Source organism: Rattus rattus, chromosome 16 (assembly GCF_011064425.1).
Source record: "Rattus rattus isolate New Zealand chromosome 16, Rrattus_CSIRO_v1, whole genome shotgun sequence".
NCBI lineage: Eukaryota > Metazoa > Chordata > Mammalia > Rodentia > Muridae > Rattus > Rattus rattus.
Genome location: NC_046169.1, coordinates 20,109,757 through 20,181,845, shown reverse-complemented (window position 1 = coordinate 20,181,845; position 72,089 = coordinate 20,109,757). Strand labels below are relative to the sequence as shown.

Sequence of the window (72,089 nt, the reverse complement as noted above, 5' to 3'; positions counted from 1 at the left end):
CTACCACTGAGCCACGCCCCCAGCCCCTCACTGGGGGATTCTAGGCAGGGGCTCTACCACTGAGCCACACCCCCAGCCCCTCACTGGGGGATTCTAGGCAGGTGCTCTACCACTGAGCCACGCCCCCAGCCCCTCACTGGGGGATTCTAGGCAGGGGCTCTACCACTGAGCCACGCCCCCAGCCCCTCACTGGGGGATTCTAGGCAGGGGCTCTACAACTGAGCCACGCCCCCAGCCCCTCACTGGGGGATTCTAGGCAGGTGATCTACCACTGAGCCACACACCCCAACAAGTGGATTTTAAACAAGTATTATTACCACTGAACTATATCCCAGCATCTCTTTCTAGTTATTTTCAAAAGTGGCTTTACTAAGTCTTCCAGGCTAGCTTTGGTCTCACTCTGTAGTTGGAGATGGCTTTGAGCTTGCAATCATCTCTCCTCAGTAACCCCAAGTGCTGGAAATATTAACCTGCTGAACCAAGCCCAGTTACCCCACAATTTTCTCAGTAACCATGCTAGTACAAGCACATACAGTTTGCACAAGTCAGGAACTCTATAACTGAAGAAAAGAGGCACGGTTCCACAAATCAGTGAAGAATCTAGCCAGTCCTGCCCTCCTTAGTGTGGCATCCCCCTACTACCATACTGTTGCTCATAAAGCTAAGACTATCTTGACTCTGGTTTGACTGCTACAGTGGTTAATCTTAATTGTCAACCTGACGAGATGTAGAATCACCTTTTGGGATATGATGAGGATGTTTCCAAAAAGGGTTTAACTGAGGAGGGAAGACCTACCCAAAATATAGGCATGATGCCCAGTGGACTGAGATTCCAGACTGAATCAAAAAAAAGAGAAAGTGAGCATCTCTCTCTCTGCTTCCAGACTGTGGATACAATGTAACCAGCCATCTCATGCTCTGCTGCCGTGCGGTCCCCGCAATGATGAACTGTGCACCTCAGACTGTGAGCCACAACCAATCTATCATCCATTAAGTTGCTTTTATCAGGTATTTTGTCACAGCAGCAAGAAAGGTAATATAAAAAAAAAAGTGTAACAGTTCACGTGTTAACTTAAACTCCAAATTCATCCTAATGAACAATATTTGGGGGCAGGGCCTTTGGGAAGCGATTAGAATTCGATGAAATCATGACAAGGATGGAGCTACCATAATGGCCTTAGTCAGAGATAGAAGCAAGCACACCACTCTGCCTTGGCATGTGGCCCTCTCTACCACGTGATATCCTCATCAGAGTAGATGCCAGCTCTCAGGCTCTGGATCTCTGAGCTGAATAAACCTTCTATTCTAAGTTATAGTCTTGGGAGTTTTGCGATAGGTGAAGAAAAGAGACTAAGGTCTTTATCAACAAAATATCTGTCAGAGTTGTTCCCCAGGGTGGCTCTGTGCACATCACAGTTCTTTCTTCCTTCTGACCTACTTCCGGCCCACATCAGGCTTGCAGGCAGCTCCTGGTCTCCTTTTGCTCTGCTTACCAATGTAAAGCAGCTCCTTCTCTGATAATTGGCTTCTCGCTCAACCCTGAGAGCCCTTTTGATTTTATTGACGATACTGGAGAGCGTCTCTGTCTTTTTGTAAGTCCTGGGGAGGGTTGGGGAGGAGGGGTCTCAGCCTCCTGTTCGTGATCAGAACTAATGGGAAGGAGGGAAAGGTCTTATATAAGCTCACTTCAGAGAAAATTGTGTTTTTAATTAACCAATCTGTCACTTAGGATTAGCATCGGGTTGATCGTAAACCAAACCACAGTGACTGAACAGGATGGGATTTTCTTTTTCTTGTACAGGAAGTTCAGAGAGAGGTCTTCCAGAGATGCTGTGACCCTTCTGTGGTGCCAACAAAGACCTGAGTTTCTGTTTCTATTATCTCTGAGTGGGTGCCTCCTGCTTCCTTGGCAAATATGCAGTTCCACCTCCCTATCACATGGACGTTTCAAGAAGTGTCTAAAAAGACTCATCCGCTGAGGTCCCAAGTATGAATCCATACCTCTGACATCACTTGTCACTGAGGGCCTTTCTTACCATGTTCAAGAGTTAGCTGGCTTTCATCTGGAGTGACGTGTTAAGATCCATGATTCAGGGCTGGAGAGATGGCTCAGTGGTTAAGAGCACCGACTACTCTTCCAGAGGTCCTGAGTTCAATTCCCAGCAACCACATGGTGGCTCACAACCATCTGTAAGGAGATCCGATGCCCTCTTCTGGTGTATCCGAAGACAGCTACAGTGTACTTATATATAATAAATGAATAAATCTTTAAAAAACAAAAAAAGATCCATGATTCAGTGAAGAATGATACCCCTCCATGCAGGGGTCTCCCCATTTGGGAATGGAGACCTCTAATGGTCTCACAGGCCCAGCTTTTATTGTTAGTCAGGGGAATTCAAGGGAGGGTTTTGTGCCCTTTTCCCTTGATTGATTAGCTCTATCTTTAGAGGTCTGACTGGGTCTCTAATTGGTTAGGCTCTGTAGACTTCCCAGAGGCTTGCTTAGTCTTTCTAGCTACCTAATCTTACTTCAGGCCAGATGACAAGGTGTCCTTGGATTGACTGCCTGAGGCTATGGTTAGCTGACCACAGGTTCCTGATCCGGGTTAGAATTCCTGGAAAACAGAAACATGCCCAGTCTCCCAAAATGCCAGTGTACAGTCCGGCTCTGTCTAACTCAGTCCTCTCAACAGGACAAGAGAGAGTTGTATCTCTCTCTTAGTGAGACAGACCCAGAGATGGATAGTCCTTCTGGGTAAGGAATTTATTAGAAGAGTTATTGAACATTATAGACATATAGACACACAAGAGCATTGCAGAGGCTCTGAGGAGGGGGGGGTCAGTCTTCAACACCATAGGTAGACAGACAACATGGCAGCGTGTCTGATGACAACTGAGGCTTATAGGGCAGAGTGGGGGGAAGGCTGTGTGTTTTTTTAATGCTCTCAAATGGGCATGAGCTAATAGTCAGGGTGTCTCTGATTATTAGGCATGACATGGTGAGGAGAAGAAATACCAGGAGTTTTGAGGATGTGGGGGAGGGGAGGAAAAGGAGCACACTTAATAAAGGTGTACCCACTAAATGGGGGTATTGCTACTAGTGGTGTTGATGGCCTTTGACGTCCAGACAGTCTGTTTAAGAACTCATAGAAAAGCATTCAGTGGGGTGTCCACCTCTCCATGCAGCAGCAAAGACATCAGAATCAGCACTAAGAATCGAGGGCTGTGAATTGGGTAACTTGAGAAGTGCCTTGGTCTGGGTTCTAACCCCTGAAGCTCAGGCTCCTCGATGGTAGAATTGTTAAGCCTCTCCTGTCCAAGTACCCAGCTTGTTGTATATTTTATGGCAGTTATAACAAATTTACACACTAGTCAATCCTCGTATTTATTGGATGACTTGGAAAAATTGCTTCTATAACTAGAAATGTGTGTCTCAGAACACCGAGGTTCATGGAAGCTGCCTTTTAAGTCTGCTTTATTTTATTTTTATTTAAAAAAATTTATATGTGTGAATGTTTTGTGTCTGTGTACATGTGTACACCACAAGCATGGCTGCAGAGGTCAGAAGAAAGCACCAGACCCTTGGAAATGAAGTCATAGGTGCTTGTGAGCTGCCGTGTATGTGCAAGGAATGGAATCCAGGACCTCTGGAAGAACAGCCAGTGCTCTTAACCACAAAACATCTTGGCAGCCCCTTACTTTTAATTATGTGTATGTGTGGGTGTCTGTATGTGAGTAGGCACACAAGCCCATGGGTGTCCACAGAGTCCAGAAGAGGATGTCAGAGTAGTTAGAGCTGGAGTTGTGATGTTAATAACTCTCGGGATGTGGGAACTGATCTCTGATCCTCTGTAAGAGCAGCAAGTGCTCTCAACCACCGAGCCAAGTCCCAGCTCCCACTGTAACTTCTGCAACCAGTGATTGGCACTTCATAGGTACTTAATAAAGATCTGTTGGCAATAAATGAATTGTCCAAAGCAATAAGAGCATAGATGGGTCAAATCCCTTATGCTAATCAATTCAAGACAAGAGGGCTGGGGACATGGCTTTAGGGTTAAAGCACTTGCCAGACAAACGTGAGTACCAAAGTTCAGGACCCACATAAATGCCAAATGGGTGCGGAGAGTTGCCTGTAATTCTAACCCAAGAAGGTAGACATAGGGGATTCCGATAGCAAGCTAACTAAAGAAACTAGCTTTTCTACAAGCTCTGGGCTTGATTGAGAGACCTTTCCTCAATAAATAATGTGTAAGAATGGTTGATAATGGTTCCCTGCCTCACACTTTGGCTTCTGCCAACATACATGTGTGCCCATGTATATGCTGATAGGCATGCGTACACATGAAAATGGAGAAAGAAAAAAGATACAAAGAAAGAGGAAGAGTGACAGTCCCAGTGAGTGTCCTCTCATGTTCACTGTCCCATTGGCATGTCCCAGAGAAGCCAGACTGAGCAATTGAGTATTGACTAGAGATGGTGCCAGCAATTATACCAGCCACGAGTAAGGGTTCAGACAGCAGGAGGGGGTAGAAGGGAACATTGTGTTAGCAGGCTGTTAGGAAACAGGGTTTCTCACTGGTCTGGGACTCACAAAGTAGCTTATGCTAGCTGGCCAGGAAGCCCCAGGGATCTGCCTGTTTTCACCTCCCCAGTGCTGGGTTTGTGTTTGCTTGTTTGTTTGTTTGTTTGTTTGTTTTCCTTTTCTTTTGGTTGTTTGTCTTTTTCAGACAGCATCTCACTATGTATCCCTGACTGTTCTGGAACTCAGTATGTAGTCCAGGCTAGCCTCAAACTCAAGGAGATCCTCCTTTCTCTGCCTCCCAAGTGCTGGCCACCATGCCCAGCCTCAGCGTTGCTTGTTTTAAATGTGGGTCTTACCCTTGTTTTGTTTTGAGATAGTGTTTGTGGAAACACTAGCCAGTAATAAGCTAAGAAGTACTGAGAGTTGGAGAACTCAGCTTTACTCACATTGATGGGGCCAGGACTGCGTGTTGAACAAAGTCTGGCTCCTACCTTTAGCTTACTGCAGGGTTTTTAGTTCCACTCTTTAAAAGATTTATTAGCAAATGGCATACACACATGAGCATACAGGTTAGAAAAGAAAAGCTCATCCGGCTTGAGAAAGAACAACAGCAATTGCTGTGAAAACCTCTTTGCACTGCAGCCTTTAAAGGCAGAACAATAATTGCCTTCTCCTACTGAGTGACTACTTCTAGGTGGCCTCCGTGTTTCACGGTTACTTAGTGGAGATGTCATTGAGGTTAGGTATTCAGAGGTGGAATTAATAAGGATGGTGGATAGAGATTGATAGTTGGATAGACAGACACGTAGATGTTATAGATAGAAAGAGAGATATTGATATGATGTAGATTGATAGGTTGATAGATATGATTGATAGGTGGTAAATAAATAGATTGATAGATATGATAGAGATAGATAGATAGATAGATACATAGATAGATACATAGATACATAGATAGATACATACATAGATAGATACATACATAGATACACAGATACACAGATACATAGATAGATAGATAGATAGATACATACATACATACATACATACATACATAGATACACAGATACATAGATACATAGATAGATACATAGATACATAGATGTTATAGATAGATGGACAGATAGATATAGACATGATATAGATAGGTTGATAGATATAATTGATAAATAAATCAATAGATTGATAGATACAATAGAGATAAATATGATAGAGGTAATAGATATGATAGAGATAGATATGATAGAAATTAGACAGACAGACAGACAGATGAACCTGGTACTCAGCCCATAAGGCCATGCCTCAACAGTCAGTAGAGTCCCAGGAAAGATCTCTTAACAGGGGGCTATGACCTAAGGTCACTCAATCCACCGGATGTCTGGAAGATTCCTGGACAACCACAGATCCCTAAACCATGACAAAAGCTTCAAAATGCAGGCTCTATTGTCAGCACAGTAAGCAGCAGCAGCTGGGAGGAAAGCGACAGGGTGGCAAGAGGGAGGCCAAGCCAGCAAGGGGGAGATCACGGCCTTGGACATATGCTTTTCTTCTGGGCTGCTACGCAAAGGCGCTGCCGCAACTGGAGAGAGGCTCCCCTCACCAATCAGGACAATTCTCCAGGTGAGACTCCCTGCTCAGGCGACTCTAATTTGTGGTATGCTGACATTAAAACCAACGAAAACAGGCAGTTTCTTAAGATAGTGTTGTACCCTTTCAAGATAAGCATGTAGGAGTACAAGGACAAAATTCAACGTTCTTAACCATATGGAAGTAAAAAAAAATCACTTGTTTTATTTCTTCAGAATCCTATAGCTAGCCCGGAGGCTGAAATTGCTATGTAAGCGTCATAGTACAAGACAGTAGCTTGACCATATTAGATGCATAGTAAAGGTAATAAATGTATAACATGTATATGTATGTATGTATAACAAATGTACAACATGTATAACAAATGCATAAAGGTAGTATGTTTCTCTCTCCCCTTCAGTAAGTGTCTATACTGTAACCCAGACTGGCATTGAACTCAACAGTTCCCCTGCCTCTGCCCTCCAAATGCTGGGCTAACGTGCCTATACCATTCTAGACTTACCCATTTATTTTTATTCAACTAAATCATGAGACTCAAACTCCGATATTGGGAATTCAGAATATGGCCTGAGGACAACTCCCCAGCCTCCGCCATCACCCAGGAGCCTCCACCATCACCCAGCAAAGGAAAGCTGAGCCTGTCAGAGGAGCCAGAATGGGACCAGGGGAACCATCAGCAGTGATGCTCTGATGAATTGCTCTCGATTTTCCTGTTAGAAAGGGATCTCCAACACATTATTCAGGTGATGCATGTTTGCTTCTGGTTTGCCTCCTGTAGAAAGCTCACAGTGCAATCAGGCCCATATTTCTAACCATGCCTGTGTAAGCAGTAAGAAAGAAAGTCAGACATGTAATTGGTGCCTTGGCCAGGCCCGGGGCAGAGTCTGTTTAAATGCGATCAATATTCACAAGGGAAGATGACAAGAGCTTGCGCGGGGCACAAGCAGGCAGGGTATGGATTTCCACTTACGAATCAGCATGGAGCCATAATTCACCTCAGATCAACCCGAGGGAGGGGGAAGCATCCTCTATGGAAGCATGGGCTCCTTGTCGACCGCCCCCACCCCAAGGCACTCATTACAATGACCAGCTTCTCCTCACATACCTCTCAGTGGAACCTGGAGGTGGAAACAGGCTCCTGAAAAGAAACTTCACAGAGGCTGGAAGATGTTATCAATTGATAGGAATCCAGGAAGAAAAGTCTATTGGTGCTAAAAATAAATAAATACAAACCAACATTTTATATATGTATATATGTGTGTGTGTTTATGTGTATTGTGTATGTGTGTGTGTTTTATATATGTATGTATTCATATGTGTGCGTAATGTATTCTCTGTGAGACTTTTACCAGGGGAATATGACACATGCATGCCTACTCACCTCAAATAGCAAACCCACAATAGACCAAAAAAATAAATACACCAAAATCAAACGTGGTAAGCCAATGAGTTTATTGAGGTTATTAATTGGATCGTGGAGTTACTTAAGCGAACAGAGATGGATGAAGGACAGCTGCAGTACCAAGAGCCCCCTTCCCCCCAGCTAGAGTGACAGCTCATGAAAGCTGCAACCCTGGAGCTCTCTGCATGACTTGTGAGGAGCAGGACAGACAGGTCAGATCATCACCTCTCAGCGGCTGGACTGGTCAGAGTCTCCTTCGCAGGCAGCTGTTTGCTGCTTCTATAACTCTGGGGCCCTCAAGATTCTTGTAAGTTTCAGCTTCCCCTGATGTATGCTGTTTGTTTCCTACATGAATCCCATGAGCTTCCACCGTCCTTCCTGGAGGGTATGTTTCAGTCAGAGGAAACTGCTATCAATCAGTGGACCTGTGGATGCCTGAGGGCAGCAGGAGGTCAATATCAGTATCTTCCACCTTAATCTTCAAGACAAGGTCTCTCATCTGTTTGACTAGACTGGTGACTGGTGGTTCTCAGGCCTCCCTCCATCTTCAATTCCCAGCTCTGGAATTATAGCCATGAATGCTATGGCTTGTTTTACTATAGATTTTAAGAGATTAAGCCCACATCCTCATGTTCACATGGTGAGCACTTTACCAACAGAGCCAACTCCCCAGCCAGCGTGTGCTTTTTGAAAACATGAAATAAACATAATACATTGAGGACTTTAAAATTGAAATTATGAATTATGCATGCTCTTCGTGCTTTAAAAGTCTGAACGTTTGAAGCACAAACTAACACTCAGTGTTTCCTCAGCAACTGGGTCTAATGGCTCAAACCTGTGATCCCAACACTTAGGAGACTGAAGCAGGAGGGATGTGAAAGGTAACACAGAGAGATGTTGTCTCACAGAACAAGCGAAAGAAAGAAAGGAAGGAAGGAAGGAAGGAAGGAAGGAAGGAAGGAAGGAAGGGAAAGAGAGAAATGGAAGGAGGGAGAAAGAGGGGAGTGAGGAGAGAAGAAGGGAAAGAGGGGAGAGGGGTTTAAGGAAGGGGAGAGGAAGGGGGAAAGGATTAAAGGACGGAGAGGATGAAGGAGAAAAAAGAGAGGGAGACAAAGAAAAGTAGAAAAAGAAGGGGATTTAGAAGGGAAAGAGGAAAGAAGGAGTGAGAGAGGAAGGGAAAGAAGGAAAAGGGGGAAGAGAGGAGCTAAAAGAATGTGGGGATAGATATAGAACAGAGAACAATGTGGCCACCAAGGCAGACATTAGAGGGTGGTGGCCACACGTCACAGAAAACCTGGAGCCAACAGAAGCCAGAAGCAAGAAAGAGGTGTTGTTGAGTGAGTCTTGTTTCTGTAGCAAAACGCCTGACAAAAAGCTACCTCGGGAAGGAAGGGCTTGTTTTTGGTTCACGATTTAAGGGGACATGGTTCATCCAAGTGGGGAAACATTGCAGAAGGAAAGAGAGACATCTGGTCACATCGAATCCACAGTCAGGAAGCTGAGAACAAGGAGGGGGCCAACCTTAAAGCCTCAAGACCCAACACCTGTAGCGTGCTTCCTCTAGCAAGGCTCAACCTCCTAAAGGTCCTATGGCCTTCCGTAACAGCAACGCCAGCTGGAGACCACTAATTAAATACTGTGGGGGCCATGTCACATTCAAACCACAGTAAGAAGGCTTCTACGCTACAGCCTGTGAGAAAGCATGGACCTGCCATCATCATCAACCTTTCCAGGTCTTGAAACTGAGATATGATTAATGCCTGTGCTTGTGGCCACCGGTTCTGATCAGTTGTTACTGTAGCTAGGAAAGACTAAGACACCCCGTTTTTTTTTTTTTCTTCCCCGGTTTCATCTCCTACCCATAATTCCATGCTGGGACTTGGTGCCACGTCTGGTCGGTTATGTCGACAGGTGAAGGCTGGCTTTCTGAAACTCTCCATCCAATCTGTAGACGGAGAGCAGAACAATGGGCTAACAGGACCCCTAGGCAAACCCAAGCATCTCTGCAGCTCTTGAGATTTCACAGGTTGATGAGTTTGAGACCTTTTCAAACCCAAGACTCAAAGCCAGTGGGAGTACGAGTTGTGGTGCCCTACTACAGCAGAGGGACCTCATTGTGTCGGGATCCCTGTCATGTGGAGTTCTATGAAAGAAAGCATTAGCTCTGTTTAGGTGACAGTCTTGTCTGATAGACTGGTTGACAGCATCAGTTATCTAGCATCTCAGCCCCACGCTTCTGCTTTCGGCCACGATTCTGCCTTAGATGGGGAAATAACTTCCTGAATTCTCAGATGAAGCTATTTCAGGAATCTAGCAGCTGAGATTGAAAGCCCAGGTCACTTGTCTCAAATAGCACAGAAGGATCCTTGCTATGTGAACTGAACCTAATAGATGGGACCAGGCATCTTAGGAAAACAGTGCCTGAAGTTGATAGATACAGGAAGCTATACACTCAGTTAAGTGTGGTGTGGATTGTGAGTTCAAGGAATGTCTGGGATACATGGTGAGATCATCTCTCAAAGAGAGACAGCAAGGAGAGAGACAGATAAAGTCAGACAGAGGCAGAGATGCATGAGAGAGGGAGGAAGGGAGGGAAGGAAGGAGGGAAGAAAGAAGGAAGGAGGGAAGAAAGGAAAGAAAGGAGGAAAACTTGAGACCTATCGTCATTCATCAGTAGAGCTGGAGGAAACAAATAAATATGAAGCTTGAGTATCTATGGGAATCAGAAATCAGTCTCGACTATAAGCTTAGATTATGAACAGTTTGGAAGCTTAGGGTTTTAGAATGTTCTAGAATTTCAGCTTTCGTACCCCAGTAGAGTCTCTGTGATTTTCTGAAGTTCACATCACTTTAAACTCTTCCTTTGGCCAAATAGCAGGCACTGTTGTTATCCTTTTGTCAAAGTAATGTCTTAAGACCCTTACATTTCAGAGCAATTAAGTCTCCCTTCCCTAAGTGGAACAATCTAGCAAATGTATACGGTGAGACGTGCAGGTGTGGCAATCGACCTCCATGTTACAGATGAAGACTGTGGTGTTCCTTGACCTACCTGCAGGTGTCAGAGGCAGAGCAGCTGAGGAGGATGGATGAAAGATTTCTGGTATAGTGAAACAGGTGTCTGGAAGTTACCTTGGACATTTCAAGAAAACCAAACAAGGGGTTGACAAGATGGCCCGTTAGAATGGTGCTTGCCTTGTATGCAAGAGGGATGAGTTCAATCCCCCAAACCCCACTTTAAAAACCCTGGATGTGATGGCACACACTTGTAACCCCAGTTCTAGAGAGACAGGCAGAAACAGACAGATCCCTAGGACTTGTTCAGCCAGCCCAGCCTTGCTTGGCAAGCCCCATGATAGTGAGAGACACTCTATGGAGAAAAAGGTAAACAATGCCTGAGCAACATACAATAGAGGTTGACCATTGACCTCTACATATATATGCCCCTGCACATGTGTATATATGAACACACACATCCCAGAAAGTGAAGCAAACCCCAAAGGATGTAAGATTAGACTATGATTGTAACAGACAAATTGAGAGAAACAATATCAAAAGAGAAAGGACTTATTTTGGCTCACAATTTCAGAGGTCTCCGTCCCTGGTCAGCTGGTTCTGTCAGTTTGGGCTTGTGGTAAGGCAGAATACCATGGCAGAGAAGCCATGGGGGAGGAAAGTTGCTCAACCCATGACAGCCAGAAGATACGCAGGAGAATGGATCAGGAACAAGGTGTATCCACTAGATGTATTTTAGACCCTGAACGCATGCTCACTTGCATGCTTCCTCCCTGCACAATGGAGACACTGTCTACTCTTTTCTACATTTGACCTTTCTCAGTCCATAATACTCTGTGCCATGTGGTAGGGCAGATCCCCCCGCCAAAAAACCCATCTCCTCCAACCAAACTCCACCTCCCCCCTTTATCTATAAATACTGCCATGATATTGAGTCCATCAAGGAATTAACCAATTGGTTAGATCAGAGACCCTCAGGATTCAGGATCTGATCGCTTCCCCAAATCCCATAAGCTCCCAACCAAATCTTTAACACTTGAGCCTTTTATGAGAACACATTAAGGTTATCTGTGCCATTTGAAAGCCAAGTCCCCCATCCCTACTTCATCCTTATCTTTTCACATATTACCCATCCCCCTGATACTGAACTTTCTGGACCAATGAGGTCAATTGTAGGGAAACAGCATCTCCACTTTGCTGGGAGGGGGGTATACAATTGACTCATGTGGTAAGGGTCTAAAGTAGCCCCAAAGCCCCAAGTAGACATTGGATCACAAAGGAGATCAAGTGTCTGATTAGAGGCATATAGCCCTAGTCTTGTCATTTCCTGGCCTGGCATGGGTCAAGAATGGCAGTGGTTCGATGAAGAGGAGGGAGAACCATGATACTCAGACATCCCATTGGTACCTATAGCAGAAGTCACAATGAGGAATCCAGGCCAGCACTACCTTCTTAAAGTCAGCTGGGACAGGGGCTCAGCTACAGAGTGCTCCATCCATGGATGTTCTTGCTCTAATTGCCCTGGAAGTTGAAAACTGGAGCCCGAGCTTCATATTCTGGGGATGGCCCAAGACATACTATTAACCACCAAGATGAAAATGAGAGAGAAAAGGAGAAGCCATTCTAATACATATTAATATAAATAGTTTATGCCACTGTAGAATATTATCTAACATGTGTTCAATTACTGTTTCTCATTTTACCATGTATTAGTTTCTTTAAAAAAAAAAAAAAAGAATTCCCCTGGAAATAAGAGCTAGGAATGGCATAGTTGGGAAAATGCTTTGCCATATGTCCTAGTTAGTTTTAGCTGTCAACTTGGGAAAACCCACACTCATCCAAGGAGAATTCCAAATGAGGAATTTCTGGGATCAGATTGGCCCATGACCATGTTTGTGAGGGCTTGTCTTGGTTATTACTTAATATAAGAGGGCAAAGCTCACTGTGGGCAGCACCATCCCCAGGCAGGCAGTGCAGGGTTGTGTAGGGAAGCATGAGTCTGTGAGTGAGACTGAGAAGATTTTTCCTCAAACAGATTTTTCCCCTTGGTTCCGGCCTTGGGTTCCTGACTGGATGTTCCTCAATGATGAACTTTGACTTAGAAGTGTAAATCAAATAAAACTCCCCCCCACATTGGTGTTTGCAAGAGTGTTTTATTAGAACAAGAGACAGGACTAGAACATCACATAGGCATAAAGACTTGAGCTCAGATTCCCAGAAACCATGTGAAAAGCCAGGCATTTTGTAATGATGCATGTTTGTAATCCCAGTCCTGGGTGCAGAGACAAACAGATTCCCGGGGTCCCCAGCTCCACATAAATCAAGAATTGAGTCTCAGGACTCTGCAAGTGGAGGCAGGAAAACCAGAAATTCAAATCATCCCCAGATGCATAGAAAGTTTGAGGCTAGCCAGGGCTACATAAGACCATGTATTTAAAAAATAAAAGTATCCAATCCAAATAGGACTTCCCCTATTCGGAGGAAGGCTAGCTCATTCCTTGGGTTCCAGTTTTCCAAGACTCATACTCTAGCCCAGCACCAATAGCTGCCCTACAAACTCATTCTCCTGTGTTGCAAACTCATTCTTCATGGAGTCCTAAACTGCCTGAGGACAAGAGTACATTCTGTGTTTCCAATGCCCATAGGGAAGCTTATGAAAATAAGGTTCGGTACAAAACCAGCCAGCAAGTACTTGGAAATGAACTGCCCGGGAAGGAAGGAATGTGTTACCAGTCACAAAGAGTTTCCCTGGGAGCCTTTGTGTCTGCAGATGACACTCATCCCACCATTCTTTGTTTAGATACACGCATGGTCCCATTTAATGGTGTTTAAAGGGGCCCCGTCCATCCACTCATTTGGAAATACTCTCCTTGACCTCGCCATGTGCTTAAGCACCAGAGATTCCTAACACAACTGAAAGAGTGAATTCTAGAAGTAATGTAAGCGAAAGAGTGAGTAGAAAGTGGGCTGGAATTGTTGTTCAAGGGTTGAGTTCTTGGGGTCTATATCTGACAATAGAAGATAGTGTCAAGTGACACTGTTCCCTGTAGATGTGACAATATCTCTATTCACTCGGCATAAGAAATGAACAACAAACCAAAGCGAGGCTAGCATCAGAGTCCAACTTAATGAACCAATGTGCTTATTGGACTTACCTACAGGAGTAGGGGTGGTGGTGAGAGGTTATTTATAGGAGCATAGATGACTCAGTGATAGCTACATACCAAAAAGCCCACCCCATGGATGATACCCATGAAACATGGAAAACTGGAGTGCAGAATACCACTTGCATGCAGTTCATCAAATCAGGGGCAGGGGTGTCTTTTCCAGGCAGCTCAACTGGTCTGAACCTCTTCTAGTCAACTAGGCTTGTCTGAAACTAGAGTATCTGTCATCAGCCCTTACATGTAGGTAACCTTCAAATAGGCAGACACTAGTGAGGCTGGTCAGTTTCAGGAACTTCCTGATATTGACTTGTTTTGCTTTTTTTTCTTTCTGAGTTTTAACAATACTCCCTTGTAGGATGGAAGAAATTGTTAAACAATAAATGGAAGGGAGGAAGGAATTGAAGAAGGGAGGAAAGGTTGGTACTTAGTAATTAACTATAAAGACTGAGCAGCTGACCATGGTAGTACATGCTTATTGTGTAGTAAGTTCTTCCAACGCTCACTAAGAATTAATGCATTCTAAAGAAATAGGGCATTCTGAGGGGAGGACTAAAACTCAGGAAGGAATCCATTCAATGTTTGCAGGAAGCCCCTGAAGCTGACCAGAAGAATAAGGTCTTTTCCTTCCCCATGCTTAGATAAGCAGTAAGAACTAAACAAGGAAATAGAGACCAGTGGAGCTGCCTAGAAGAGAGAGACATGCTGAGTTGCCTGGAACCTGTCCAACTGCCTAGACATAGTGAGGTGTCCTCCAGGTTTCTAGGTTCTATGAGCTGTCATCTATGCTGGGGTGGGCTTTTGCTGATGTAGTTGTCTTTGAGTCACACACTTGATTCTCTAACCCCTCACCCATATTCCTGTAAGTGACCGTAATAAACCCATTAGTCCACCATTAGCTGGGTGTGATCTTTATTTTTATTTGTCCTTGGTTCTTTAACTGGTGTGAGTAGACATTTGTTCACGTGTGTCCAAGAATGGTGCCACACAACCATACCTGTAATCCCAGCACTGAGATTACATTAGGCTGAGGCAGTGGGATGGTGAGTTAAATTCCAGTCTGTGCCCATCAAGACTTGGTCAAAGAAAGATAGGAAGAGAGAATGAGATGGAAGAGAATAAGAAAGAGAAAGGGGGGGAAGGAAGAAGAAGAGAGAGGGAGGGGAGAGGGGAGGGGAGGGGGAGGGAGGGAGGGAGAGGGGAGAGGAAGAGGGAGAGGGGGGGAGGGGGAGGGAAGAGAGAAGAAAACATAGGATCCATGACTTGAAGCTTCCAAGGTCTGATTTTACTTGGTTGTCATCAGTTGAGGGAATTTGAGTAAATTTCTCAATGAGTGGAAAGGCATACCGTGGGATGGGGCAAGGATAGCATGGCTCAGCATTGCTTAGACTAGAACACGGATGAGCATCAGAGATTTAAGAGCAGGTACAGGGGGTTGGGGATTTAGCTCAGCGGTAGAGCGCTTGCCTAGGAAGCGCAAGGCCCTGGGTTCGGTCCCCAGCTCCGAAAAAAAAAGAACCAAAAAAAAAGAACCAAAAAAAAAAAAAGAGCAGGTACAGGGTGAATGTGTGGACACATGTCATTCCACAGGCTTCTTCTAACCATGAGTCATGGCCAAAACATTCAAAGGCCATTTTTTTTGGAACTCTGATGACCAGGGTGGAATAAAGCAATGAGAGGTCTTCCCAGAGCACCTCCTTTAAGAAGCTTTCTTCGGGACTGGAAAGAATTCTCAGGGATTAAGCACCTGCACTGTTCTTACAGTCCCCGGCACCCACACCAGAAAGCTCACAGCCATCTCTAACTCCAGCTCAGGGATCTAACGCCCTCTTCTGTCCTCTGAGCATACTTGCACTCAATACGCATACACACACTCATAAATCAAAATAAAATAAATTTTCTCCTAAAAGTAAGGAAGAAGGGCCTGGGAGGCAGCTCCGGTGACATAAAGACTTGAGTTTGATCCTCAGAACCCACATAAAAAGCTGGGCATGATGATGAATACTTACAACCCAAGCCCTGGAGACTGGCAAATACCTAGGACTCATTGCTAAAACAAGAGAGATTTCTGAAATTCAGTAAACCACACTCGGCCCTGCCTTGACCAAGAGACAAACTCCATTCAGCAAATAACTAGTTATCAGCAGGGGGCAGGCATTCTGAATGGAATGCAGCAAATCTTGTTGGGAAGACAGATCTTTAGAGCTTCAGTCCTTCATCCACCTTACCCCAGATGCTATGTTTACAATGTCAGTCTGCGTTCTCAGAAGTAATTTCGGATTTTGACAATCGTTTATTTTGTGCAATTGAGCTTGTTCAAAGTAGGAGGGTTATGCACATCCTGTTCTGCCGCCTACCCCACCCCCAGCTTTTGCAACACATGCCAGTCTTACTAATTCAACAGAAAGTCTCTGCTTCCTCCCTAATGTCAGAAAACAATGTCATTTCCACCAGCTTGTTCACATTGTGTTGTCATGACAAAACACAATTCAGTGTTCCCATGCTTTTTTTCTTTTGTTTTCACGCAAAAACTAGTCTCATGGGACTTGATTGTTGGTGCAGATTGTTCTCTGTTGATGCCTGATATTCAATGAGATTCAGTTTCATGAGACAGAAAAAGACAGAGTAGGTAAGGCTGACTGGGCTCAGAACCTGGTTTTGTCAACAACTCTTGTGATTTCTGCAAGTCACTTGACCTAGACTTCAATCCTTTCTTGTCTGTGAAGGAAGGACAATGGCAGTTCCCAAGGCATGTCAGGAATGTAGGTCAGTCGGAATCTATCCTGTATGAATATTGTCACAAGTAACCTGGATGTTCCCCGCCCCCTTTCCTGAATATAAATGTGTTGGTGAATTCTAGCATTCCCAGAACTGAGACTGTGAGATCAACGCCATCCTCGGCTATTTGGTGAATGTGTGGCCAGTATGGCTAAATGATTCTCCATTTAAAATAAAAAAATTACCATCTACACAAATTACCCAGCACAGATAAATCCTTTGGTAAACACCACCTTTCTCATGGCTTCCATCCTAAGGTTCCTTGTGTATACCGAGTCCCCTCTGACGTCACCAACAGTGGTGGAAGCCCGCCCTTGCCGCAGCTTTCCTTCCAAGTATAGCCAGTTAATAACTGAGGACGACATAATAGTCGCTCGGCAAGAGTCTGTCTGAATCCCTCCTTGGCCCCAACTGATGAGTATAAATGATTTGAAAATTAAAAAGCTATTAGGCTATTAAAATAGCTTCAAAGAACAATCTCAATAAATTATTTTCATGCTTTATGAAAAAGCAACTGCAAAGAATATAAATGATAACAGGCCATCTGAAAAGTCAGTAACCAGACATAATGGTCAATTTCTCTGATATTATTGTCTAATTAAGCAATTGGCTTTAGAGAAAATTACATTTAACTGAGTCGGTATATTTTTAAAAGTGATGTAGAACCGATTTCTTTTGAGCTAAGGAGATAAAAAATATAATAAAATTTGAGCACAAGGAAGATCAGGTTTTGATTTATGTTTTGTGCAGAATTGGCTGGGTTTTCAACGTGGAATTCAAGAGCTTAAAAATGGGCTAGAACTATGGCCCAAAGCCAGCAAGTGGCAGCACTCTGAATGTCTGTAGCCCTAGGAATAGCCAAGACTCCATCATCAATGCCTTTTGCCCAGGCAGGAGATCTGGATAGTTCCCTCAGCTCAGTACCTTCGGGGGGCTTTGAAATTCCCATTGCACAAATCAATTTAGAGTCACTGGGAATGAGACTCCTGTGTACATTCTGTGTACACAGGCCCATGTTCATGTGTGCACAGGTGTATGTTCATACATGTATGTGTGCATGTAGAGGCCAGCAGTCAAACTCAGATGTCATTCCTCCAGAGCTCCTTTTTATCAACAAGAATGTGTCTGTCACTGAGACCTGGGGCTCCCTGATTCTAATAGGCTGGCTGGCCAAAATGTCACAGTTTTCTGTCCCCCCCCACTCCCCAGCACTGATATTACAAGCTTAAGCCTCCTCACTGGCTTTTAAAAGTGGATTCTGGAAACACAACTCAGTTTCTCCTCCTTTAATTTGCTCCTGCTAATCATGAGTACAGTCATAAGCATCCAGGTACCCAGGTTAGGCGCTCTCTCTCTCTCTCTCTCTCTCTCTCTCTCTCTCTCTCTCTCTCTTCTTTCTCTCCATCCCTCATTCCTCAGCCACTTAAATCCCATTGAAAGCCCTGAAGACCCACTAGGCTTCATGAAGATTTCCTTTGCGTCATACATCTTTCAGGTCTTCTTTGAGATTACCCCACACTCTTGAAATACTTCAAGAGAAAAGCTATTACTGTGTGAAGTGTGGCACTTTCTGCAACGTCAAGGCTCTAAGAATTCCACATTGCCTCTGGAGCTAAGGCAACCCTCAAACCCTGGGAGATGCTATTAAGATGCAGCGAATGAAACATAGCCGAGGCTGCTGCCCCATTACCCCAAATATATTTGATCTGCCTGGTGTGGCACTCGCAAGAGGTCTCCATGCATCTGTCAGATACCTCCTTTCATAATCTTATCAAAAGTGCGGGCAGTGATGCCCTCTAGGGATGTAGAAGAAAGTTCATTTTCTCCACCGACTAAATAAGTAAATAGGGGGAAAGTGTCCCTAAAGATCTGGGGGAACCCTGGCAGAGCCACCTTTTGCTCCTTGGGAAATTGAGGACCTCTCTTGGGGTTCTTAGTGTTATTAATTAAAGAATTTAAGAATAGATTCAAACAGAAGCTTTAGGGTGGTTTATGAGAGCCTAAAGGAAACCATCAGGGCATGCAAGCTGCAAACCTCAGAGCTGCCCAGAGGAGGGGAACAGAGAAGAAGGGAAAGGCTGTGTCGTGAGATGGGACAGAGGTCAGCCACAGAGCAACTGGCAGCCACGTGGCAGGTAAGGGAGCTCTTAAAGAAAGAGTAAGGAAGCACACAGAGATAAGGAATTTTAAACCACGCTTAGGTTCTGGATAGTATCTGAAAGCAAAGGATTGAAAAAAACAATAGAAAGTTATGTCCTTCTGAGTTAGGACTGAGAAAGATGGCAGACTTGAACCTGTGGCCACTGGTAGGGGCCATACTAGGGGGCAAGAAGTCTGGGAAGGAAAACTACATTGTCTAATGGTGAACATGACTTTCTAGTGGGGCTCCTGACTTACCCAGTAGCATCAATGACCTGCCCAACTGGATGAACTCTTGGAGAAAACTATGTAATGTCTCCACCTGGAGGGAGAGTCCATTCTTTATTATAGTGACAAGAATGTCTGCTGATATTCATCCAGTGCTGATTCTGGGTCAAGTACAGTGTATGGAACCTACTGAAGTACAGTGTATGGAACCTACTGTATGGAACCTAAGTCCATCTCATCCCTCTGCAACCTAATGTTTGCCTCCTTAATGTTTCCTTCTATTGAATTCAAAAGTTCAGGAAGTCCCTGAAATTGACCAGATTCACTAGGCTTCACCCTCCCCAAGTATCTTTGAGCAGCAAAGACTGCCAAGGGTCACTCTCCATCAAGCTAAGCTGCCTAGAAGATTCTAAGAGCAGCTGAACTGCCTGGAAGACACAGAAACTAGCCAAGCAGTCAAGAAGGGTATCAAAAGTCACTTGGAAAGGATGCTGTCCTATCTGCTGAGCTGCCTGAAGGCAATTTAATGTGCTCCAGGTTACCAACTTTTGTGTCATCCATGCTATGGTGGGCTTTACTGATGCAGCGGTCTTTGAACCATTTCTGCTCCACAGTAATTTCTCACCAGCATTCCCTTAAGTAACCTCAATAACTTACTGGCTCATCAAGTTGGACTTCAATGGTGCAGTGGTATGAATATGCTTGTCCCAGGGAGTAGCACTATTTGGAGGTGTGGCCTTGTTGGATTAGATGTGGCCTTGTTGGAAGAAGTGTATCATTGCAGGCATAGGCTTTAAGACCTTCTTCCTAGCTACCTGGAAGCCAGTCTTCACATAGCTGTTTTCAGATGATGATGTAGAACTCTTAGCTCCTCCTGCACCATGACTGCCTGGATATTGCGATTCTCCTGCCTTGATGATAATGGACTGAACCTCTGAACCTGTAAGCCAGCCCCAATTAAATGCTGTCCTTGTAAGAATTGCTTTGATCATGGGCGTCTGTTCACAGCAATGGAAACCCTAAGACAGAAGATATCCATACTTTGGTTTGTCATCAGTTCCTTATATGGAGTTCACACTTCTTCAGGAATGGTGCCACATATAATACACACACACACACACACACACACACACACACACACACACACATGCATATACCCACACATACATATACACATACATGTACACACCAATAAACACACTCATATCCCCTAAATTAAACAAAAAGGAAACCTCGGGTCCTCTGTAAACTAAGATCACAGCTATTGATTCCAGAACAAATTGACTTAACTCCCCTGCCTGGGTGTCTCAATTCAGATGTGATTACTGCTCAATATTACCTCCTAATTACAAGAATGCCATTGGCGCTGCACAAATATTTGCTTTCCTGTTGGAACAGAAGGAGTGAACTGTGTATAGAAGTATGAACATGGAAAATAAATTTCAAAGGACCAAAAAGGGGGAAGCTGGAGTTCATGGATTCCCTGTGAGTCCTGTTCCCGCATAACAGAGTAGGATAATACACGATGCTTCTCTGAGGTCTGTGGATGCAGGGCTGTGAAGATGGTTTAAAAGCAAAGCACTTGTTGTATAAGCGTGAGGGCCTAAGTTTGGTTCCCCAGACCCCATACAAAAGCTAAGATGGTGGCTTGTGCCCTTAAACTTAGCCCTGGAGAGACAGAGATAAATGGGTCTCTGAAGCTCTCTGGCCAACCAGTCTAGCTAAATCAGCAAGCTCCAGGTTCAGTGAGAAACCCTATCTCAAAATACAAGATGGAAGGCCCAGGAGATGCTTCCGTTGGTAAAGGCAGTTGCTGGCAAACCCAGGGACCTGAGTTCAATTCCCAGGTCTCATATATTGGAAGGATGGAACCACCTCCCACTAACTATCCTCTTGAGTTTTACACATATGCTATGGCATTTGAAACCCTACTCCCCTGAGAAATGAATGGAAAAAGAATAAATTTTTAAGTAAGATGAAAATGTGAATGAGAAATATATCCCAGTATTAACCTCTGGACTCCACATGCCACCATCACGAATATATCAGCAGGCACTCGTGCAAACACTACACTAAATTAATTAATTCAAAAGATACTATGATGCAATAGATTCTGTCTTCAGTGTGTGTGTGTGTGTGTCTGTGTGTGTCTGTGTGTCTGTGTGTGTCTGTGTGTCTGTGTGTGTCTGTGTCTGTGTCTCTGTGTGTGTGTGCGTGTGTGTCTGTGTCTGTGTGTGTGTGTCTGTGTGTATGTGTCTGTGTCTGTGTGTGCATGTGTATATATGTTCTGTGTGTATGTGTGTTATGTATGTGTACGTGTGTGTCTGTGTGTATGTATGTGTGTGTATGTGTCTGTGTGTGTGTGTGTATGTGTGTGTGTAGTCTGTGTGTGTATGTGTGTCTGTGTGTGTATGTGTGTGTGTGTGTGTGTGTGTGTCTGTATGTGTGTCTGTGTGTGTATGTGTGTCTGTGTGTGTGTCTGTGTGTCTGTGTGTGTGTCTGTATGTGTCTGTGTGTGTGTTTGTGTGTGTGTGTGAATGTATGTGTGTGTGTGTGTGTGTATTGTGTGTCTGTGTCTGTGTGTCTGTGTGTGTGTGTGTCTGTGTGTGTGTCTATGTGTGTGTCTGTGTGTGTCTGTGTCTGTGTGTGAGTGTGTGTATGTGTGTGTGTGTGTCTGTGTGTGTATGTGTATGTGTGTATGTGTGTCTGTGTGTGTGTCTGTGTGTCTGTGTCTGTGTGTCTGTGAATGTATGTATGTGTGTATGTGTGTCTGTATTGTGTGTCTGTGTCTGTGTGTGTGTCTGTGTGTGTCTGTGTGTGTGTTTTATGTGTGTGTGTGTGCATGTGTGTGTGTCTGTGTGTGTATGTGTGTCTGTGTCTGTTTGTGTGTGTCTGTGTGTATGTGTGTCTGTGTGTGTGTCTGTGTGTCTGTGTGTGTGTGTGTGTCTGTGTGTGTGTCTGTGTGTCTGTGTGTGTGTCTGTGTGTGTCTGTGTGTGTGTCTGTGTGTGTCTGTGTGTGTGTGTGTGTGTGTGTGTGTGTGTGTCTGTGTGTGTCTGTGTGTGTCTGTGTGTTTGTGTGTGTCTGTGTGTGTGTCTGTGTGTGTGTGCCTGTGTGTTTGTGTGTGTGTGTGTGTGTGTGCATGCAGAGGGTTGACGTCAGGAATCATCTCTGTGGTTCTTCCATCTTCTTCACTGAGGCAAGGTCTCTCAGTCAAACCCAGAGCTCACTGATATGGTTAGTCTCACTAGTCAGCTTGCTCTAGGGATTCCTTGTGTCTACCCAGCGACAGTGTGTGTGTGTGTGTGTGTGTGTGTGTGTGTGTGTGTGTGTGTGTGTGTGTGTGTGAAGGAGAGACAGACAGACAGACAGACTAAACAACGTCAGCCTTCCCCATCTGCTGGTGGCACAGGGGAAATAAAAGACACAAAAGAAATCATGTGGTTTAATTACATTCCAGAGTTGGTCTCCCTGCTGACAGGCCTCCTGGCCCCAGGCCAAGGAGCTCTGTGTTCTTTCGGTACTGAACCAGGCATAATGGGGGGAATTAAAAGCCGAGGCTGGGGGCAGAGTTGCTCAGTCAGTCTGGCAGCTCTCTTTAAGTGTCAAGATACAGGGAAGTGACTCAGTCCACCCATGTGTGCAGGATTAGGAATCTCGACAAATCCATGCGGGAAAGGAGTGGAGAAAAGGCAGGTCAGGAAATCACCATTCAGCAGGACTAGGACTCTGGCTCAGAGCCAGGTGGTGTCCAGTGGTCCATAGGCTTCTCTCTCCAAGAGCTACAAAGATGAATGAGAGACACACTGAGCCTTAGGGGTGTTTTAGGACTTGAAACAAATTTCCAGGAGAGCGCATCATTCTACAGAAGCCTTAGATTGGAAGTCGCTTGGAAGTTGAGCAGGTGAGGAAGGAGAGAAGGAATTCCAAGTGTGAGAAGGCAAGGAGGCATGAAGACTGGGGAGGTGACTCCAAATGTGTGAGGGGCTTGCTTCACAAGCATGGGGACCTGAGTTCAAATCCCCAGCACCCACATAAAAATGCTGGCTATAGTGGTAATTCCTGCATTGGGAAGACTGAGACAGGCGAATCTCTGGGGTTTTCTGGCAGCTTTGACGAGCTCTTGGCTAGCTCCAAACACAGGTGAGGGCTGAGGAGATGGCTCAGTGGTTTAGAGCACTTGCTGGTCCTCCAGAGCACCTGAGTCTGGTTTCCAACATCCTCATTGGAAGAATCACAATTCCTCGTAATTCTAGTTCCAGGGCATCAGATTCCCTCTCCTGGTCCCTGTGGACACTGAACATATTAGTACACATAAACACAGGCAAGTCCACAGATACACATGGATTAAAAATAAATTTTAAAAACAAATGTGGATGGCACATCAGGAACAACCGAGGTTATCCTTTGGCCTCCACACACGTGCAGGTCTACATCCCCAGACACATATGTGCGCACACACACACACACACACACACACACACACACACACCCCACACACACACACACATGCACACACATGCACACACACACACACACACACACACACACACACACACACACACATGCACACACACACACACACACACACACACACACACACACACACACACAAGGACCTTGACTGGAACATAGTGACCTCTAACCTTCATGCGAGGTTCAGATATTTTGGATAACTTACAAATCCACCAAGGGAGACCCCCAACTTATGCACAGCGGGTGAAAATCCAGAAAGGGCCTCCCCAGGATTTGAAGAATTCTATTAATAAAATCAAGACACATTAGATTAGACTGGATTCGTATGAAATCACCTCTAGAGACACGCTCAGACAGAAGACAAGAAGTGATGGCCGATCCTGAAGCCGAGGCAATAACATTAGCAATATCCTATTAAGGAAAATGTCAATGAAACGTGGCGGCCAGCATGAAGCCAGGATGACCCTGCTCATCTCCCGGTCCACTGGGAGGAATTCTGAGGCAAGGATGTAATTGACATAATGAAATGATTTGGGGGACATGATTTCTAAGAGCAGAGTCAGAAGCATTCAGCTGTCAGGTTCTGACAATGTTAGAGACCGTCTGACGGAATCCCGTCCCCCAAAAAATAAATAAATAAAAAATAGTTTCTTGAGGCTAGAGCGATGACTCGGTCGACAAAGTATTTGTGATGTAAACATCAGGACTTCTGTTCTATCCTCAGCACTGCAGTAAACGCTACGTGTGGCAGCACTCACTTGTAATCCCAGTGTAGGGGAGGCAGAGAGAGGAGAATTCCTGAGGCTTGGTGGCCAGCCAGGCTAGGCAAATTAGCGAGCCCTGGGGTCAATCAGAGAACCTGTCCCAACAAATAGGATACAGAGTGACTGAGAAAGATGCCTGTTGTCATTAACCTCTGTTCATGTACTCCACATTGTATACACACACACACACACACACACACACACACACACACACACACACACACACACACACACACCACACACACACACACACACACACACACACCACACACACACACACCACACACACACACACACACACACACACACACACACACACACACACACACACACACACACACACACACACACACACACTATACACACACATTTACTTAGTTCCAATTGAGGTCACTAAGAACTTTTTATTCTTCACAAGTTAAAATTCACACCAACTTGGCTAAAGCAATAAAACGTAGATACATTGGTTAACTGATAGTCTAGGGGAGTGCTGGCCAACAAATATGGTACTGTTATTGAAACATGGCTTTATAGGGTCCATGTGCTGTGCTAAGTGTTAAAAAAGCTGAAGGTACTCAGCCAAGAATAATCCCAGCTCTAACAGACCCTCATTCTTACTTACTCTCCTAACTGCCTTACCCCTGGCAGACATCTCTAATCAATCCCTACTCTCTCTATGTTAGACCAATGGATTAGTCTTTACACTGCTCCCCGTGCATTAATTAGAATGGGCTCATGAGTATATTGTCCACTTGTCTCATGATTGTGACAAAATGCCTTGCAAAAGCAAGTTAAGGAAGGAAAGGTTTACTGTGACTCATGATTTGAGGGTGCTCAGTCCCCATGGCATGGAATATGTGTGCTGGGAGCTTAGAGTAGCTGGCCACATTGCATCCATGATCAGGAAGCAGATTAGATCTTATTACCCAGATCATTTCTCCTTTTTTACTCAGGCTAGGTCTACAGCTCATAGAATGGGGTTACCCTCTCAGTTAATACTTTTTTCCCCGCTGGAATCAATCTAATCCTGAAATACCTTCTTGGTCATTCATAGAGACTTGCTTCCTGGGTAATACTAGCTTCTGTTGAATTGCCAATATTAATCATCACAATCCAGAATGCCACCTGCCATTCTTCCTCCCAAGATCATAAGGATTATAAGATACACATCACATCACGTCCACAATAAAAAACAGAAAGATGAATTCATCCATGCTGATTAGGACTTGCTTCATCTAGCTTAGGACTTGCCTAGGGAATGGTGCTACCCACAATGGGCTAGGTCTTCACACATGTATTCACAATCAAGACAGTCTCCTAAAGACATTCTCTCCAAGACCTATAGGGGTCTCACTGTGTATTCTGGAGTATTAGCTATACTAACTCATCTAATCCGCAGAATGGCTATGATATGAGGACTCTTATTGTGACATTGGTCTTCAATGTCAACTTGACTGGACTTAGAAGAACCACTTAGGGGGTTGGGGACTCACACATCTTGGTGTGCTTATGACTTTCAGAGAAGGTAAATTGAAAAGCAGGCTTATCTTGAACATGGATGGTGCCATCCTATCCTATGGACTAGGGACCCTAATGGAATAAAAAGATTAAACCAGTTTTGTACCAGCACTCCCTTTCTGTGATGATTAGCTTTAAATGTAAAATTGTCACCACTTAGAATAACATGGAAAAGGAATCTCAGTTGAAGAATTGCCTAGATTAAATTGACCCGGGAGCGTGTTTTTAAGAGATTGTTTTGATTGAGAATACATGTATGAAGACCCAGCCCATTGTGGGCAGCACCATTCCCTTGGCAAGTCCTAAGCTATATGAGATGGGGAAAGCTAAAGGAAGCAAGCAGGCAGCATGGATAAATTCACTTCTTTCTGCTTCTTACTGTGGATGTGGTGTGACTTCATGCTTGAGTTTCTGCTTTGATTTTCCCAAAAATAATGGACCATAAATTAGAATTGTAAATTAAAAATAAATCCTTTTGCCCTTACATTCCTTTAGCAACAGAAAAGAAACTTAGAGCAGTCTCTTTGCTTCCTGGTCAACCAAGAAGTTGATAACCACATTCTGCCCCACAGGAAATCATGTGAAGATATTCTAAACCCTCTGAGACTGTGAACAAAATGACCTTCCCTCCTTGTGATTTTTCTTCCAGATATTTTGTTACCACAATAAAAAGGTAGCTGATATAATCACTACCCCTGTGTTATAGAAGAGAAATCAGAGAGCATTGTGACGTCCAAGATTATAAAGTAACTCTATAACTATTAAGTCTGGATTTGAACTCTGGCTGACTGGCTAGCCTGAGGGATGTCATTTTAGTAGACAGCTAAGCACCCAACTGAATCATTTTTTGTGTTCAGACATCCCCCAAGAAATGTGGGGTCACAATAGCAAGTATTTAGTGCTGAATGTGGCTGCATGAACACCTGCACTGGGTAGGGGTGGTGGGAAAAGACACAGAAGATTCACTAGACCTTACTGGCCTCTAGTCTCGCTTAAATAATATTTAAGGCAGCAGAACATCCACACAACATCATCCTATGGCCTCCACATGTGCATTCATAGCACAGGTACCCATGCGTACGTGGGCAAATACCATACTCACACACATGCACACACACACACACACACACACAATTTTAGAGGAAATTATAACACCCTCAAAATTGTTTCAGCTTTTTACTCATGCTCAAAAAGACCATCGCCAATGAATTAGATTCTAATTGGACAATATTGGGTTTCGACTGGTAATAGTTGTAAGTATTTTACCACTGCTACAATGCAACAGACTCAAAATTTTTTGTCAAGCCATTGAAAATGTAACATGTACAAGATAAGTACAATGTCACCTAAAAACTATCTCTCATATATTATGTTCTGCTAATGCCATCATTCACAGTTAAGTTTACCACTGGCGTAAAAGAGTCAATGCAATTTGCTCTATACGGTTTTGACCAAACCCTTTTTGGCCTCTATTGTGGTTTGAATGTGAAACGTTCCCCCAAAGATTCATACATTTTGTTTCTTTTTTTTTTTTTTTCAATTATTTTTATGTGTCTTTGGGTGCGCCTGCCTGAGTTGGTGTGCACCCTGGGTGTGCACCCTGGGTGTGCAGGATGCCTAGAGAGGTCGAAAGAGGGGATCATCTTCCCTAGATCTGGAATTCTAAGCAGTTATGAGGTACCTGATGTGGGTGTTGGGAACCAAATCCGGATCCTCCTCAAGAGAGGGAAGCGGTTAACCACGGAACCCCCCTCAGCCTCAGGCTCACATGTTTGGATACTTGGTTCCCAGCTGGTGGCACTGTTTGGAGAGATGGTGGAACCTGTAAGAGATGGAGACTTGCATGAGGAAGGACCTCACTGGAGGTGGGATTTGAGGTGTTGCATATAACCCAGCCTGTAGTGCGCCCTCCTGTGGTGAACAGCAGTACTGCGCATGCGCAGGCTTTGCACCTGGCATCAGTTGGCCGGTAATATGCTAATGAGGGAGCAGCACCATGCTAATAAGATAACTCATGCTCCGCCAATCCCTGAAGGACAATTAGCATAGCCTCAGCCTGCTGTCTATATAAGGCGAGCGCTTGAGGTCCCCCTGTCCCTGTTCAAGAGAGCTGTACAGTAAACGCTTTGCTGCAAAAGGATCCTGGTGTCCGCGTGCGTTCTTGCTGGCGAGACGATAGCGCGGGACACTAGCCCTACTTCCACTTCACTCTCTGCTTACTGGAGCAGAGGTACTGTGACCACTGACCCAGCGTTCCTGCCCTGGTGCGTTGCCTCCCTGCTGCCATCGCCTTCCCACCACAATGGACTGGAAGCCAATTAATCGCTTTCTCCCTTAATTCACTCACATCGGGATGCTTTATTTCAAGAATGAAAAAGTAACGAAAACATCAGAGAATACACTTTGTAATGGCCCATTCTCCTTAAGCCTTTTCTCTTGAGCCTGGAGCCACACTCTTACAGGAAAGCACTCAGCTCAAAGCTTAGGACCAAAGGCACACAGAAGGTTCTAGAAGTACCAGCTATGGTAGCAGAGTAGGGATCTAGTAATAAGAATATTGTTCTGACATAAGACAGTTCTGGGTTTGATCTTCAGACGGGGGACATTCAATTCCTCTAACCATTAGTTCCCACTTTCTTAAAAGGTATGTGTGTGGGCACTTGTACACATGTGCACGCATGTAAATGAATGTGCATGTGCATGCACATCTGTGTATATGTGTGTGTGTATGTGTGTGTTTTCCTGTCACAGGCAGAAACCATTATTTTGCTGCAACCTTCCCTGACCTTTGATTACTTTGACTCTCTGCCTCTTCTGTGATGCTTACAATGTCCCACTTGGGAGAGGATGTGCTACAGTCCTCCCATAGCCGTGCTAAGCAGTCCACTGCCATTTATTCTTTACTCTTTTGCCAGCAAGAGTCTTTCCATTAGCCCTATCTGCTGCATGCTCTCTAAGAATGGCTATTAGAATCTGAAGTTAACTATAGCAAACTATGGGCATTGCGCTTGGCATAAAGGAAGTACTAATAGATCGCTTAAACACTCTGTGCGTGTCAGTGCAGCGATCGTGCACGCCTTCAAACGGTCTATCACCTAGAAGAGCCCTACACATTATCAAGTTCATCCACTGGCAGAAGATTCTGCCTTGTTACCCTCTGGACCGCAGCTTCTGTGTGCTGACCGTCAGAAACCACTTCCCACAAGATTCTACTCAGTGAGGCCCATCTCTTAATAGATGAAAAGGGTCTGGCCTATTTTCTTTCTTTCCCTCTTTAAAAGTATTTTCTTTCAATGCTGGGAATGGAACCCAGGGCCAATGCTCTACCACTGAGCCACCCAGCCCCCCCCCCCGCCCCTCACTGGGAGGTTCTAGGCAGGGGCTCTACCACTGAGTCACGCCCCCAGCCCCTCACTGGGGGATTCTAGGCAGGGGCTCTACCACTGAGCCACGCCCCCAGCCCCTCACTGGGGGATTCTAGCCAGGGGCTCTATCACTGAGCCACGCCCCCAGCCCCTCACTGGGGGATTCTAGGCAGGGGCTCTACCCCTGAGCCACGCCCCCAGCCCCTCACTGGGGGATTCTAGGCAGGGGCTCTACCACTAAGCCACGCCCCCAGCTCCTCACTGGGCGATTCTAGGCAGGGGCTCTACCACTGAGCCATGCTCCCAGCTCCTCACTGGGCGATTCTAGGCAGGGGCTCTACCACTGAGCCACGCCCCAGCCCCTCACTGGGGATTCTAGGCAGGTGCTCTATCACTGAGCCACGCCCCCAGCCCCTCACTGGGGGATACTAGGCAGGGGCTCTACCACTGAGCCACGCCCCCAGCCCCTCACTGGGGAAGTCTAGGCAAGATCACTGCCTCTGGGTCAGTCTTCCAACCTTCATTGCAGAATTCTAGACTAGTACTCTGTAGCTGATCTACATTTCCAACCACACACACACACACACACACACACATTAAAATTAAATGTCTTTAAGTTCAACATATTTACATAAATATATATTTATGCATACATAAATATGTACATATGTGTGTATATTTATTTTATAGACAGGATTTCACTAAGTTACCTAAACCAGCATGAACTCTATAGCCCATACTTGAATTTGCAGACTTCCTGTTGCAGTTTCCCAAGTGCTTGAGTTCTCAAGCCTAGACCACCAGACCCAACCATTTTCATCAAGGCTTTTTTTCACATCTTGATCTGCTTTCTGTTGCTATAACAAACTGCCCGGGCTAGGTTGATTTTTGAAGCATAGAAATCAATTTGCTCTAGGAGACTCCTAGTCTGGTAGAGAAAATAAGGCATATAATACACGTGGACACAGGTTTGAAGGGACATAAGGGGACTTTAGTGTCAGGAGCCTAGTGCAATGCCAAGCTCACACGAAATTTGGTTACAGCCTTCTGCGGTATCTGAAGCTAAGACGTCACCAAACCTGGAGCCAAGAACTCCTGGGCAGGTGGTTGGGTTTGCACAGTGTTCTCTTTCCCTCCGGCCTCCTTAGCTAGACAGACTCTATACACACACATGCACACGCACAGGCACACGCGCGCACACACACATGAGGCTTCCTCATAAGCTATGGCACACTCCGCGGCACCCTTCTGAGTGCACAAGCTGTCCCCATCGCCGGTGCCAAGTTTGCTGCAGCAACGCAAATTTGTTTGACTCCTCTCCCCCCTCCTTCCTCTCCTCACTCTGCCTGGCAAAGAGTTGAGAGCCGCCACGGTATTTCACTGGGAGTCCATATGCCTCCCCCATTTCCAAGCAGCGATGACGTCACGAATTACAGCCTGTCACTCTAGAACATGAAAATAAACTTATTTCTCCTTCTATATCAACACAACGCCCCTCCCCCCGTTATCAGAAAGGGTGTACTAGATTGTGTTCCTCAAATTCGAAGATAATTTCTTGGCTTTCTGAAGACTGGATTCCTGATTAAGATGCCCTCCCCCCTCCTCTTCCTGCCTGCCTCAAATGATTGACTCTTCCTGGGCAAAGCAGAGGTTGTTTATGATCTTATCATTGAAAGAGATGAGTTAAGGAAGAAAGGGAAGAAAGGATCCTCTCTCTCTCTCTCTCTCTCTCTCTCTCTCCTCTCTCTCCTCTCCCTCCCTCCCCTCCCCCTCTCTCTTGCATGCACACACGCCTCTCTCATGCTCTCTCGGGAACAGAGTCCTTATATCCCCACCCCCACATCACCACTGAAGTTCCAAGTACCAGAGGGTCTTTCGCAGCCTCTCCACATAGCTGCTGTCAGATGCCATCGAGAAATCAATCCAAGCCCCCAAAAGGGACAAGATGGACAGAAAGAGGTTTAAAAGGGATTTTTATAAATTTCATCAATACCAGCACAGAACGGAAGGACAGCTTTAACGATTGAAACATTAAAATAACACGCGCTTTCTTTGCATTTTTCCCAGAGGGGAGAGCGTTGCTTTTTTTTTTTTTTTTTTTTAATCTAAATTGAAATCTCGGAGACTTTCTGCCGGCCCCTTGTGGTGATTACCAAAAGATTAGTAATAACATGTCTAATTAGTGTAGAAAGACACAAAAATCAATGACAGCACCAAGTGGTGCGCTGACTGACAGCGCTGCGGGGAGACGCAAGCTCATCTCCAGGGACAAGGCCAATGTCTGGCGTCTGCTGCTCTGATGATGCTTCAGTGTCTAGATCGCACCTGTCTGAGGTTGCCATGGTTTTTCCCCCCTCAAGTTCTCGAAGAACTCTTCTTTGAGTTGAGGGTCCGCCATCTTTGATGGAGGAGAAGAAAGAAGGGCTAAGGAAATGCCACTGTGAATAAGGTGCCGATCAGACAAGTATGATAACGAGAGTTCGAATCCCCAGAGCCCATATATATAAAGCCAGGCAGATATGGTGGCCCCACCTGTAATCCAGAACTCAGGAGATAGAGACAGGTGACTCCCTGTCATATCCCTGGGATACAGTGGCTCAAGAAGTAAAGAGAATCACACACACACACACACACACACACACACACACACACACACACCAAACACTTGTAAGGCAATTCCAACTCTTCAGTTACTATGATGTCAATAGTCTGATAACCAAAGGGAGAGACACAAAGCCCTTTGCTAGTGCACCTTTGCTCCTACCAGGATAATTATAAGTCTCTGTGAAGGGCTATTTAGGGGCTCCAATCCCCACCCCCACCCTTAGTCTCTCTAGTAAGTGCCAGAGCCTCTCCTCCTTAAGGGGACCTTGATAAATACTATTGAAGTTGATGGAGAGGCAGAATTAAGATTTCTGGAGTGCTTGCTAAAGTCACTTTCTTTCCATCACTCTGTTCTTCTTCCTCTACTTGCGTGTGTGTGTGTGTGTGTGTGTGTGTCTGTGTGTGTGTGTCTGTGTGTGTGTGTGTCTGTGTGTGTGTGTTCGCCCGCACACATGCACATGTGTAATGTGTGTGTGTGTGCATTCTGTGTGTGTGTGTGCACACATGTGCTTGTTTGTAATATGTGTGTGTGTGTGTTTGCACGTGTGTGGGTACATGTCTGGGGCTGCTGATGCATACGCGTGCCCATGAGTGTGGAGAACCCAAGTTGATGTCAGCAATCACCCCTGATTGCTCGTCCACATTATTTATTGAGGCAGGGTCTTTCAATCAAACCCAGAACTCATCAATATAATTAATTGTTGTAGTAAATTCATAATCTCGACTTAGGTGTTTCTACCCCACCTCTGATCATTCGATCCCAGATAAAAGACACTCAACATTTATATTTATAATAAGCCTTAATCAACATTAAAGCTGGGCAGGTATCTACCCTCTATGATATTATGTCAGAACCCCAAGTTATAACTTGCTGTGTTCCATCTGGGCTTCTCTTAACTCCAATTAAGCTAGCCCTCACAGACATATTTTCATAACTCATCCACCTCATGGCGACTTCTCCTCTCTCCACCTTCTTCTCTCTCATCCCTGTGGTTTCTCTCCAGATCCCAAGTCCAGGAACCCAACTCTGCCTATCTCTCTTATGCCCAGCTATAGGCTGAAGACATCTTTATTCACCAGTCAGGGATAACTTGGGAAGGCAAGGTCATGTATTATCACTTGTGTATATGCAGATTCTCCTGTCCCTGGAGACAACCAGGCCCTGGGGGGCCAGTGTTTAGCATTATAATACATAGCAAAAGACCTCAACCTTAGTCTTACTGGACAGCTTGCTCTGAGGATCCCGTCTCAGGTATGCAGGCAAGTGAGTAACCAATAGAACCCAGCATTTACAAGGAGTGTGGGGACCTGAACTTCGATTCTCATGCTTGCAGGGCAAGCTCTTAACCACTAAGCAATGTATCCCGTGACTGGTTTAGTATACCTCTTGCTCTCTTTTTAAACCTGAACTCACTTCACAATCTGGAAGGTGTATAAGGGGTGGGGTTCAATAGGCATCTTTGTTTGTTCCTCTTCTTAATATACACACAGTAAATGAGTTCCCTTTCTCTGCTTCTCAGGCTTGTCACTTTAATTGGCCTACTGGGGATGACTTGATAAGGTGGGTTTGCTGGGCCCACCAGGGCCTAGGTTCTGACCCTACAATTCCCATCCTTCTGTGAAGACATGTGTGGTTGTACACGTGGAGGCCAGCGGGCAATATCAGATGTTGTTCCTCAGACACTATCTACCTTGGGTTTTGAGACAGTATCTCTTATATTTTTGGTTGTGAGCCTAGCTTTTAATGGCTAAGCCATCTCTCCAGCCCAACAGTGTCTCTCTCTTACAAGCTTGAAACTCACCAATGGAACTAGGCTTGCTGACCAGTAAGCCCCAAGGATCGGCCTGTCTCTGCTTCCCTAATGCTGGGATTACAAACACACACCGTCACACCAGGCATTTTTATGTGGGTCCTAGGAAACTAAGTCAAGGTTCTTGTGCTTGTACAGTGTGATGGTTCATCTCAGTTATCAATTTGTGATCCACAGTCATCAAAGAGACAGGCTTCCGGGCACACATGTGAGCCAACCATTATCCAGGTTGGATTAGCCTCTGGGCATGCCTGTGAAGGGTTGTCATGACTAGGTTCATTGAGGTGGGAATGCCAAACCATGGGCTGGGATTCTGAGCTCAGTCAAAAGGAGAAAGTGAGCCAGGCATGGCGGCACTGCCCTTTTATCCCAGTACTCTGGAGGCAGAGGCAGGTGGATCTCCTTGAATTTGAAGCCAATTAGGTTGACATAGAAAGTCCCAGAGCAACCAGGGCTAAGACCCTGTGTTTAAAAGAAGAGAAAGGAAGAGAGATGGGAGATGGAAGGAAGGAAGGAAGGAAGGAAGGAAGGAAGGAAGGAAGAAAAAGGAAGGAAGGAAGGAAGGAAGGAAGGAAGGAAGAAAAGGAAGGAAGGAAGGAAGGAAGGAAGGAAGGAAGAAAAAAAGGAAGGAAGGAAGGAAGGAAGGAAGGAAAGAAGCAAGGAAGGAGGAAGGAAGGAAGGAGGAAGGAAGAAAAGGAAGGAAGGAAGGAAGGAAGGGAAGAAAAGGAAGGAAGGAAGGAAGGAAGGAAGGAAGAAAAGGAAGAAAAGGAAGGAAGGAAGGAAGGAAGGAAGGAAGGAAGGAAGGAAAGAAGCAAGGAAGGAGGGAAAGGAAGGAAGGAAGGGAAGAAAAGGAAGGAGAAGGAAGGAAGGGAAGGAAGGGAAGGAGAAGGAAGGGAAGGAAGGAAGGGAAGGGAAGGGAAGGGAAGGAGAAGGGAAGGGAAGGAAGGGAAGGGAAGGAAGGAAGGGAAGGAGAAGGGAAGGAGAAGGGAAGGGAAGGAAGGAGAAGGGAAGGAAGGGAAGGGAAGGGAAGGAAGGGAAGGAGAAGGGAAGGGAAGGAAGGGAAGGGAAGGAAGGGAAGGGAAGGGAGGAAATAATCTGATAAAAGAAAATGGTGATCTGAGCACCAGAATCCATCCCTCTCGGCTTCCCGACTGTGGTACATGACCATCTGCCTCACACCGTTGGCACACACCTTCCCAACCACAATGGACTGAGCTCTCAAACCACCACCCAAAGCAAACCCTTTCCTGCCCTAAGTTGCTTTACCCAGCATTTCACCACAGCAACCAGATCAATAACAAATACTTGGGGCCCCCTACTTCAGACTTGGGACAATCCTCCTCTGTTATGTTTCTTCCAAGAGAATTGCCAGGCTGGTAATACAGGAGGTAAAGGCACTGCCACCAAGCCTGATGGCTTGTGGTTAATCCTCAGGATTCACCCGGTAGAAGAGGAGGCATACGCCACGGTGTGTGTGTTCACAGCCATGCACACAAGATGCAAATAGGTAAATGTAATTAAAAGATTTTTAAGAGAGAGAAAGAAAATGTCCCCTCGTATACCAGCAGGTGCTTTGTGTCCCCAGGACTGAGTGGAAGTGCAATCTTTCACAGCTAGACATGCTTAGCATGCACTTCCCTTAGGCACTCTCGATGCCTGGCACTTATAAACTCCTTGTCTCTGAAATTGCTTCAGCAGCTCTGCAGTGTTTCAGCATAGCCTTTGTCTCTTCAGCAAGAGCTCTGCCTCCGATTTTTATTAAGCCCTAAGACAGAACACAATGTGGAGCAAGAAGCACTTGATGAATACTCGTTGGCAAATGGGAATCCTTAAAACGCTTGCAGAACTCGGGTCTCTCCTCTCACCTAATGAGAAGCCAGAAAATGACACTAGAATTGTTGCCTCCTCCCATAAGGGTGTAGACAGAATTCCATGGAGTGTCCCTTACAGCCCAGTCTCTTCTGCTTCTCTTAAAGATTTATTTGTGTGTGACTGTGTATCCGGGTAGGGTTGCATATGAATCGGGGTGTCTGTAGAGGCTAGAAGAGAGTATTGGATCCCCTGAAGCCGGAGTTACAAACCATTATGAGCTGCCCTATGTGTGTGGTGGGAACCAAACTCAGTGTTCTGGATAAGCAGAATGCACTCCTAAGCCGTCTCTCCGGCCTCCAGGATGGCTTTTTAAACTGCAGGTTGCAACACCATCTAAGGTTATGCAAGCAAAATCAGAGACAGTAAAAAATATAGTGATACTGAAAGACCCCCGGAGTGGGGAGACCCTCACTCAAGTCTCGGGATGACGCAACCCCCCAAGAACTCACACAAGACCATCCTTGTTGTAATTACATGAGGTTTATCGATAGCAACCAGAGCACTGGGGTCGAGACTCCTATCCCACGCAGGGGCAGTGGAGTTCGACCCCGAGAGGCTGGGAGAAGAGGTATTTAAAGGGAGAAACCACAACCTGAGGGGGCAGGGATGGCGTCATAGAATAACAGTGAAAAATCACAAGGAAGAACTCTCTGTCTCCCAAGATTGTTTCCTAGGAGAAGCTGTCTCTTACTTCTCAGATTGTTTAACTTCATGGTCCGCTAGTTCTTAGGAGACGTTGTTTCCTGCTTCTCAAAATTGTTCTCTAAGATTTATGGTCAGCTAGTTTCTGGGAGAAAGCTGTTGAGCTGGCCAATGTAATTATTCATTCTATAGCCCTAGGAGAGGCTTCTTGGAACATACAATTCTGGGGCCTGTTTTCTTTTTTTTTCTGCTCTAAACTTTGTGTCTAGGGGGGCAACTTTAAAACTTTTATCTTTCAATACTAAGAGGCTTCTGGGTGTACAACGACCCAAAATTAACTCCAAGTCAGGTGCATAATTAACACAGACGGTTTCCAACAGTGCCCACCTATGTTGTGTCCCGTGTCCCCACTACAGCCTTGGTTCTGAGCACACAGCATGTGCCTCTTGCACTAAGCACACCGTCATGGCACGCAGCACCATGGAAGCCTGTCCGTAACAACTCAGCGCATATTCCAGCCTATCGTGAGTTATGAACCACAGTATTTTTACTGTGCAAACAATTATGGAAACGCGAGGCTTAATTATGAAAAATTAAGACTTTAAGCATCTCTTGCTGACATTCCTCAGCATGTGAGTATTTAATTAGTATATCTTTGGCTTTCACCGTGTGCGAGTACTTGATTTTTAAAAATTGCTGTTGGACTCACCAACTCGAGTTTCATTTTTGGGGGAAAAAAAAACCGTTGTCCAATGAGTTTTGGCATGGAATCAGAACAGAATTTCCAGCAGTTTCTGAAATGACCTTAAGCTTGCTTCTCCATTTTGTACCCTGCATATATGTGAGGTGGTGTTCTCGGCGCTGAGGACTGTAAAACCAAACTGTCAATCAACCCTGAAGCATATCAAGGTTGTTCTACATCCTGCAGGGTCAAATATTCATCCAAGCCATAACCCTTTTTTGCGACAGCAAACGAGCACAACCATCTTTCATTAGGCTACAAGGTAGTTTTTAGCTTTAACAAGTGGAAAAATTACGTTTATGCCCGAGGGTTTCCTAAACAAACTGATTTATAATTTCTTGTCAATACAGTTTGATTTCTATATGTTTTATGTACCTAGTTACCCTAGATTACTGAATCTCTTGGGCAAAGTAGAAAAGTTTAAGAAGCCTCACACACAGTCTGTAACAGTCTAGCCTCTTACAAATGAGAGACAGGAAAGCAAAAAGCCCATTTCTTTGAACTATTGTGTGTTTGCATGTGTGTACATGTATGTATGTACATGTGTGGGTGCACATGTACACCTGTTGCACTTTGTGTATGGGGACCAGAGGTCAACCTCAGGCATTAATCCTCAAGAGTCCTACATCTTGTCTTTGGAGACAGAGTCACCAATTCAGCTACACTGGCTGGCCATGGAGTTTAGCAGATTCTCATGTCTCCACCTCCTTAAGCACTGGGACCATACACACCCGCCTCACAACATCCTGCCTTTTTTACTTTGCTCCTGGGTATTGAACTCAGATCACCACGTTTGTAAAGCAAGCACTTTATGAACCAAACTATCTATCTCCCCAGACACCATTTGAAATAGCTTTCGTGTCTCCTGCTCAGAGAGAGGAGAGAGAGAGAGTCCACAAGCTGCAAGGTGCTAAAAAAACAACAAAATCCAATTATTCAATGCACACACTGTATTTTGATCATATCCACCCCTCCTACTTCCCCAAATTCCCATTCCCCATCCCAATTCCTTATCATCTTCTTCCTCTTTCACTTTTTTTTAAAGTAACCCACTGTAGTGGTTTGACTATGCTTGGCCCAGGGAATGGCACTATTAGAAAATATGGCCTTGTTGGAAGAAATGTGTTATTGTAGCCATGGGCTTTAAGACTGTCGTCCTAGCTACCATAAGCCAGCCTTCTCCTAGTGGCCTTCAGATGAAGATGTAGAACTCTCATCTCCGTCTCCAACACCATGCCTGCCTGGATGCTGCCATGCTCCTGCCTTGATGATAATGGACTGAACCTCTGAACCTCTAAGCCAGCCCCAATTACATGTTGTCCTTGTAAGAGTTGCCTTGGCCAGGGTGTCTGTTCACAGCAGTAAAACCTTAACTAAGACATCCACTGAATACAATTTTTCCATCCACTGAAGCAAAGTTAACCTAAAAGAGGCCATGCCCTTAAAGCTGTTGTTTTGTTTTGTTTTGTTTTGTTTTTTCCTCCCCCGGGGCCATCAACTGTAATTAGCTCTTAGGTAAGCTTGGGGGCTTGTGAGCTAATCTTCACTCCATGCTATAGTTGACTGACTTAATTTTGTGCAGGCAAACACGGTAGCTAGGAGTTCAGGAGTTCAGTAGCCCTGTCCCGTCCAGAAGACGTTGTTTTGCCTGGCCATCCCAGATCGTTAGCACTTTACAACCTTTCCATCCCTCTTCTATGGTGTTTCCTGAGCCTTTCAGGGAAGGAGGGTGTGACATATAGATGTCCCATTTGTGTGTCAACATGGCAGACACTTATTCTCTGCACTTTCACAAACTGTGAGTCTCTGCATGAACCACAGCCCCATGGCACAGAGAAGCTTCTGTAAACTGATTTTTGCAAAGCAAAAAAAAAAAAAAAAAAAAAAAGACCAAGAGGTAGCAATAAGTGGGACGTAGGAAGGGTGAAGTGGATAGCATGACAAGCTGGAAACCAAACTGGAGGCTAAAGAAATGTGCCTGGCTGCTCCTGACTTTAATCCCAGGGACCACTGCAGGCTTCGGATTTGCCCAGTCTGAGAGACGAAGCAGGATGGAGTCCCAACAGTGACACCATGCGTCCATGAAGAAGAACAACAGGATGCAGTCAGCTCTGAAGAGTGAGCGAGGAGATTAACCCAGCTCTGTTGGGGGTGCGGCACGGGGGTGGGGTGGGGGTTTCTCAGAAAAAGTCAAGGAAGACAGATACCTCTCTGTCCATCCATGATTTTTGACATTTTTAAAGTATTAAATTACAGCCAGTGGTTTTTTTGTATAAAGTTCCCAAATGTGGTTCAAAGTTAAGTTTAATGGTTTGATTTTGCAACAACACCACAGATGTGAAATGGTGCCTATTTCAATAAATCAGGTCCACAGGACCATGAAGCCTTTGGTGAGCTCAAATGAGACCACAGGATAAAACTGTCTGCCCTAGGATATGGGAATATACATAGCTCAGTGGTAGAGCAATCGCCCAGCAATCGCAAGGTCCTGGGTTCCTCTCTCAGAATCACACATGCATACAGAAGTGAAGGGTAGACAGTGTGCTCAGTCCTTGCCTCACTACCTTGAGGATCTGAGTTCAAATCCTCAAAACACATGTCAAAAGCTGGTTATGATGACAGGGGTCTGTAAGCCCAGCACTAAAAGATGGGACAAGGAGATGGATCCCTGAAGGTTTGCTGGCCAGCTACGCTATGAAGTTTAGCTTTAATGGTCAACTTGAGATATCCCAGAATCACCTGGGAAGAGAGTCTTAGTAAAGGATTGCCCGAATCAGGTGGTTGGCATCGTTCACTGATTTGAGAGCCTTGAACTGTATAAGAGTAGTGAAAAACAGGTGAACCTCAAGCATGCACTCATTCATTTCTCTCTGCTCTTGACTGTGGATGTTAGGTAACTCGTTTGCTTCATTTTTTTTTTTTTTTTTTTTTTTTTTTTTGAGCTGGGGACCGAACCCAGGGCCTTGCGCTTCCTAGGTAAGCGCTCTACCACTGAGCTAAATCCCCAGCCCCACATGCTTCATTTCTACATCCTGACTTTACTCATCCCGGCAGGGATGGACGGAACCCGGAAGTAAACCATAACCCGGAAGTAAACCGTAACCCGGAAGTGAATGCTAAAATAAACCTTTTCTGCCCTAAGCTACGGTTTGTCAGGCTATTTTTCTCACAACAGCAGAGACTAAACTTAAACACTGGCCTGCATCGCCATGTCCCAAATGAAAGGTGGAAGATACTGAAAGGCCAGTCCTATCTTTGTCCTCTCTGACTGCCACGTTTGTACAGCCCCCTGTATGCCTATAGGTGCACGCGTACACAGATTTCTTTAAAGCTGTCATGGTAAGGAGTGCCACGGTGAAGTCACCATGTTCCTTTTTTTTTTTTTTTTTTTTTTTTTTTGGTTTTTTTTTCGGAGCTGGGGACCGAACCCAGGGCCTTGCGCTTCCTAGGCAAGCGCTCTACCACTGAGCTAAATCCCCAACCCCTTTTTTTTTTTTTATTAACTAGTAAGTGCTACCAAGGAGCATGCTCAGACCCTGCATGAATATCACGTTTGTCGCTAAGCATCCAGTTACCTTGGTCTACCATCCTTCCTTCATTCAATCATCAGAATTCTATGCTAAGGAGCTGCTTCCTTTCTCCTCGGGTGTTCATTCAGTTACTTACAAGGTATATCATAACAGATGCTTAGATAATGATTAGCCTTCTGTGTGTATTAACCCATTCCAGACCACATGCACACACCTATAACCAGTTTCTGCATTTGTTCATTCAACCACCACTGGATCAAAAATATCATCTAAGATTGCATCTGTAGCCTGGGATTTTGGGTTATTCTTGTAATTCCAAACTTGGGAGGATGAGGAAAAAGGATTAAGTTATAAAAAGTTTAAAAGCCAGCCTGCAGTACAGAGTGAGTTCAAAACCAATCTAAAAAAAGTAAACTGTCTCAAAATAAAAAGTAAAAAGAGTCAAGAAATATAGCTGAGTGGTAGATCCCCTGCCTAGAGTCCCCCAGTGAGGGGCTGGGGGCGTGGCTCAGTGGTAGAGCACCTTCCTAGAATCCTCCAGTGATGGGGCTGGGGGCGTGGCTCAGTGGTAGAGCCCCTGCCTAGAATCCCCCAGTGAGGAGCGAGTACATAGTTCACCAGTAGCACACTTGTGTAGCATATGCAAGATTCAACTTCTAGATGAAGAAGTATACCCATACTGTGGGTTCTGGACCATATCCCCTACCTACATTCTCTAACTTAACCCATGCCTTTGAAAAGATCTTCGTGGTTAGATATCAACTAAAGGGGGATGGAAAGAAAGCATCTGTCTCCACAGACTGACAGAATGGAAGTCTTCCTCTGCTATTGAGCTGATGGGTAGAGAGAAGAACAAAAGTCCCAGGTCTGCTGGATCCATCGGCTTTCTCTTCTGTATCATTTTCTCTTTCGTTGAGAGCGCTTTCCAGCCCCTGGCAGTATCTCTCCTATTAAGCAACTACTGGTGCTTTTAAAGCCATCTAGAATGCGGAGGCTTGAGATTCCATTTCCTAGCTCACAGACAATTCCCTGTGAGCACCATTCCTTGCAGCCCTTCTTTGTGGCTGATGTCACCAAGGGCTGTCGCCTGCCTGGAACGCTTCCCTGAAAGCGAAGCCAGCAAAAGGCTCCCGTGGAACAGATGTTTCTGTTTAAGGCTGATAGGAACTGTGGGGACATTTTTCTCCCTCTCCATCAGTTTCCAAGCTCGAGATGCAGCTGTTTGCCAGCGTCACAGGTGGGGTTCTGATGAGGTTTGTGGCTGAGCTGAGCAAGGAAGACAAAGGACTGACCAACCCCAGGGGGAAGCTATTAGCCAACCCTGAGATGAAACAAGCGAAAATGGGCAGTTTTAAAACAGTTTGGAGAAAATATGCGTTGTTGCGTCCCGTGCTTGAACTGGAGTCGAGTGTGTCAGTCTGCGTGCCTGTCTGTGTGCATGTGTGCGTGCGGGCAAGGGTGCATGCATGGGTGCATGTGTGCATGCAAGCCTTCATGCCTGCAAGTGCACAAGCTTGTGTGCCTGCAAGTGGGCCTGCCTTCAAGTGTGCAAGTGTGCATGTGTGTGTGTGTGTGTACACATTTGTCTGTTTGTTCATTTGTTTGTATGCAAATGCTCATGTCAGCATACAGAAACCAGAGGTCAATATCCAGTGTTTTCTTCACTCTCCACATTGCTTTTTTTTTTTTTTTTTTTTTTTTTTTTGTTCTTTTTTTCGGAGCTGGGGACCGAACCCAGGGCCTTGCGCTTCCTAGGCAAGCGCTCTACCACTTAGCTAAATCCCCAACCCCTCCACATTGCTTTTTGAACAAGGTCTTTCTCTCTAAACCCAGAACCCACCTTTCAACCGAACCAGCAGTTTTCAACCTGTGGAACGCAACCCCTTTGGGGGTCAAATGACACTTTCACAGGGGTCACCTAAGACCACCTGCATAGTATATATTTATATTACATGAATATTTACATGATTCACACAGTAGCAAAATGACAGCTATGAAGTAGCAGTGAAAATAATGTTGTGGCTGGGGGTCACCATAACATGAGGAGCACATCAAAGGGTCACAGTGTTAGGAGACTTGAGAACCACTGACCTAAACTGTCAGCAAGAACCAGGGACCCCATCTTGATCTGCCAGATGCTGGGATTACAGGCATTCACTTTCATATCTGATTTGTATGTGAGTGCTGGGGACCCAAACTTGAAGCAGATCCTCATGCTTGCATGACAAGTATTTCACTCCCAGCCATCTTCCCGGCCTTTGAGTTGACTATATTAAAAGGCATTGATTGTGTCGTGCTTAGACTGTAAAATGTCTCCATATTTGAATGTTTGCTCCCACTGGGCAGAGTCATATTGGGAAGTTGTAGAGTCACTGAAAATAAGAAGCTAGTTGGAGAAAGTGAGTCACTGGGGACAGGCTTTGAGGTTTGATAGATTCACCCCACTTCCTGTTCTATGTTGCGGTGGTTTGAACACGCTTGGTCCATAGAGAGTGGTACTGTGAGGAGATGTATGTCATTGTGGGGGTGGGCTTTGAAGTTCCTCCCAGTGTGGAAGAATCAGTCTCCTGCCTACCTTGATGATAATGGACTGAACCTGTGAGGCAGCCCCAGTTAAATGCTTTCCTTCATGAGAGTTGCCTTGGTCATGGTGTCTCTCCACAGCAATGGAAACCCTGACTAAGACAGAAGCAAGCAGATACCTTTAGGGAGTTAGTTATCTCTTTGAACCAAGTGGGTCCTGAGGCTTGAACTCGGGTCCTCGAGCTTGGCAGCAAGCACCTTCCTCTGCTGAGCCCCCAAAATAATTGCTGTACATATGTGTATCTGTGTGTGTCTCTGTGTGTGTGCACGCATATATGTGTGTCCATGTGAATCTGGGGGCCAGAGGTCAACCTTGGGTGTTACTCTTCAGGAGCCATCCACTTTACTTACTTGAGTCTCTCCCTGAGACCTGGAACTCGGTAATTGGCTGACCAGGAAGCTCAAGAGATCCTCCCTGTCTCCAACTTACCCAGCCCTGAGGTGATAAGCACACTCCACCTGGAGTTTTACATTGGGTTTGGGGGCGGAACTAGGTTCTTATGCTCCCACATCTACTCTGCTGACCTAACCATTTCCCCAGAACCTCCTTGTGGGTTTTTCTTATTGTGGGTCTTGTTGGATTTGGGTTGGGTTTTTGACATGAAGTCCCCTATACCCAAGCTACCCTGGAATTCACTATGTAGCCTAGGATGACCTCCAACTCTAAATCCCCCTGCCTCCACATCCCAAATGTGGTGTGCACCACCACTACCAGCTAGAATACTTCTAATGAAGAGTTTATGAATCACTGTCACCAAACAGAGTCCACATGGGCTCTGAAGAGACCCTGGTATACTTAACCGCGTGTTGACTTTTCTAATTCATCTTCCATTTCACCTGAGTTTCCACAAGGATCATTATGGAAGCAGCAGACAAATATTTAAGAACAAGTTCCTAATGTGATTTTGCGGTGGAAAAATTAAAGGCTGAGAAAATTCCTAGCCATTGACTTCAGTGCTTCAACAAACTGGGGAAAGACTGCAATTATCCCTTAAATGGAAAGTTCTAGAAACACATCTCTCATTTTATAATAGAAACGCCACAGGCTGAGAATCAAATCCATCTGGGGGTGGAGAAAGACATCGCTTTAAGCTCACTGTAAAATCTAACAGCTTAATGAGGGAATGTCTGCTATGAGAGTATTTTCTGGAGGAGAGAGGATGGGCCAGGAAAATAAAGGCTGCTGAATTTACCCAGCGGTTAATATGATCCAGAGCTTTGCTGAATGTTCTCACATTTCCTTTCCATCACAATTCAAAGACTGGTATTTTCATTGCAAATTTTGTAGATGTTTGAAAACAGCCTCAGAATTTAAATGACCTTCCAAAGGTAAAACAGCCAACAGGGCTGGGGTGATAGCCAGCAGTTAAAAGCCCTTACTGCTTTTGAAGAGGACTTGAGTTCAGTTCGAAGCACCCACATCCACCAGTTCACAACCACCTAGAACTCCAGCTCTAAAGAATCTGCTGCCCTCTTCTGGTTACTGTAGATAACTCAGTGCACACACACACACACACACACACACACACACACACACACACATACACACACACAGAGAGAGAGAGAGAGAGAGAGAGACTTTATTATAAAATAAAATAAATTTCAACAAATAAATAAAATAAACCTTTTAAAAGTAGCTAGAAGAAAGTAGCTAGGAAATACTAAGTATTTCTTTTTTAATCTTGTTATAATAGGAAACTTTTTTATGGATAATATAACCAGAAAGGAAACTAATAAAACAAAACAATATAATGTATGATAATACAAATACATGACAGTGATGTTTAGCAGAGTGTTTTACATTAAATGTATAGGGGTCAATAAGAAGGAAATAAATGTTACACATAATATATTTAATTACTACCTTTTCCCATTGCTGCAACAAAATACTCTGGAAAAAGCAAAATAAGGGAGAAACAGTTTATTTGCGTCAGTCTCTAATATGGCCTCTTTAACGTATGCTAGTATGTCAAGGTCCATCCATATTATACTGTAAATGTATCTTTTACTCTACTGTAGTAATTTGTCACCTTCGAGACTTATTGCCCCTGTCTGCTAACCTAGGCCTAGTCCTGGAAGCTTCTAGCCTCCCCATACAATCTTATCTATGCCCAGAATGTTTTCAGGAAATCTAAGACTTCCTGTTGAATAAGCTCACCCTTTCCTAGTTCTTTCTAAACTTTGGATGGTTGATTCAACTCAGCTCTTCTGGCTCAAACTCCTCTCCAGGGTGATTGATTTAATCTGGCTTCTCTCTTGGCCTCTGACTGAATTGTTCTGCTTGGCCTCAAACTAACTCTAGCCATCTGTTCTAATCTTCTGTTCTCCTTCTCTGCCTCATTCTGTCTTCACCTGTGTCTAGCTTGTTCTCTTTCTGCAATGTGTCTTTGAATAACTGCCCAGGTAAAACTGTCTCTCCTCTCTCTCTCTCTCTCTCTCTCTCTCTCTCTCTCTCTCTCTCGCTCTCGCTCTCGCTCTCGCTCTCTTTCTGTGCTGCTCTCTTACATAGCTTCCCTTTCCTCTCTGTTCTTGTGAGAGTTGGGCATATCCTAGTCTGTCAAATCTTTCTCTGATTCATCACTTTGTCTGCCCCTCCATTGGACATCAATTTCAAATATGTCTGCTTCCTTCTACAAACTTAATTTACCTTCATTGTTTGGGATTAAAGGTGTGTACTAAGGGTGTGTCTGTAATCCAGCCAGAGGGATTGAAGGTGTGTGCTAAGGGTGAGCCAGACCAGAACTAGAAACGGGTTTTTTTTCAACTTGGGGTTCACAGTGTGGTCAAATATCCTGCAACATTATACCATGTCAGTATTTTATTCCTTTTCATTAAGAAGTTCTATTCTATTACATTGATTGACCACATTCAGTTGAAGTATTCAGTTGATAGCAGGTTGAGTTACTTATCCCTTTTGGCATTATGAATATCGTTGTCAAAGAGCCTTCACATATGAATTTTGTTTGAATATGTCTTCAGACTCTTGGGGTATACACTAAGAAACTGAGATGCCGAGTCTTATAGGAACTCTGTTGTCGACGTCTTGAGGAGACATAATCTTATTCTCAGCAGCTGTTTCCTTGTAATCCTGGAGTATGTTCTTTCAACACTATTCTATGGATTAACACTGTAATTCTCAAGGACCATACTGCCTGAGGGTTATATACAGCATGAAAAAAGCAGAAATAAATACAAAATCTTACACACTAAGCAGAATATCAGCCCTTCTACATCTTCCAGCCATAAATGACTTCAACTTGAAGTCCAATACTGACCACAGGCCAGTCTCTTGACCTCTGGCTTCTGTTGCTATAGAACCCAATGGCCTGTTGGGTGACTTTTCCTGTGGTGATATAAGTAAGCATCCATTGACTTTAGTGAGAATATCACTGACAGGAAAAAGAGCTATTCTACTCCATTCTAGCTTAAGGAATCCATGAGTTTGTTGGACTTCCTTACATGGACAAGGGGTTACTACAGGAGCATGGATAAATGAAAGCAAGCTGTATCTCTGAAAAGCCCATCAAAGCAGGGGTAATAACTCATAAAAACTACATCCCCAAAGCTTTGTGCATGATTTCCAGGCAGTTCTGATGATGAGAGCATCTCCCTAGCAATTGCTGTTTGTAGAAACTTGGAGATTTTGTGAAGCCTGTAAATTTCCAGAACTTTTTGAGACTTGTAAGTTGCATCTTATTTCTGAGCTTTAGATTCCCTCCCTCCAGGAAGTAATGCTTCAGTTTGGAGAAGAGAACTGTACTATACACCTGTAGTCCAAATTTTCTAATCCAGCCCTAGTATTAGTGAGACAGCACTAAAGACCAGATGATGACAATTCCCCAAGCAGATGGGGGTGGGGAACTGCAATTATTGATGTAGTTTGTCAACTTGACAGACTCTAGAATCATCTGGTAGATGTCTCTCTATCTGAAGCGGGAAGACCTTTATGGGTGGCACCATTGCCTGGCTGGATGATGTCAATGAGAAAGAGAGCTGAAAAAGCAGCAAAAGCATCCTGCATCCACATCCATGATGGAGGTGATGCAACTAGCTGCTGCCTTAGCTTGGTTTTCATGTGGGTCCCGGAACAACTGGAGTGGGGGCTATCCTGAAAGCTGTTGCCTATATGTGGGATACATTCCTATAGCTGGGCTGCCTTGTCTACCTCAGTGGGAGAGGATGTACCTAGCCTTGAAGATTTGATGGGCCAGTGTGGGAGGGATAGCCAAGGTGGGGGGTGGGTACCCGTACAGAAGAGAAGGGGAGGGGTGGGGGAAAGGATTGTGGAAGGGAGTAAGTGGAAAGGGGCAGTGAGAAGGATGTAAAATGAATAAGTAAAATTAAATATTATAAATAAATAAATAAACAAACAAATAAGAAAGATGTGGCTAAGGCCACATGATGAAATGTACCCTCGAACTGTGATCCAAAATAAACCATCTCTCCCTTAAGTTGCTTCTATCAGAACATTGTATCACAGCAATAGGACAAGAAACTAAGACCCCCAGCCCTCATGGGGGAAGCAGAATATGTTGGAAGTTTGAGGATTCAGAGTGAGAACTAGAGAGGGTGTGACTGGGGCCAAGATAAGTAGACGAGGAAATGATGAAAGGAAAGAGGTGACATCTCAGCCAGAGTGACAGCCACTGCCAATTGGACCAGACACATACGTCAGAATGTTAAATGGGTTCTGCCCTCCAAGATACTGGACCTTCATAGAAAGTCAGATCCCCAAAGTGAGGTGTGGCAGAAGCCAGTACAGCTTTTGTCAGAGTGAAAAGAAATGCAGCCATGCCTGAATTACACACACACACACACACACACACACACACACACACACACACACACACACCTGCATCTCATTCTGACTAAATCGCGTTAGTGACTCTAAGTAAGTTCCAACACCAGTCACTCTTTGAAATTGACAATAAAAGCAGTAATATGTTTCTGTCAGGAGAAGATATACTGGAGCATTTTTCATATTATAGATAGAAGAGTTCCGGGCATAGATCTCTGCCTTTTGAAATCCCAAGAAAGCAAGGAATGGGCGTTGAAATTTAGAAAAGGTTTCCCACATTTATGTATTATCTCAAAGCGGTGGGAAATGAAAAGTCCAAAGTTTCATCTTTTGGTTTCCAAGGAGACAAGTGGGTTCGTATTCCAGGATTCTATTTCTCTTTAACTAAGAGAAGCAGGTGCACCCTTCCCACTGCAATGTAAGGAAATGCATGCAGCCCGTCGCTCAGACGAGCTCATGGCTGTGACCAAACACCTGACAGGGGCAATTTAAAGGAGAATTTACTTAGCTCATGGTTTCAGAGACTCTTAGAGTAGCAGTAAAGAGTTTCATTCATGGGAGTAGGAGTATGCAGAGGTCTTCACGCCACAGTGAACCAAGAAGTACAGATGGGGGCAGTAATTGGAGACCCGGCTTAGCTCATAGCTGCCTACTTCATTGATTTTTTTTTCTTAATCATAGGGGCTAGACAGATAGTTCCGTGGTTAGTCATGCTTACTTACTGCCCTCGCAGAGGATTGGAGTTCAGATCGAGGAACTCACATTGAGTAACTCACAACCTCTGGCTTCAGGACTCTGGTGCCCTCTTCTGGCCTCCATAGGTAACTACACCTACCCACGCACATACCCACACATACATGTAATTCTTTTTAAACCTTTTTGAAAGCCACAGACAGATTTGAGAGATGGCTCCTGGGGCAAGTCCATACCCTGCAAGCATAAGGACCTGGGAGCACACTCCAGAGCACACACTTTTAAAAGGTGAGCGTGGCGATCTACGCTTGTAACCAACCTCAGCACTAGAAGACAGAGGGTATCGGAGAAGCCTCAAAACATCCCATAAGAATCTCCATACCCAGCTCTCTGCAGACCTCTCCCTTTAAGCCTTTATGAGCCAAACAAGGAAGTATACCAACAAGCAGCTCTCCCATTTTTTTTTTTTTCATTCTCTCTCCCTCACAGCCAACAACTTCATGCATACTGCTGCAGACTTTAGGTCTCACGGTACATTGTCTGTAGAGTAAGAGCTTAGTAAATATTAATGGAATTCATGAACGGATTCCAAGAGATATGGGTGAGGATGTCTCATCAGCAAACACAGTTCTCACCTCAAGGAGGATAAGAGATCATGTACTGTAGGGTACAGAGAGCTAGTTCAGCTCTTGGGGCTGTAAGAGGGGCCCAAGTCTGGTTCTCAGCATCCATATCAGGTGATCCGTAACTGCACCTCCAGCTCCAGGGGATTTGATGTTTCCACAGGTACCTGTGTGCGCACGCGCATACGCACACACACGCACGCGCGCGCGCGCGCACACACACACACACACACACACACACACACACACACACACATGCACACACACACAAATAACAATTAACTAATTATAAAAGATACCCAGTTTGGTGTAGCACTTGGGAGGCAGAGGCAGGTGGATCTCTGTGTGTTTGAGGCCAGCCTGGTCTACAGAGTGAATGCTGGGCTAACCAGGGTTCCACCATGAGGCCTTGTCTCAGAGTAACAACACCAATCATAATAATAGGATGGAAATCATAAAAAGCCATTATAGTCGCTGTAGAACTATCAGAACGGAAGCCATTCTTTTACACAAGTGATATACGTGGATTTAAAAGTGTTCAGGAAGTGTGGCTGTCTCAGATCCAGTATTCCTCAGCTCCTTCTCATTCTTGAGACAAAACATCTGACAAAAATTACCCTCTGTAGTTTTCCGACTCTTCCTGAATGGTTCTGCCTTCCAGAGTCTCAGAATACATCCTTCACAGGACTCAATCTGCCCAGTATCCCTCTGCTTTTCTCAGACAATATCATCACTAAAGGCAACTGCATCGATTCAACACTGTTTTTATGAAACGGAGTTGAAAACAAGAAAGTCAATGTCAGATCGATCCCCCACACATAAAGCCTGCAAAATCTCTTTTACAAATGCGCAAGAATGTTGCAGAGTTAAGGCTGTGACTAGGGAGACCTACTGTCTCCCTCAAAGCCAGAGTCTTTGGCACCTCTGAGGTGACCTGCTGTCTACCAGGTGTGACATAAACTCTGTACTTATCAATTTTCAGGTTGCTGTGACCAAGAACCTAACAGGAAGCAATTTCAAGAAGAAAGGGTCCCTTGGTTCACCGTTTGAACATTTAATTCATCTTGGCGGAGCAGCGTGAGAACCCTGTGTGTTAACTGGTCACATTGTACCCATACATAAGAAGCAAAGAGCAAAGCAAAACCTAGAGCCCAGCTATGAAACCGTAAGTCTCACCTCTAGTGACCCCCTTTCTCCAGTGAGGCGCCACCAAGATCCTATGACTCGCTCAAAACAGCACTACCTGGCTGGAAACATGGCTCAGTTTGTAAAGCGCTCGCTCCGCTACAATGAAGACCTGAGTTTGGACCCACAGCACCCATGTAGAAGCTGGAGGCAATAGCAGGACCCTGTAAATCCAGTTATGGGGGATGGGAATGGAGCTATCAAGAGGTTCACAAGCCTGTCAAATGGCCTGCTAGTTGTAAAGAGAGTTTGAGGGGCACAGCTTTCAGGAGTCATCACCCATGCTGCATGGAGTAGCTGTCTCTCAGCCACCCCTGCTCCTGTAAGTTGCCCCTCGCATACGCTTCTGTTGTAACTCCAATAAAGTCTCAGAGAAGGTGTTACTTTGGTCTTGGGATGCCTATTTCAGGTGAAGCCTCTCTCTCTCTCTCTCTCTCTCTCTCTCTCTCCCTCTCTCTCTCTCTCTTTCTCTCTCTCTGTGTGTGTGTGTGTGTGTGTGTGTGTGTGTGTGTGTGTGTGTGTATGTGTGTGTGTGTCACGTATATATTGTGAGTCTTTCTCTGGGGAGTAAAGACACACACACACACACACACACACATATACACACACTACTGCCACCTGCTGGAGACCAAGTATTCAAACACATGAGCCTATGGGTCACGTTTTACATTGAAACCATGACACCCTCTCTCTTTCAGCCTTACCCCTCTGGCACACTTCCACTCCTCCTATACATTACAACAGGTTTCTTGCAGAAGAATAATGCCACCCTTTCCCTCTGCCTACTCCACAGGAACAACAAAGGGTCCCTTTGGGTTCTTCATTGTAATCTCAGACTCCTCTAAAGGAAAGCATGATCAATTGCTAGTCTTGTCCACACCCAGGATTCCTAGTAAGGACATAAAATAAAGCACTCAGTTCTCTCAGGTTTGCGATGAACTTGGCCTGGAGATCGCAGAAGTCAGCCAAGTTGTCCCTAGAATTGGGATCTGTGCTCATAAATATTGCACAATAAATAAATTCAGTAAAGCTTGCTAGGATCGTTTATTTTCCAGAAGTTAGAGGGAACACCACAGAGTCAGTCAATGACTCTGCCACAGAGAAGGAAGAAAGAGTTTGCTGGGAAGAGTGTTCTAGAAGTCAGGTGGATATTGCTGAGGCAGGAGCCTTAAGATCTAACAGCATGATGATGATGATGATGATGATGATGATGACGACGACGATGATGGTGATGATGATGGTGATGATGATGGTGATGATGACGACGACGACGACGACGACGACGACGACGACGACGACGATGATGGGGGTGTATATGTTGTATGTGTGTATGCTGTTCATGTGGTGAGGGGGGAGTGCACACATATGTATGCACACACATATCTGTGAGTGTGCATGTGCATGTATGTATACGTGTGGTTTGGGAGGATCAAACTCAAGTCATCAGGCTTGACAACAGGAACTTCTATTCACTTAGCCATCTTGCCAGCTCTCTTTGTTTTGAAGATAGAATTTCATGCTAGGCTTGAAGGCATACATCACCACGCCAAGTTCATGCAGTGTTGGGGATCAAACCCAGGAATTTCTGCATGCTAGGCAAACGCTCTACCAGTTGAGCCACATCTCCAATTCTAGAATGTGTTTGCTTGCTTGTTTTTAACTGTTACTCCTCTCATGAAAATATATCTGGGAGTTGGGGATTTAGCTCAGTGGTAGAGCACTTGCCTAGCAAGCGCAAGGCCCTGGGTTCGGTCCCCAGCTCCGAAAAAAAGAAAAAAGAAAAAAAAGAAAAAAGAAAATTTATCTGGATTTCTGAGCACCCAAGACAAACTTCCTCTGCCACTCCTCCTACCTGGAACAGGACATGGGAGATTTTGTATTTAAGATGTTCTGAAGGGACTGGAGAGATGGCTCAGCAGTTCAGAGCACCCACTGGACTCACCAAAGAATGAAATTCAGTTCCCAGCACCCACACCAAGTGGCCCATAGCCACTTGTGACTCCAGCTCCAGGGCGTCCCACACCCTCTTCTAGCTTCCCCAGGCATTCACGCATACGTGCACAGACCCACATTGATACACATGATTTTTTTTTAATCAATAAAATAAATCTTTTTAAAAAATAAAATGTTTTCTGCTCTCCTTGACTAATAAATTTGAGGTGAAAGGAATATTCGCTGTTACGCTGAGTGATTAGACCAGGGAACAGCATTTCTTTTGGCTTTCCCTTCCTTCGGTCCATTTTTTTCAAGGCAAAAGCAAGCATGAGATAAATCCCCCAGCCCTTCTCCCAACACCCACATGACAAATCTCACTTAAGGCAGATTTAAAACGCAGCATTGTGGAGTGGTACCTATTACTCGAGACAGCGCGATGCTCTTCCCCACAAGTCTGGTCACCATTATATATAATTTATGAATCCAGCCCAGAGACAAGCTACGGAGAAAATGAACACAGACTCCAGTGTCTGTGGTAATGAAATCGCTTTCTGCCTTCATGTCCCTCTGAGTTCAGACTCTCATTTCCACTTCTCTGTTTCTCCCCAAATTTGTTACCAAAGTGACGGGCGCTCCCATTCACTGTGTCTTTCTCGTCTCTTCCCCCCTGGCTTCCTCCCCTGCAATCCAGTAAATGCTGTGGCCTTTTGCTGGGTCGTGCATTTATTTTCCAATTACCTTGGGTAAACAGGGATGAACCCGCAATTGAATTGAAGCTCTCGACTCTCTGGATCAGATCTTCTGCAAATTTTCCACAATTGAGACATAAACATCAGAGCTGTCGTCTAAGAAAACGACAAGTGTTGGGGGGAAATAATAACGATCTTTTTCATGCGAAGAGCGATTTCTGCAGAGACATCATCACCCCAAAGCGACTTGGTGTTCCAAAAAGACACATTTCCAGGTCTGTCTGAGTGGCACTGCCATTTGTTTTCCTTGAGAGCGACTGCCCATCAAACCTCCATTAGCAGGTTGGAAATGTATTTAGGAACCCGACAGGTAGTATTCAGAGGGTTAATGACCGCTGATTTATGAATACTGAGTGGCATTTCGGCAATTGGAGTCACAGTGACGGCTGGGGCTGCAGCCAACACTCTCTACCATTCAAGCCGGAGCAATCATTCAAAGCTGGTTAAATGGTTCTGATTTATGACCTTCACCTTCCTGGGTCCACTCGATTTGCTCTCTCGGTGTGTAAATTCCAAAACTGCAATTCCCCTGCACCACCACCCCTCCCAGAGAGTCCATTTAAGTCAACATTATGCATGCACCGAGGACAGGGGAATTCTCCTCTCTCTCTTATTTCACTCATTAAATTTGCTCAGCACATCCTGCAATTAAAATTTCATATAGATTTCTTCTTACGATTGACATTTGGCCTTGATGAAACAAGTTCAGATTTGGCCTCTCCAAAGATTTGGAGGAGGGGTTCCGGGTGGTGTTTCCAGGGAGGTGAGAAGGTGCTAATACTCTCATTAGCATTTTGAGCTGACTAAACTGTAAAGGGCTGGCTCTACTTCCAAATGAAGGACACTTGGGAGCCAGGCCAAGAACAAGAAATGAATCCAATCGGCTTTGAACACTACGCTTGTGTAGCTCAACAGTATGAAAGGAAGACGCTCACCAGCTCGCAGAGCAGACAGAAATCTTTGTAGACCTTGTAGATCAGAAGTTCTGTGTTTCAGCGATAGACCTGGTACCCAAAGGAAACAGGGCTTCGCCCAGCATGGTAGAGACATGGCCATTCAGAAACTTCCTCCTTCTAAATGCTGCATAGGGAGCTTGGCTAGGTGACCACATGACCAGATCCCGCCGTGTGAAACATTAACAAAATTAAATAAGCCTTTTAAAATTAAATATGTCCAATTTTAGGCTAGTTACATGATGCCATCAGTCTCATGAGATGCCCACTTTGGACTCTTGACAGAAAAAAAGAAGGACTGAAGGATTGACTCAAACAGGAAAACACTTGTCACGCAAGTAGAAGAGCGTGAGTTAAGGTCCCCAGAACCTGTTTAAGACAAACCAGGCACAACCATGCATGTCTAAATCCCAGAGCTAAATAGCTCAGAGGTAGAGTTCCTGCCTCAAACTGCCCAGCTAGACGCTGAGGACATGGCTCATTGGTGAGCCACCTGCCTAGAATCCCCCGTGAGGGGTTGGAAGCATGTGCGGCTCACTGGTAGAGTACTTACACAGCGTATTCCTGAATTCCCACCCCAGCACAGCAAAACTATGAAAGGGGAAAAGGGAAAGACAACACGGATGGTCGGGACCTGAGGTTTTTCCATGGCTGGATTTCTCTAACGCCTGCTAGACCTTTGAGAAGAGAAGGAGGAACAGGGAGAATGAGAAGAGATAGAGAAAGGAAGAATAAAGAAAAGGAAGGAAGGATATGGACAGAATGTATTCTCAAATTTGAGTGGAAAAAAAAACCCAATTCCAATTTCAATCCTATCATTTCATATCTCAATTTAATTTTTAAACCTGTAAACTAGGAATCAAACTCCATGTCTGTCACAGGTTTCATGGAAGAGTTCAGAAAGATAGGACATGAGATGGGGCCTCTCGTGAGAACCCAGGAGCCATGTGAACATCACCCAGGAATCGGGAATTCAATCTGGAAGGTTTGCCCAGTATGGAATAAGACCCTCCTCCTGGCTGCCTACAGATGGCAGTCTCTCTCCTCCTGGTTGCCTTTGGATCAAGATGTGAAGAATCATGGGTATCTCTCCTCTGCGCAGCAGGCTTTCCTAAAATGGCTCTCCTAACCTCCGAGCCAAGTTGGAAACAAAACAGCATCCGACTTGCCCATTTTCATCCTGATTGGCCCAGGCCCAGTCAAAAGCCTCCATTGGCAAACATTCTGTTCCTAGTTAGCCAATAGGCTTCAGTAACTCATGACCAACTGTTGTTTATCATGTGGGTTCCAAATTCCAGGCAGAACTACACTGGGGACATGTGAAATTTTCAACAGGCCAAAATCCCATTGGGCAGGCAAACGCATTAGGACTCTCTAGCACTGCAGGTGGAGGAGTTCGGTTGCCCAGGAAGTGAGTTCTCTGCCTGGCACAGAAACCAGGAACTCATCCACTCTAAAGCAATTCCAGATCCAAGCAAGTAAAGGCAATGAATTCTACTGGGGCATTTTGCCTCTTTGTCTGTTGCCTCTCAGGCCCTGGCTTATCTTCTACATCACCGAGTGTGGTGGTTTGAATATGTTTGGCCCAGAAAGTGGTACTATTAGGAAATGTGGCAATGTGAAGAGGAGAAGGTGTGGCCTTGGTGGTGGAAATGTGTCACTGTGGGGATGGACTTTGAGGCCCTAATCTCAAGCCTTGCACAGTATGGAATGAAACCCTCCTTCTGGGTGCCTACAGATGACAGTCTCTCTCCTCCTCTTGGTTGCCTTTGTATCGTGATATAGAAACTCTTGGCTCCTCCAGCACCATGACTGCCCCCACGCTGCCATGCTTCCTGCCATGATGACAATGGACTAAACCTCTGAAACTGTGATCCAGGCCTAATTAAATGTTTGCCTTTATAAGAGTTAACTTGGTCACGATGTCTCTTTACCGCAATAGAGCCCTAACTAAGACACCAAGCGAGAGTAGGCATCACTCTAGGCTGGTGGGTTCATTTTCTCCATTAACTAGTTAGAAGAGTGGTAAGCAACTTGGAGCAAAGTGGAAGTGATGTTTATTGGCAAGCATCACATCTTCCTGAACAGAAGGGAGCACTAGAGTCTCTAAGAAGGGCCTTGGGATACCTAAAAGGGTATCCCAGTCCTAGTGACACCTCCTCTTCAAATTTTGGTCCTCAGGAATTCACTCACCCCTTCTATAACAATGATCGGGTCCATATTTCTGTCCACAAGCATAGGCATCATCACAGTACAACCTCCTACCTTGGTACATGGGTTTAGAAAAAAAGTGTTGGTTGACTGGGGTAAAAGTAGCCACCCCCAGCCTTCTCTTTACTTTGAGTTGTAATGGGGGAAAGAATCTCACTGCAGATTAGGGGAAATAACCTACTTTTGGAGAAATGTCAACCTACTGCTGAAGACAGAAATGCAGAGTGAGACTGGTCCCCTTCATCTCACGGGCCCAAGGCCTCAGCAGCAGAGTAGAACAGGGTTGATGAATGGGAGACACGGCATGCCATTCAGCATCCATAATTCACTTCCTTCACTTGATTTTTAGAAAGGGACCATTTGCAAAGAGCTTGATCATGGGCATGGTGCTAGCAACATTTGGGGATAATTAGAACATAAAACATTGTTGTGAGCCTTTGCCTGAGTGAACGATATTAATTCACACTAGATAGAGAGGCCAAGACAGTCGGCCAAGGCCTTTCAAGGCTCCAGAGATGGACCTCACTGAGGACCCAAGAGGACTTAAGAAATAACAGATGGACTGACACATAGGCACACAGAAATGGTGGGATTAGGTGGACCAGACACTCTAATGGGGAAACCACAGCACCCCAGAAGTTCAGTGTTTATTATTTAGCATTGACAGAGAAGTAGTTTATTGCATATACCTGAGCAAGGAATTGAGGTTATTACAGGTAAATAAGAAGCCAGAGTCTCTGGTGTACAGTGGATCAAGGAGGCAGGCTTAGCTAATCTCAGAGTTCTCTGCAGGGGAGCATCTTTGTGCTGTAAATATCCAGAGGAAGAAAACTCCATGGACATTTTCTTCACACACTACCAACATTCACACTCAGTCCAGGAAGACTATCATGTCCCTGAGCCTAGCCTGGGGAAGGCTTTGCCTTTTGCCCATGGGTGTGAGACTCTGAGATCCTTGGCATGGCCATGCCCATGTCACCAGCCTACATTCATGCAGGACATCACTAGCTCAGGGCTTCCTCTGGTCCCAGCAACAGACCAAAGACATAATTACACCCAACTGAGGCTTGACGAGCCAGCAACTTTATTGGGGTCACTTATAAGAGCACAGGTAGCATCAGTACTTTCACTACCAAAAAGACACACACACCAGCCTGGAGATCCCTGCACAACATGCAGGCAGCTAGACCACTGAATTGCTGCTCGTCACCTACCAATTATTTGTTTCTTGAATAACAAAGGGGACAAGCCCAACAAATCTCAAAAGTTTCCAGAGCCTCTGGTTCTTGTAAGTTGTAAGTTGTTTGGGTATTTCATGCCATGAAAGAATGTTTCAATCCAGAGAATGCATCTACATGGCTAACATATAAGGCAAAATTACAGCAATGAGAGCACTAATGACAGACCAGAGAATGAGTTTGTTTGAATTACTTAGAGGAGCAATGATGAGAATTTATTTACTCAAGAGCACAGAGAGTTGTACCACCAAAAAGCCAACAAGCTCTGTAACATCTGACAAAAGCTGCATCTTTGGAGATCCTTGAACAATTTTCAGGAAGCTCCATGGAAAAGAGCCATCTACCCTCTGTGTTGCTATTGCTAATATAACCTTAGGAAAAGGCCTTGTGAATCTTGCAGCTTTCTGAGTTTTGTAGGTTTCCTGAACTTCCTGAACTTTGTAAATTGTGTGTGTTTCCTGAGGCTTATAAATTGCATGCATTTCCTGACCCTTGTAAGTTGTATGAGTTTTCCCCCTCCCTACAGGAAGGACTGTTTCCATTCAGAGGAAATAGCTACACAATGTTGTTTAATTTGGCAAGAACACAGTTCTGAAAGTATATCAATGAAAGAAGACATCATAGATCCACAGTCCTAGCAAAGGCCAAGCAGTTGCCTGGTGAGGCAGTGGTCAAACCTGCCTCATGAGAGGAGCTCACAGGAGATTTCCTAAGAAGGGAGTTGAGTGAATATTTATGAAGCAGTCCTGGGAAGCAAAGGCATTGATTGTTATAACATTATGACAACCATTCGGTTACCAAGAGATGTGTGAGAAAAGACTAGAAAGGGTAGCAGTTTAGACTAATCATGCCATGTTTTGTTTTTCAGTTTTTAGGAACTTTATTTTCCTTCCACCTTTTTTCCCTTTGAAAAAAAGGGACCTGAAAAAAAGCTCTGTAGAGGAGCTCGGGACCACTCAGTGGTAGCTCCAACCCACTCAGTGGTCTGCACTGTGGGAGCTGCTGACCAGTCCTCAGTGGCTGACTGCGCATTCTAGTCTTCTGTGGGAAACTGCTGGATGACCAGTCGGCCACCTCACGCTGAGCAGCAGTGAACTCAAGAGCTAGTGCAGTCTGTTCACCCTGAAATTCATCTTTGGTCACAGCCCTCTCAACAGCAGCTTGCTCCTCCTTCCCAATGTCCTCTGGGTCTCTATAGAAGTAAAGATCAGGCATAACCTCCCATGGATGCTCACGGGAGATAGTATCTCACATGCGCAGTACAACCCGGGCCAGCATCCACCACATCAGACCCGAGTGAGCTCCCTTATTGTTGCACGGGATAGCAGTGTCCACGTAGCACAGGGGAAGAATCTGTAACACAGAGCAATAGTGGACAGGTTGACATAAGAGGCCTCCATGAGGGGCTTGGTGGTCAGCCCTGGGATCTGTCACCACTAGAAGCTGTGACTCTCTGAAGGCTGTTTGAATCTGGTTAGTGAAGGGCCTGGGTGTGAAGCGGCCGGCAATGGGAGTGGCTCCAGTTCGCTTCAGCAAACTTCAGTACAGTCTGTTGACCAGTGTTCCTGGAGGAGATGAGGCTGCAAGCTCCAGCCTCTCCCAGGTCCTCTTCAAATTTATGACGGTCACTTTTCCTTATGTAGATGTACCGCTCTATCTGAAAGTCAAGGTTGGTGCCACCAAATTGGGTTTCTGCAGCAAGGAATTTGAGGACATCCCCCTCCCTCATCACATCAAGGGCTCTGGAAATAGTGTAAGTTTCTCTTTAAGCTATTACAGGAATCAAGAACACCATATGGACCTGGTGTAGCGCAGAAAGCTACTCATACCATGTTTGAAAGGATTGGTTATCAACATCCAAACAGTACACATGGATGGACCTATGGCTCCAGACGCATATGTAGCAGAGGATGGCCTTGTTGGGCATCAATGGGAGGAGAAGCCCTTGGTCCTGCCAAGGCTCAATGCCCCAGTGTTGGGGAATGTCAGGGCAGGAAAGCTGGAAGGGGTGGGGGTGGGGGAGATGGGAGGAACACCCACATAGAAGCAGGGAGAGAGAATGGGATGGGGGTTTATGGCCGGGGAAACCAGGAAAGGGGATAACATTTGAAAGGTAAATTTTTAAAAAATCCAATTAAAGAAAGAAAGAAAGGAAGGAAGGAAGGAAGGAAGGAAGGAAGGAAGGAAGGAAGGAAGGAAGAATTGGTATCAATTCAGGACCCCCAAGACCAATTGTTCCGCCCAAAGGAGATGTATTTGTCCCAGAGAGACAGAGGGTAGGGAATAAGACATGGAGACAGGAAATAGAGGACTGGGGAGAAGAAGAAGGGAACAAGGGAGAGGTGAGGGGTGCTTTTCCCCAGGGGCAAGGGCCCAAAGGATTGCCTCTGAATAGAGAGGAGACAGACATGACCCACTGGGAAAATGGCGGTTTATGAAGGTAAAGGGAAACCCTGAGTTTGCATGAGGCGTTGTCACTTTAATTGGGCATGTTAATCAGGTGAGCCAAAGGGGGCTTTTGAATACTTTAGTACTTTGGAAGCTGGACCTTGGGGAGTCAGCCTGGGGAGGAGCAAGTGCCCAAATAAGGGAAAGGACATTTAGGGCAAGATTTAGGGATGTAATCTAACTTTTATCAAGGAAGGACTAATGGAAGAGAAGGGAAGGTCCGCCAGAGCCATGTTTGCCATTCTTGGGCTGCCTAGAGTCCCCTCAGTGTTCCTCTAACCACATAGCTTTAAGCCTGGCATCCAGAAGCTAAGGAAACCGTGTGATGTACTTCAGGGAACACACACATAGAAAAGGCATCACAGAGCTGCTCAGACACATCGTCAGACATGAGGTCAGGAGAAGATGTGAGTCTGTGTGTGTGTGTGTGTGTGTGTGTGTGTGTGTGTGTGTGTGTGTGTGTGTGTGTGTGTGGTGTGTGTGTGTGTGTGTGTGTGGTGTGTGTGTGGTGTGTGTGTGGTGTGTGTGGTGGGTGTGTGTGGTGTGTGTGTGGTGTGTGTGTGGTGTGTGTGTGTGTGTGTGTGTGTGGTGTGTGTGTGTGGTGTGTGTGTGTGTGGTGTGTGTGTGTGTGTGTGTGTGTGTGTGTGTGTGGTGTGTGTGTGTGGTGTGTGTGTGTGGTGTGTGTGTGTGTGTGTGTGTGGTGTGTGTGTGTGTGTGTGTGTGTGTGTGTGTGTGTGTATGGTGTGTGTGTGTGGTGTGTGTGGTGTGTGTGGTGTGTGTGTGTGTGTGTGTGTGTGTGGTGTGTGTGGTGTATTATTGTGTGTGGTGTGTGTGTGGTGTGTGTGTGGTGTGTGTGTGGTGTGTGTGTTTGGTGTGGTGTGTGTGTGTTTGTGTGTATGTGTGTGGTGTGTGTGGTGTGTGTGTGTGGTGTGTGTTTTGTTGTGTGTGTGTGTGTGTGTGTGGTGTGTGTGGTGTGTGTGTGTGTGTGGTGGTGTGTGTGTGTGTTGTTGGGGTGTGTTGTGTGTGGTTGTTGTTGTGTGTGGTTGTGTCTGTGTGTATGTTTGTGTATGTGTGAGTGTTTGTGTGGTGTGTATATGTGTGTTGTGAGTATGTGTGTGAGTGTGTGTGTATGTTGTATGTGTGTATGTGAGTGTGTGTGGTGTGGTGTGTGTGTAGTGTGTATGTGTGTGTATGTGTGTGGTGTGGTGTGGTGTGTAGTATGTGTATATGTGTGTATGTGTGTGGTGTGTGTGTGTGTATGTGTGTGTGTGTGTGTGTGTGTGTGTGTGTGTGTGTTGTTCCCTTATAGGGAGAAAAGATGCAGATACATACGGTGCATACCAGAAGCCAATCACCTAGACCTCACCACTGTCTGGAAAAAAAGTAAAAAGCAGAGAAAATAAGTCCTGGGATGCACCCTCAGGGTTTCCAATGGGGTAGCATTCACTATCACAGCCACTCAGACCCCATCAGTGCTGTCTGTTAAGAAACCTTGTCAGTGGCTTTCGTCGTATGGAGATGGTCATTGCAACCCCATTTCATAAACTTTAGGAACGAGCTTGGTCCACCGTGCTCTGTGGTGCTACCTGGGCCTGGTTTCCTACACAGATGAGACAGATAAAGGGAACGTTACAGTGATGAGGTAGGAGAGATGGTTCTGAGAGCAAAAGGATTGCTGTGTAAGCATAAGGGCCAGACCTTCACTCCTCAGCACCCACATAAAAGCCTGGGGTGCTCTGTGCATCTATAATTCTAACACTGGGGCTCAGGGGTGTGGAGACAAGAAGATTTCCTGGTGCTTGCTAGCCAGCGGCTCTTGTCAAAGTAGGGAGCTCCAGCTTCTGTGAGAAACTGTCTCATAAAATGAAGTGAGTACACACGTAGAGTATGTTACCCAACATCAACCTCTGACCTTCAGATACAAGTGTACATATTATACCCACAAACATACACGTACACCCATAAAAACCTATATGCATGCACATATATGTATGTGTACATGTACATATGTGTGTATATGTGTATGTATGTGTGTGTTTGTGTGTATGTATGTATTGTGTATGTATGTGTGTATGTGTGCACATGTATGCATGTGTATATATGTGTGTATGTTTGTATGTGTGTGTATGTTTGTATGTGTGTATGTATGTATTGTATATGTATGTGTGTATCTATGCACATGCATGAATGTGTGTACATGTATGTATGTTTATATGTGTATATGTATATATTTATGTGTGTTTGTATGTAAGCTTGTATGTGTGTATGTATGTATGTATGTATGTATGTATGTATGTATGTATGTATACGTATTTCTCTAAAGTCTGCACTTGGCCTGAGCTCATTCCCTCAATCCATCCAGCTTCTATATGAACACTTGTTAGAATCTTTGTATGAATCGTAGGATACCAAATGCTTGTTGACATTAGGGGATGGAAATGGAAAGGCAAAGAGATAGGTACTGTGACAGACAGCAGCATCATTTCCATAAAAAGGGACAGTGACAATGTTCAGGATGGACCACATGGGCCATGCCTTATAGCACAGGCTTGTCTACGTAGAGGATGAAGAGGGAACATTACAAGCTAAACACCTAGCCCAGGCAACTTGAACACATCCTGCCTCCAAATAAAAGAAAAGCTAAAGAGGGGCTGAGAGGGTAAATCAGTGCTAGCGCACTTACTTACAATTCAGTGGAAGAAGTCTTACCTAGAATCCCCCAGTGAAGGGCTAGATCATAGTTCAGTGGTAGAGCCCCTGCCTAGAATCCCCCAGTGAGGGGGCTGAGGGTGTGGCTCAGTGGTAGAGCCCCTGCCTAGAATCCCCAGTGAGGGGCTAGGGGCGTGGCTCAGTGGTAGAGCACCTGCCTAGAATCCCCCAGTGAGGGGCTGGGGACGTGGCTCAGTGGTAGGGCCCCTGCCTAGAATCTCCCAGTGAGGGGCGGGGGTGTGGCTCAGTGGTAGAGCCCCTGCCTAGAATCCCCCAGGGAGAGGCTTGAGGTGCTGCACAGTGGTAGAGCCCCTGCCTAGAATCTACCAATGAGTGGCTAGTGCTCCAGCAGTAAACCACTCGCCTAGTGTGCACAAGACCCTAGACTCAATTCTCAGAACAGCAACGACAAAAGAAACCAAAGAGAAGGCTCCAACCAATATTTTTACACCCAAATTCACAGCAGCGTTACTCACAAGAGTCAAGTGATGGAAGCAACCCAAGTCCCACACATGGATGAATGGATAAATACATATGCAAAAGGTAGGCTCCCCATACACAGGAATAGCCTTCATTCGCAGAAATAAATGAAATGCTGATGTACTATGCAATGTGGACAAGGCTCGCACAGATGCTCAATGAAACAAGTCAGTCACAAAAGGGCTGCCTCATCCTTCTATTTATATGTGCCATGTAGAAAATACAATCCATGCAGAGTGAAAGCTGACATTCCCAGGGGCTGGGGGAGAACTAGAAGTCATTCCAAGTAAATGTCAAGTTTCTGTTTGGGGTGATGAGGAAATTTGGAACGGGATAATGGTTCAACACTGTACATGTATGAAGTATCAGTGAATCATAATTAAAATGGTGTGCTTCGCAAATGCTATCTATGTTTTAATACAATTTTTTAAAGCCAGAAAAAAGTTATCAGAAATTGATGGACAGTGGAAGTATTTCTTTCTTTTCTCACTGCTATGGCAAAACTCATCATACTTGTGGAGGGAAGATTTTATTGCAGCTCACAACCTGATGGTGCGTATAGTTTATCATGATGGGGAAGAGGTGGAGGCAGGACCAGGAGGCGGCTGGTCACAAGGCATTCACAATCGGGAAGCAGAGAGCGATGGACGCTGGTGCTCAGCTCACTGTCTCCTCTTCCCTCAGTCATGATGGTGCTGCCCACAGTGACACGTCTTTCTATCTCAGTTTAGTCTCTCAGGAAACACCATTACAGATGTCCTCAATGGTGTGTCTGCCTGGACTGAGGAGATGGCTCAGCAGTAAAGAATACTGACTATTGTTCCAGAAGTCCTGAGTTCAATTCCAGCACCCAGTGACAGCTCACAGCCGTGTACCACTGTAGCCCCATGGGAGCCAATGCCCTCTTACGGTGTGCCTAAACACAGATCAAACGCCTATATAGATAAATAAATAAGCAAACCCAGGCATGAGGTCCCATGCCTACAGTCACAGAGCTGAAGGGGCTAAGGCAGGAGAACTGTGCACTGAAGGCTGGCCTATGCAGAATGATCCTGCCTCAAAAAATAAAATATACATTTATACATCCTATATTGTATGTATATACATACATATAAAGACCATGTCTCAAATTTATACATAGATATACAGATATAATGACCCTCCTTTCAAAAATAAAAAGACTTTCTCTGAAAGGGATGGAAAAATGTCTCAGGGTTCTTGCTGCTCTTCCAGAGGACCTGAATTAGGTTCCCAGTACTCACCTGAGTGGCTCCCAATCACCTGCATCTCTAGCTCCCAGAGAGCTGATGGCCTCTTCTAGCCTTCTTAAGTGCCCCACACATATTACACATATGCACATGTGCACACACACATATGCACACACACATGCACATGTATATACACATACATAAATAAAAATACAAATAAATGTTCTTGAAGACTATATAGGGACATGGTGGCACATGCCTTTAATTCTGGAATCTGAGAGGCAGACTGCAGGTGGATATCTGTGAGCTCAAAGCCAGCCAAGACTGTATAGTGAGTCTCCATTTACACACACACACACACACACACACACACACACACACACACACACACAGAATAAAGAAGGGCTTCTTGGAGGAGGGGGTAACTGGATGCGCTATTAACGGTGTTAGTCTATGCAAACAAGAGAAGAATAAAAAGATCAAGAGTATCGAATGTTATTATCGATATCAAATATTACTCATTGTATTCTGAAACAAGAATATCACTGAACTGTTCTCCCTTCTCTGATTCTTAGAGAAGTCAATGAGATATCGTCATGGTTTAAAATGTCTCCTGTGAACCTCCTGTCTTGTACACTTGGTCTCCAGGTTGTGTCACTGCATTGAAGGCTGTGGAACCCTTAGTAGGAAGTGGGACCTGTCCCGTGGAAGGTCACCAAGAGGGAGTCCTTGAATGGTCTATTGGCTCCAGTTCCATGCCAGCTCCTTCTCTTCCTAGTCTACCACAAAAAGATGAGTCTCTGTATGATGCATGCCCTCTGCCAGGAATTATATACTTTCTCTACCATATTGGAGCAGAGCAATGAACTCAGGTCCTCTGGCAGAACAGAACCACTCATACAGACAGACACACACGCACAAGCTACTGAACCACAAGTGTTCTTCTAGTGCTCAACATGGACTTCTTCTCCCCACCCCTTCCTCTCTCCTTCCCCCCCCCCTCAGAGGAAGAACCAGCCATACCCTATAAGGAGTGGGTTTTCCATTCTCACCACCCAGTCAAAATCAAGCAGCTTGGCTTCCTCTCCCAGAAGACTTCTCCCTCACCCCCAATCCCTGCCCACTTCTCGGAGCCAATACCGACCTTGAGAACTGAATCCCTGCACACTCCTGATCTCTCCCACCATTCTAAGAACACTGCTTTGAAAAACATCACACTTTAGGATCCCAAAATACACTATGGTCTCCTAATCCTTTGTAATGTCCTGTGCACATGAGTTTTGTGTGAGTGTATATGTGCATGCATGTTTGTGTAGGCATGCAAATGTGTGTGTGCACACGTGTACCCATGTTTGCGAGGCCAGAGGACAACCTCAAGTGTCATTCCCCAAGAGCTAGCCATTGTTGGTTTGTTGTTTGTTTGTTTGTTTGTTTTGAAGCAAGTTCTCTCACTGGCCTGGAACTTGATAAGTAAGCTATACTGACTGACCAGCAAGCCCCAGGAATCTGTGTTACTCTACCTTCCTGACACAAGTGTACACCGCCACGCCTGGCTCTTTTTAACATAGGCCCTGGGGGTTGAACTCAGGTTCTCACACTTGCAAAGCAAGTGTTTTACTGACCAAGCTATTTAGCCAGCCCCACAAGAGTCCTATGATCAAATAATGTAGGGAAACGTACTCTTTACTCTCACCCTACACAAAAGCTCATTAAAGACATCCAGAAGCCCCGCAATGCTTAACTTTGCTTTACCCAGTGTGCTTTGCGAAATTATCTGTCCTTATGCACCTGCTACAACTGATTAACACTAGTTAACATCTGCCTACACCTGTACCCTCATGCTCCTTGGGTAAGAAACTGTGGGCTATCATAGATTCACAAGCAAATCCTCGTCTTCCCCCAGAAAGTAGGCTCATGGAGGGCAAAGTCTACATTTGCGATTTCTTTCAGCCCATCCCTCCACAATGCCATGCACAGCACCTGACAGTACCTCCTGATGGATCCTGTTGCCTTGACAACCAGCTCAGAGTTGCTATTTCAGGACATTCTCTCCATCCTTGGAGCCCCGGGAAAGCAGCGAATGCCATAAGGCATTAGTCTGAGAGTGCAGCCTCTTCCGCAAAGTGGCGTTAATAATGTCCCGAGCCTCTCATCAGCCAGGGCTCCCTGAGACAGGAAGGAGAGGCTGCTAGTGACAGATCACCAAAGCCAATCTCAAGAGCAGGATGCTAACAGCAACTGCTCAATTCTCTTTTATTTTTCCAGCTAATTTGGTAGGTGGGAAGTGACAGTGAATTGTTTACAGCCTCCCTTCTTAGAGGTAATATGACCCCTCCAGTCTCTGTCAAGGCACCTCTTTTGTCATTGTCAACAGCTCCTCTATGCTGAAGAGCTCTTTATGGAGATGCCAAAGCCCAAGGGTGTCCTGTCTGAGGGCCTCTAATTATAAGGAGAGTGCATTTCCACCTGGTCTCAGGAAAGAGTGGGGGAGAGGGGGATGAGGATTCCTCCCTCCTAGAACTGCTAACAATGGCTGCTTCCTATTCTGGTCCAGGAGATGTCTCTTCCTCGGTCTAGAGTGAGCCCAGGAGTCCTACCAGGGATAAAGAGATGCCTTCGAAGCACTGATTTGTGGCTGGAGAGATGGCTCGGCAGTTAAAAGCTGGTACTGCTCTTTCAGACGATCTGAATTTGATTCCCAACCACTACATGGTGGCTCATTGCCACCTGTAACTCCAGATCCAAGGAATCTGATGCCCTCTTCTGGACTCTGCAGACACAAGCATTGACACAGACATATACCCACATACAGATATACATAATTTTAAATATACACATATATTTATACATATACAATATGTGGTATGTGGTGTGTGTGTGTGTGTGTGTGTGTGTGTGTGTTTGTAAAAAAGCTTAAAGGTTAAGAGCAATCCCTGCTCTTCCAGAGGACCTGAGTTCAGTACCCAGCTCCCAGTACTCAGGGGAACATGATGCCTCCTCTGGCCTCCACAGGCACCTTCATGCATGTCCACTCACCCGCATTCAGACACATACACATCATTTTAAAATAATAAAAAAAAATTAGTATTCTTAAGTAATAAATAATTTTTAATGAATGCAAATCTGCTTTATTGCCCAGGAGTAAAAAGGTATCTGTGGACCAATTTGAGGCAGGCAAGGATAAGAACTAGTTTAAGATGCCAAGACTGGAGGTTGGAGAGATGGCTCAGGGGTTAAGAGCACTGACTGCTCTTCCAGAGGTCCTGAGTTCAAATCCCAGCAACCACATGGTGGCTCACAACCATCTGTAATGGAACTTATGCCCTCTTCTGGTGTGTCTGAAGATAATAAATAAATCTTTAAAAAAAAAAAAAAGATGCCGAGACTGTGCTTGGCACGAGCTGTGCACCAACCTTGCATCTGTCTGCTAAGGCACTTGGTAGCCTGAGACCCTCGTCTGCATATACCATGCTACTATGCAAACACACCTCTTCTTGAACTATGCACCAAGCAACCGGTGATCAACCTGGGATTCCAGTCACATCAAGCAATACGCACGCCCCTCTCGGGACAATGCGATAAGTTTCTCTTCCCCTTAACAACCATCAAACTTAAACAGACTCTATTCGATTGTTTTCCAGTTAAGCAGGTATGGAAGCTGGGGGGTGGGGGGGTGATAAGTCAGCCTAGACTGGTTTGGGGTTGGGTGTGCAATAAGGCAAGCTATATCCTCTAAGTGCTCATTTAGAGAGAGCCTCCTATTTACCATCTTATGGCTATTCGTAATTAGGCATGCATGTGATTAAAAGCAGATAGATGCATCATGGGAAAGTTTGTAAGCACGCACAGTAAGCAAAGGCTTATGTAAGCAAAGCCTGTCAATCAAAACAGAGACTCTGGCCCTAGGGTAGAAACTGCTCTGGTTATTTTGCTAAGTGGCCATGCTGTTCAAGTGCTTTCTAAATATTTATGTTTATACCCGTCGACCTTGGCTGCACTAACCTTGCTCTGAGGATCTTTTTGCATCAGACAGCAGTTACATCATTCATCAGAGTGCTGAGAATAGAAGATTGAGTGTCTGCCCCAAATGGGAGCTCTATATCAGACACACACACACACACACACACACACACACACACACACACACACACACACACACGCACGCCACCAACACTCAGGGAACATCACAGGAGAAGTATGAGAATGAATATGATAAGCACCCGAGGGTGGGGAGGCGAGACTGGAACTGTTCTTCAGAACATGACACAGCTATCCCACTATCCTAGTCAAGAGCTCACAGCAACTATGCTTATCGGTACAGATCGAGCAAGCCAAAATGCTAGCATAGATGGGGAGGTGATCTCTAGGACCCACCCCCTTTCTGATGAGCTACTGGCAGTTGGTAGCTACTGGGGAAGGGAGAATTCTTGATTGAAGCCACTAAACTCCAATCAGAGCCCTTGAGTATCCTCATTCACACATCCCACTGTCACTGACAGTGTATCTGACTTGTCCTATCATCCTGAATCAAGTTACTCTGTTTGTTGTTGTTTGATTGGTTGGTTTGCTTGTATTTTAATGTGCATGGGTATTTTGTATGCATGTGTGCACCACATGCATACAGTGCCCAGAGAGGCCCAAGGAGGGCATCAGATCCCTGTGACTGAAGTTAGAAACAGGTGCCACATGGGTGCTGGGAACCTAATCTGAGTCCTCTGGAAGAGCAACTAGCAGTCCTCACCACTCAGCCATCTCTCTAGCCCCCACTCTACTACTTTAGCAAATCTGTATGAGCCTTTCTTTCGATTCCTTGGAAACACATAATTCAGACCCTGACCCTGACCACCCGTAACAGTTAGCTAGAAACAGCAGACAGGCTGCACCCAAGAATGGCTACGTAACATTAGAGACTCACACCTATATATATATATATATATATATATATATATATATATATATATATATGGCTTCTGTTTACTTCTGTGGCCTTCCCTACACTGTGATGCAACAAGAGATACATGTTAACCACCACTCCATAACAGGCGATCCGAGACATGAAGACTTGCAATGGTTTAGATATGATTTGTGTCTCTCCTTCAAATGAACTTCATGTCTTAGGAACTTCCTCAAATTGTAGAAATTTTAATTAGCATGGGGCATAGCCAGCCTTGGTAGTAATCACCTATAATCCCAGCACCTGAAAGTCTGAGGAGAAAGATTAAGAGTTCAAGAGTTTGAGAATAGCCTGGGCTCTATAGCAAGCTTCATGCCAGCCTGAGCTACCAAGAGAAACTTTGATGATAGATAGATAGATAGATAGATAGATAGATAGATAGATAGATAGATAGATAGATGATAGATAATAAAAACAATGAGCTAGAGAGATGACCAATTAAACAAATAATTTTTCAAAAATTAAAGTGTTGTTATTGTTAGACTGCAGTCCAGACAGGGTTTTTATCTAAGGACCTTGACTCCATTGCACATAGGCCTCTCCGTAAGGCTGCTTGGATTTCTTCATTGCCTGTACACTGGGGCATTCCAAGCACCTTGCTAACAAGAAGTGAGAACTGAAGTTCTCTTAAAACCTGTGCCCAGACATAAGTACAGGAGCCCATCTACGTTTCCATTGTTCCATCACTGCATCCTCTTCCCACGAGAAGACCTGACAGGATTCCCACTTTTCCATGAGAAAGCTTCCAAGAATATGAGGTCATCTTTCATCTACAAATTCCCAACCCTCTAGAGAATGGAACAGAGCGGTATCATCAGTAACCCACTACGGACCATGTTTCATGGCAACTCCAAACAACACTTATTTATAACAATGATGGTGCCTGTAGAGGCTTTGGTTTGACTGGGATTGGGTTGGGTTGACTGGGGTTGGGTTGGATTGGCTGGGGTTGGGTTGGGTTGGGTTGGGTTGTGTTGTGTTGGGTTGGGTTGAGATTACTTTTCCTCCCTTGTTTTAAAATCCAGCTGAGCCTAGGGCAATAAAGGAGTGCAGTTCTTAGGTGTGGCCGACCTTGATTTTTCTGAGACAGTCTATTACTGCGACATGAGGTTCATCAATGAAACTACGCTGCCTAGCACACCCCAGGATCCACCTACCTCTGCCTCCCAGCCCTGGCATTACAAGCTCCTGTTACTACCCTGGCTTTTTATATAGGTCTAGGGATCCAACTCGGGTTCTCATGTTTAAGCAAGAAGCTCCTTACCTACTGAGCCATTTTCCCGGCCATCACTTGCGAACCGATAAAACAAAAACACAGAAGCAAAAAACAAAAGTTTCCAAGAAAATCTGAGATCACATACACAAGACGGGAGTTAAAGCAATTCTTCTAACCTAGACCAAAAACCCCAAAACTGTAAAACAAAGTTAAACACAAGGATTGTGTACATTTCAGACAAGAATTCTAAAATGAAGACATACGTGGGAAAGAGGAAATATCTGTCCAAGTTAGCTTTGCCAACTTGACGCAGCCTAGAGACAACCTGAGAAGGAACTCTTAGTTAAGAACTACCCGTATCAAACTGGATCGTAAGCATGTCTATGGGAAGGAGGTGTTTATTGTTAATTGATGCAGCCCAGCCCACTGTGAGCAGCGCCATTCCCTAGTCAGATCGTCCTGAGCTCTATAGGAAAGATAAATGAGCACAAGCCTGTGAGTAAGCCAGCCAGTGCCTTCCTCCATGATTTCTGTTTCAAGCTCCTGCTTGAGGTCCTGCCCTGACTCCTCACAATGATGGACTGTGACCTAGCGTGTAAACCAAATGAACCCCTTCCTCTCCTCTGCTGCTGTTAGTCAAGGTATTGTCACAGCAATAGAATGAAACTAGAACAGCAGTTATGGCACAGAGGTGAATTTAAAGGCAAATATCGGGGTTGGGGATTTAGCTCAGTGGTAGAGCGCTTGCCTAGGAAGCGCAAGGCCCTGGGTTCGGTCCCCAGCTCCGAAAAAAAGAACCAAAAAAATAAAAAAATAAAAAAAAAAATAAAGGCAAATATCTATAATAAGCAAAGAGCTCTTGGGAATTAACAAGAAATGGTAAACACCGGAATGAAAATTGAAGACAACCGTACAGGTCAAGAGCAAAGCCACGTGACCGCTCGGTGTGTGAAAAGACGCTCGCACTGGCTTCCAGTCAAAGAGATGCAAATTAAAACTGCAGACACCACTCACACCTGGTATGAGTTCCCAGTAAGGGAGAGAGTCCAACATGAGGTGTTTCTGCCTTTGGGAAAAGCAAGCTGGTAGCATTGATCACAAAATTAAAACTGGATCCGATGTGACCCAGATTTCTACCCTACGAAGGGATGGCATTGAAATGAAGCTCGCCATCTGTGAACAGCAGTACTCGCCCCGTGGCAACAATCTGGACACAGAATAAATAGGTGAATAAGTAGCCAATTGCTTAATGGTCCGCCCATGCCATGGAGAGAATGTGCAACCATTAAAAAGAGAAGGTCAGGGGCAGAAAGATGGCTCTGTGGGTAAAGATCTGATAACCTGGGTCCCATCCCTAGGAAGCACAGGGCTGAAGGATCGAACTGACCCTGTGAGTTATCCTCTGACCTCCACAAGCACACACACACACACATATACACACAAAATAGAGAAACAAATAGTTTAACGTTTTTATAAAAAGAGGTCAGAGTCTGCACAGATGGTTGACAATGGTGTTTCTCGAGCTTTATGCATTGGTCACCCACCATAGGTCCACTGAGCCTATGTATGTATCATCAGATAGAAAACCAACATCTAGAATGCCGAAAACAATGAACAGTTAAGTGAAGTTTCCTCAGCCTCCCCAGAACCTATATGATCCTCCGTAAACATGTTCTCTTTCAAAATGGTTCGGGGGGGAAGACTTCTGTCAAGCAAGCTTGAGGCGTGCAAAAATGAGAATCAGAGCTCAGAGCCCCTGCAAACGCCAGGAGGACATAGTGACCCATCTATCATCTTAGTACAGGAAGTGGAGATGAGGGTTCCTGGTGAAAGCTGGATAATGAAGCTATCTGAAGTGGTGAACTCCTGATTCAGAGAGAGCATTTGCCTCAGTACATAAAGCTGAGAGGGATGCATGAAGTTACCTATCCTCAGGTACCCACATGGACACAC

At 45.1% G+C, this 72,089-nt stretch overlaps 1 pseudogene; it reads right to left on the bottom strand.

Moving 5' to 3' along the window:
- Positions 1–53,627: 53,627 nt before the first annotated feature.
- Positions 53,628–64,045, bottom strand: LOC116885918 (annotated as a pseudogene).
- Positions 64,046–72,089: the final 8,044 nt, after the last annotated feature.